The 72,089-nt window shown below is 43.5% G+C and overlaps 2 protein-coding genes across 5 annotated transcripts in view; one reads left to right on the top strand and one right to left on the bottom strand.

The window, feature by feature from the left end:
* LOC138749902 (caspase-1-like) overlaps positions 1–7,286 on the top strand; it is a 23,852-nt gene extending 16,566 nt beyond the window's left edge. Inside the window, exons 6-8 of the mRNA XM_069911933.1 lie at positions 1,012–1,140; positions 2,329–2,438; positions 6,856–7,286. Of these exons, the coding sequence (XP_069768034.1) occupies positions 1,012–1,140; positions 2,329–2,438; positions 6,856–6,948 (332 nt within the window). The 3' untranslated portion in view covers positions 6,949–7,286. The remainder of the gene's footprint in view (positions 1–1,011; positions 1,141–2,328; positions 2,439–6,855) is intronic.
* Positions 7,287–19,192: 11,906 nt separating this feature from the next.
* LOC138749981 (BICD family-like cargo adapter 1) lies at positions 19,193–57,323 on the bottom strand. Of its 4 annotated transcripts, XR_011348988.1 has the most exons (10): positions 56,635–57,320; positions 47,551–47,766; positions 38,950–39,066; positions 35,730–35,876; positions 32,725–32,904; positions 32,434–32,592; positions 25,174–25,301; positions 23,009–23,129; positions 22,676–22,795; positions 21,344–21,430 (listed from the first exon to the last, which is right to left on the bottom strand). XR_011348988.1 is itself a non-coding variant. In XM_069912107.1 (9 exons), exons 1-9 carry the CDS (start codon positions 56,851–56,853, stop codon positions 21,251–21,253), a joined length of 1,467 nt encoding a protein of 488 aa, XP_069768208.1. In that variant the 5' UTR covers positions 56,854–57,320; the 3' UTR covers positions 19,193–21,250. The 4 variants fall into 4 exon arrangements, 3 of the variants coding, with proteins under 3 accessions (XP_069768208.1, XP_069768209.1, XP_069768210.1); XM_069912107.1 differs by lacking the exon at positions 22,676–22,795 and having other exon boundaries at positions 19,193–21,430; XM_069912108.1 differs by lacking the exons at positions 22,676–22,795; positions 35,730–35,876 and having other exon boundaries at positions 19,193–21,430; positions 56,635–57,323.
* Positions 57,324–72,089: the final 14,766 nt, after the last annotated feature.

Raw genomic sequence — 72,089 nt, forward strand, 5'->3', positions numbered from 1 at the left:
GGGAAGATATTTGAATAGGTTTGGCTCTCAATCACAGAGGTAAAGCTCTTAGATGTGTTCATAGATTAGATACTGATAAGCTTTAACCGCAGCAGAATTGGTAAATTGAAATATAGTCTCAGGGGGCAGCACCAGCCATTTTGGATCGGGATGAGATCGCAAAGTTTTACTCAGGACTTAAATCTGTGGAATTCCTTACTCCATAGGGATAATGCAAGATGAGTTTTTGAATATAGATTCTTGGCCATCAAATGAATCTGGGATATGGGGATCAGGGGAGAAAATGACTGTGAACCACAAGATAGCCTTGGTTTTGTTGAATCCTGGAGCAACCTCAAGTGAATACATGGCCAGAAATGGATCTGAATTTGTGAAAATGAATATACTAAGCATGTGACAATAATGTTATATTGAGCATCTATGTCTCAACTAGAGCTAAGAGATCTCATGAATACTTCAAGTAGGGTGAAAATTCTCCCCAACGTTACGATCAGTCAGCATGATGTTGGCGCTAATAAGGTAGTCCAATCAGAAACTGCTGAAGATTCTCTCATCTTGCTTCCTGAACACCAGTAAGGCACTTAATTAATTGTTTATTTAATGGCATTTCAGTTTCCTTCATTAGAGATTAGTTATTCTCACAGATTCTCATATCTTAAATTTTATAAAATAGTGTATGCCAGGTTTTCCTGAAATAAAGAAATGCTGAAATCTTACTGCTTCATCATTTTCTGTACCAGATAACAACCAATCCCCAAAGCTCAAACATTATGTGAGCACTTCTTTTACCCTTTAGACTTTCCTTGGTTAAACATAGATAAAAGCTATCTTATTTTATCGCAAATAGTCCACCCTTTTTTTTTGTACTGACTAACATAAAAGCTGTTGCTGGTAATCTGGTGTCTTCTTGTAAGCAATGTGACTGAATGGAAGAATACTGTGGCAATCAGTTATTAAGTGTCAGATGTGTGATTGCTCCAGGTTAATATCCATTATTAAATTTCTTTTCAGCTAGCAACGGTCATGTGTATGTCAGTGATTCAGCTACTCTCGATCCTCATGCTAATTATAACGAAGAAGGCCCTTTTTACCAAGTACACAAGGAAAGTGATTTCATCTGTTTCTGTTCCACTACTCCAGGTAACCTTGTACTTCAGATCACCATAAATGTTTCATCTCAATATCATGCCTTCTGGGAATATTCCAACTTGGTGAGGCAATTAAGAAAGAACTGGAGGGAGATCTGGGGCAATTAAGAAATTGGATCTGCATGGATTGTGCTCCTGACCTTTGTAGTTTACATTAATTTACAACAATTATACCTGGGAGGGGCTGATTAGAGAAAGAGTAAAGTCTCATGCCTATCATTCAAACTCTGGCAATTATACCAACTGAGCCTCCAATTCAAGTGGACAAGAAATATTCCTTGCCACAATTTAAGAAAGACCAACCACATTTTTTTTTCCCTGTGTCTCCCATTCTCCCCCGCTCTTATAAATGATCTGAACCTGAGCAGCTGATGTTGGAAATTCACCTCTGCCATTTTTTCAGGGTTCAAAAAGGCATTTATTATGTCCCTAAATGCTGTTTTAAAATGCTCTAAAAAGTCAAAATATTACACTATGTGATTTAAAATAAAACTCATCTCTGGTTGCTTGTTCAGTGCACAGTTTTGGAAATAAGTGGTCAGACGAGGCAAATTATCAGTGGGAAATGTCCAGGCTCACAGTTGCTCTGTGGGTACTATGGGGAGAGTTCTTTAAGCTCTGGCTTACTTCCAAGCACACTGTGCAACATTGATACATGCAGCTGATTTCTGAACACACAGTTCCATTTATCAAAATTCACAGAGCTGCTTTTAATATGTCCTCACCTAATCTCACAAATTTTTGTAGGGGATTGGAATGTGTGTTTGCGTCATGCACATCCACATTTGAGACAAATAAATTCCATGTCGATGAACATTTTACTTTATATGTGATTGAGTTTAATGACTTACAGTGCTAAACATATCATCTGGACATTTAACTCGATTCTTTTTAATGATCAGACCCAAGTTAAAATAGTTGGAAAGCTTGGACAAATTTTATTAGGTGTATCAAAAGAGGATTTTGTCTTTTTGACACTTTCAGTGTCCGTGCATTGAAAGTTGCTAACACACCAGTCTGGCAACAAAGTGATTCTCTATTAGCAGAATCCGTATCTTCACCAGTCATCTGATCAACTGGTTGAAAATGGCATGATTCATGAGCTTGTGAATTGACATGACATGATGATTGACAGGAATCTTCCTTTTACCCATTAACATTGATGATCTCTGCTCTGCAGATTGCAAGTCCTTCAGAGATGTTCAGAAGGGAACCTTTTTCATCCAGAAATTGATCAGCATAATGAGACAAAATGCATGGCAAGATCATATTGAAGAGATTTTCCTTAAGGTTGGTGAGACCACACTTAGAGTATTGTGTACAATTCAGCTGTTGGAAGGCTGTCGAGAAACAGGAAAGTGTGCCGGAAAAAAATTTTTTACAAGGATATTACAAGAAGAGGGCTACATTCATAAAAAGATAGAGGATAGTCTGGACATTTCTTCCATGAAGTTTTGGTGGCTGAGGCCTTACTTTTAGAGCAGTGGTTCTCAACCGTTTTCTGTCCATTCACATCCTACTTTAAATAATTCCTATGCCATAAGTGCTTTGTGATTGGTAAAGGATCGCTTAAGGTGGTATGTGCTCTGGACCCAATTGTTACTGAAATATTTTACTTGAAAAAAAAATGTAATTGGCCTATTTCCTTTGGAGTTCTGAAACCTATGGCATAGGGATTACTTAGTGGTTATGTGGGTGGAAAGAAAAAGGTTGAGAAGCACGGCTGGTACAATTGCAATATTTAAAAGACATTTGGACATGTGCACGGATAGGGAAGGTTCAGAGGGATGTAGGCCAAACTGAGATAGATGGGTCAAGCTTGAATAGGCAACTAAGTTGGCATGCTCAAATTGGGCTGAAAGGCCTGTTACTGAGCTGCATAAGTCTACGACTCTCATAACTATTGCATATACTATTGAGAGATCATTATGGAATGGGAAGGAACATACCTCATTCCCTGAGCAACAGGTAGGCCAGGTAACAGCTCCGCAGGCTCTGAACAATTCAAAGCCATTCAGCTTTAAATATATTCTCACTCCTCAACCAATGACATTTGAGAAAGTCTCAGACTCTAAATGAAGATTGACACTGGGCCTCAGCAAGATCAATGACCAGCACATCTGATTCAATACTGAGAGGGTGAGAAGGAGGTTGAAGGGAAGAGTTAAGGAAGTAGGGTGGAGGGGTGAGAGACATGGTGGGGCTTAATGGGGAGACAAGTGGCAAGAGCTTGGGGCACATGGAGAGAGAGAGAGAAGTAGGGAGCTTGACAGAGTAAGGAGAGATATCAAACATTGGTGAAATAAATGGAGAGAAGATAGTTGGGGACAGACAGAGAGATGGGCAAGTAATGGTGATAGCTGCAGTGTGGGTAGTTGAGCTGGGGAGGGGGTGATCTAGGCTTCTCTTGGTTAAGGTTATGTCCATTATGAACCCCATTTATGTTGTAATTTGTGACTACCTTATTTCAGATGTTTCTGTGGATGTATTTATATTTGGTAAGCAAAATTCATGAGCTCTTCAAGAGTCTTGACATTGAAATTAATGGGAAAAAAACTTGCTTATTTAAAAATGTTAGCCAAGATAAGATTCCTATGGAATATAACCCCTCAATAAATCAAGGAGTACCTGCAGATGGCCTCTGCAGCATTGCTTCTATTTACGACATGATAAAAGTTAGCTGGACTTGTTGGGCTGTTCTTGTTTCCATAGATGAAATTTGTCTTTCATATCACACAGAAAACCTTATCCTGGACACTTAGACCGGAAGTCCAAACAACCTCCTCAGAAATTTATCTTTCGTATCACACAGAAAGCCTTATCCTGGACATTTAGACCAGGAGTCCAAACAACCTCCTCAGAAATGTGTCTTTCATATCACACAGAAAGCCTTATCCTGGACGTTTAGACCGGAAGTCCAAACAACCTCCTCAGAAATTTGTCTTTCATATCACACAGAAAGCCTTATCCTGGACATTTAGACCGGAAGTCCAAACAACCTCCTCAGAAATTTGTCTTTCATATCACACAGAAAGCCTTATCCTGGACATTTAGACCGGAAGTCCAAACAACCTCCTCAGAAATTTGTCTTTCGTATCACACAGAAAGCCTTATCCTGGACATTTAGACCGGAAGTCCAAACAACCTCCTCAGAAATTTATCTTTCGTATCACACAGAAAGCCTTATCCTGGACATTTAGACTGGAAGTCCAAACAACCTCCTCAGAAATGTGTCTTTCATATCACACAGAAAGCCTTATCCTGGACATTTAGACCGGAAGTCCAAACAACCTCCTCAGAAATGTGTCTTTCATATCACACAGAAAGCCTTATCCTGGACATTTAGACCGGAAGTCCAAACAACCTCCTCAGAAATTTGTCTTTCATATCACACAGAAAGCCTTATCCTGGACATTTAGATCGGAAGTCCAAACAACCTCCTCAGATAATGATGACGGTGATGTACTAGGGAATTGGCAAATGTTCTGAGAACTCTCAGAAATAGTTCCATTGTGTTTTGGAGTCTGACAGCAGAGAAACCGCCTTTTGGTTTACCATGTCTAGTTATCCCCTACAGATATTTTTTTCCAGATTCCAATCACCCTATTCCTCACACCTCTCTGAACCTCTTGCTCCTCGCCTTAAACTTTTTGCCATCAGGTCTTAGACACATCTCATTATCCCATTCACTCATAAAATTTGGCATTTCACTGCCAGGTTTCCCCTCAGCCCTACTGCCTCAAAGGAAACACACCCAGGCTACCCAGTCTGTCCTCATAGTATATTATTGGTGCATAGCTTAGACAGTGATGCAACCAGTCAAAAACATGCAGAAATTTACTACAACATTGTTGGAGGTAAATGAACACAAATGGATTAATTACTGCTGCACAGTTCCAGAATTGTACATACCTTCATAATATGATATTAGAAAATAGACTAATGCCTTATTAATTGAAACTCTATAAAAATTATTGGAATTTGCACTTCAAACCATAGAACAGTCACAGAAACAGGCCACTTTGGCCCCTCTAAACTGTGAAACCACTTTTTCTTGCCTAGTCTCACTGACCTGCACTCAGCCCTCCATACCTTTCCCATCTATGTACCTGTCCAAATTTCTCTTAAATATTAAAATCGAGCCCACATCTACCTCTTTAGCTGGAAGCTCGTTCCACACTCCCACCATTCTGAGTGAAAAAGTTCCCCCTCATGTTCCCCCTAAACTTCCGCTCCACCCTTAATCCATGTCCTCTTGTTTGAACCTCACCCACCCTCAATGGGAAAAAAAGCCTATCTACATTTACTCTGTCAATCCCCCCTCATAATTTTAATCTCAAATTTAATATCAAATCACCCCCTTATTCTTCTACGCTTCAGGGAATAAAGTCCTAACCTGTTTAACCTTTCCCTGTAACTCAGTCCCTGAAGTCTGGGCAACATCCTAGGAAATCTTCTCTGCACTCTCTCTATCTTGTTGATATCCTTCCTGTAGTTAGGTGACCAAAACTGCACACAATTCTCCAAAATTGGCCTCACCAATGTATTATACAATGTCTTATACTCTTTTATAACATCCCAACTCTTGTACTCAATACTTTGAATTATGAAGGCCAATATGCCAAAAGCTTTCATTATACCCCTATCCACATGTGACACCACTTTCAGGGAATTATGTATCAATTCCCAGATCCCTCTGTTCTACTACACTCCTCAGTCCCCTACCATTTCCTGTGTATGCCCTTTCTTGGTTTGTCCTTCCAAAATGCAACACCTTTTCGGCATTAAATTCCAACTGCCATTTTCAGCCCATTTTACCAGCTTGTCCAGATCCCTTTGCAAGCTTTGAAAACCTTCATCACTGTCCAATTATAGAGTAATCTGCCAACTTACAAATCCAATTTACCGCATTATCATCCAGATCATTGATATGGATGACAAACAACAATGGTCCCAGTACCGATCCCTGAGGCACACCACTAGTCGTTGGCCTCCAATCTGATAAGCAATCATCCACCACTACTCTCTGGCTTCTCCCATCCAGCCCTTGTCAAATCCAGTTTAGTACTTCACCATGAATACCTAGCGTTTGAACCTTCCTGACTCACCTCCCATGTGGGACCTTGTCAAAGGCCTTGCTAAAGTCCATGTAGAGATCATCCACAACCTTTCCTTTCTCAACTTTCTTGGTAACCTCCTCAAAAAACTATTAGATTGGTTAAACACTATCTAAAGCCATGTTGACTATCCCCTAATCAGTCCCTGGCTATCCAAATAATTGTATATCTGGTCTCTTACAACACCTTTCTTAGATCACATGTGCTGATCAAGATGGAGCAGCTTAATGCAAATTCCACCACTTGTTTTCTAGTGTTCCAGTGAGAGCTAAATGTGTTTTACTTTTCTCATTGCACATTTATCTGAAAAGAGAGCACATTACTGGGACAATGCCAGTAAGCAAGAGGAGAAGTGCAAAGCAATGGGAAAATGTCCTGTGCAAGAGTAGGGAAATGCTAGCAGTCGGAGAAGATAATAAAAGGTGTGGGTAGTGTGTGCCTGAGTGGGATCTATGGTGTGATACCACACTAAGCTTGTGCTTTATAACCATGAACACGACTGGTAGCTTGGTTGGCTACATTCGGACCAGGTTACTCTAAATCTCAGTTGGTATCTGAAATTATGTGGTATTCCCCTGGTTTTTTTTCAGGTGCAACAGTCATTCCAGGATTTTTTCAGACAGCTGCCTGTGAAGGAAAGAGGCACACTGATGAAGAAATTTTACCTGTTTCCTGGCTTTTGACACCTTGATTTCTCAAAGTGAACTTCTGTGGCTGACCCACAGGTCCAGCAGAAGCATCTTCTCAAAATCAAAGTTCAACTCTAGCATTTCTGCAGCATTGGAAATTATTTTAAAGCATCCCCTGGGAATGTGCGAAGGGAGTTGAGACAGGAAGGCTACCCAGCAAAGTGAGCGTCCTACAGATAACACTGGACGATAAAGATTTTGCTTCCTTTTGGGTGAATTTTGGGATGCCAATCACTAAAAGTACCTTTAAAATTTACTATCAGGGACCTTATTTTTGTGATTTTCGGTTATATTTTAAGTCTATGTCAAGCATATAAAAGCATAAAGTGCAACATGTCATTGCAAATTATCATTTTCTGCATTTACACTTGGACGTCTTCCCTGCTGATCTCGGTGCAGTCATTGACGAACATGGTGAAAGCTTTCTCCTGGACGTTGCGACCATGGGAAAGCGGTATCAGGGCAACTGGAATCCATCAATGCCGGCCAACTAATGTTGGACACTAACACAAGAGGCATCAGATGCCGAATAGAAATAAAAATCCACAGCAGAACATACTTAGGTCAGCTGACCTCGCTCACTGAGTCAGCATCATTATGCAATTAAACATGCTCAATTCAATAAACATTAATTTAATATTTCTTCAACTTCCTCCGTGAATCAGCAAATCTGAAATTATCTCGTTTTCAGCTTGAAGTTATCTATCATAATTTGCAATTTTTTTTTAAGGAAGCAAACCTTTTGAAAAACTTTTGTTGTCCAGTTTAATTAGTAGGGCCTTTCATGCGGGTAAAAAGCCCGAGTGTAAAGGCAGAGATTCTCCACCCTTGCGTCTGGAGACTTACCTCCATGAAAGAGCTGTGGCCAGCTCCAAGGCGCTGACTGCAATGCCTCTCGGGGGAAGTGTCAGCAATGGGGTGCAAGTGGCTGGCTCGGGGCGGGCTGACGACGGCACTCCAACGTCATCAGCCTGAGATGCAGAAGTGGGTCTCGGTGAGCAGCACCACGGCACCAGTCGCCCTTCCTCCATAACCTCTAGAGGGAGCTACAAGGTGCCGCTCAACATGAATGTGACGCAAGAGCAGGCTTTTAGAGCTGCTCCATGAAAGGCAAGTTCATATCTTTCCTTCCACTCTTGTAGCGGCCTCCAGGTGGAGAGGTTTGGTATGAAAGGGCCAGTCTGCTTCCTTCTGTTCATGATCGATTTATATAATTGGCTTGGCTAGATTACAAATTGCAGATTACTTTAAAAAAGGAAACCAAGACTAACCAATCAACCCACTGCCATTTTGTATCATGTACTCTCGCATATGTCATTCATGTGCATTCATGTGCAATGAGGGCAGACTGACATTCAGGTCGGTGGCTGTCAGCCTTGTCTAGCATGGTTCTGATGTTCCAGAATGCTAGCTTGAGTTTGTGAGCATCTTTTGAGGGGGAGGACGTGGAGGGGGAGGACGTGGAGGGGGAGGACGTGGAGGGGGAGGACGTGGACCTGTCCTCGGGCCTGCGCAAAGGAGCGTTTAGGTGGAGTGCAGTGCACGCATTACTGGCCCCACCCTTTACACCCATGGTTCGTGTGCCGTAGCCAAGCAAGCTGGGACGTGGCAGCGAGGTCCTTGGGTCGTAGGTTTTATATAGGAGTGGCCTTCTCCTATGCAGGTTTCTTACCCGGGCTGGAGGGATCTGCCTCCCCTCTTAGGTCGGTCCATACTGCCCGGACCGGGGCTGAGGCCGCCGCTGCTCTCCCTGTGCCCTGACTGGGGCCGCCGCCTCCAACTCTCTGCCCAGACCGGGGCCTCTGCCTGCCTCACTCGACCGAGGCCGGGGCCGCCGCCTCCCCCTTGCTCCTGCCCGGATTGGGGCCGCCGCCACCTACCCTCAGCCCGGACCGGGGCCGGGGCCGCCGCTGCTCTCCCTGTGCCCGGACTGGGGCCGCCGCTGCTCTCCCTGTGCCCGGACTGGGGCCGCCGCCTCCCACTCTCTGCCCGGATCGGGGCCTCCGCCTGCCTCACTCGACCGAGGCCGGGGCCGCCGCCTCCTAAGATACTTCTCAGTTTTCAAAGGGCTATCCAACCAGGACAAAAGGCTACCATTGCTGTCATTTCAGGCAGTTATTTGGCAACGCAGCAGTAGCGATGTGGATAGTATTAACCTGCCTTGCTTTTGCTAAGCATTATGGAATGAACATAATAAGATAAGGTTCCCTTATTGTTGCATAATACTACATTTAGAATGTAACATACATGAAATTCTTTAACCTTTGTCTACCATAAGGAAGGCAGAAATGCCACTTCGTCCAACGCCCCTCACAGAAGCCCGCAGCACTTGGTGTTCAAGTCGGTCTCCCCTCCAATTACTGAGCCTGCTTAGCTTCTGAGATCAGACAATCAGAGGTGTATTCAGCTGATCTTGGAACCTTTATTCTAAACCAGTTTCCTCATTCTTGATTTCCTAAGCAGAGGAAATGGACTCCCCCTGATGAAATTCTTTCAGCATTTTAAACCTTTCATTTACTTCATCCCTCAACAACCTGTGTTCAAGGGATACAAGTCAGTTCAAGCAAAAACACACAGAAATGCTGGAGGAACAGCCAGCTCGCAGCATCCATAGGAGGTAAAGATATATTACCGACGTTTCAGGCCTGAACCCTTCCTCAAAGAAAAAGCAAAAATCAGGAAGGCATCAGAATAAAGACAAGACTGGCTGGGGGAGGGGTCCAGGGCAACAAATGTGTTAATTGGATATAAGGTGAGAATTGATATTTGAAAGTGAAAGGAGACAGGGAAAATGGAAGAGAAGAGAAAAAGCTGGGGAAAGACAAAGGTGGGGGGGGCGGGGGGGAGTTTAAATGGAAGCCTGAAAAGTCGATGTTAGTGCCATCTGGATGTACAATCACAGCATCTGCAGACTTTTGTGTTTCACTCAGTTCAAGCGGCCGAGCTTCAAAATATAACCCTCCAGAATAGTCTGGTGATGTGCATCACACTATCTCCAGATCAGTAAATCCTTTCTGAAATTCATGAGGGGTAGGTAGTCAATGCCTGTCATTGCCAGAAGAGGGCAGTCACCACTCAGATTCCAAACTTAAATGTTTAGGTGTACCTATATACCCATGTGGGTTTCTGCATTGCTGATCGGAGAGTGTGCGCCTTGTGTGGTCCAGCCCTGAAGAAGCCATTTCTTTTTCATTAAGATTCATTAGGAATATTTAATTGTAAATCCCAAAAATCTGTTGAAGCAGTATTTAGCACAATTTTGTTGAAAAGTCTTGTCAAAATTTTGAGATTTTTGAAATGATTCATAATGGTTCTGCATCTTAATAAATTCAGAAATTGAGTTAAGAAAGATGTGCTTTATTTAGATTTTAATATTAATTAGAAGTTTCAAAAATCTGTCAACATGGGTTAATTTTGGACAATAAAAAATAAATTTCTTCTTTCCCAAATATGTGTTTCATTATTTTTGCAGAAATAAATCTCTTAGCTCATGTTTAGTGCAAAGTGTAATTTATAGTTATCTAAATAGGCCAAAGAGCCCTATTGTTGTGTTTTACAGCAATTGATGTCAAGATGAAGGTTTCCCCAGTTCTGAGAGTTAAAGTTAGATATACCCAAGCAAATGTCCTCTCAAGAAATTTCAACAAATATCAGAAGGAGGGAGCTTCCAATAATTGCATGGCTTTGGGGGCCTTATTTCTAAGAACCATCAAATAATCAAAGCCATCAATAATCAAATAGCAGTGGCAAGAAAATGTGCAGTAGAGACGCAGAAATCAGATATATACTTGGGTACGGGTGTTGAAATGCAGAGATACACAGTTGCGTTCCTTTGGAAAAGATCACTTATGAGAAAATAGGTCTGATGTAGTTTTGAAAATTTGGCACCCATATTTAAGAACTGAAGGAATAAATCTATAGCTTTTTCCTTCATCCCCAAACTACATTAACCTCCTTGAAAAGGGAAGGACAGCTTACTTTGCTGTTCATTTGATGAGGAGCCTTCAGCCGGGTGAGTCTGGTGACTGCTGGTAATTGATTATTGTGGGAGGAATTAATTGGGCAATTAAGAAAATTAGCAGGAGCCAATAAAAAAGGAGAGCTTGCTACTGGAGTGGCCCAGGAAGTGAGTGGCCTAGTGAAGGAGTGCTTCAGTGAGCAGAGGAAGAGCTCCCTGTGAGGTAAGGTTTGGTAAGTTTATCTTAATTACTCTCACTTAAATTGAAGAGCAGGTGATGGAGGCAGTTAGGGCAGTTTGAGTGCTCTGATTGCAGGATGGGGAAGGTCAGTGACTGCACAGATGTTCATGATGACTACACCTGCAAAAGGTGCATCCAGTTGCAACTCATGGAAGATTGGTTAGGGATCTGGAGTTGCAGCTGGATGAACTGTGGATCATAAGAGAGGCAGAGGCAGTGATAGATAGTTATGGGGAGGGAGTCACCCTCAACAAGTCAGGAATCAGGGAAATGGGTGACTGAGGAAAGGGAAAGGGGTGGGGGAGACAGCCACATGAGTACTCTACACTGCCTGTTCCCTTCAACAATGAGTATACTGCTTTGGATGCTGTTTGGGGGGATCTACATGGGATGTCATGAGGTTGGGTCTCTGGTACAAGGGCTGGACCCTTGGCTAAGAAGGGAAGGGGGGGGAAAGAGTAGGGCTCTTGTAGTTGAGACTCCCTGGTTAGGGGAGCAGATAGGAGGTTTGCTGGATGAGATCAGGGATCCTGATTGTTATGTTGCCTCCCAGGTGCCAGGGTCAGGGATGTCTCTGACTGAGTCCACAGCATTCTGGATGGGGAGGGTGAGCAGCCAGAAGTTGTGGTCCAACATGGGTACTAATGACATAGTTAGAAGTAGGGATGAGGTCCTGAAAAGGGATTACATAGAGTTAGGGAAGAAGTTGAAAAATAGGACCTCAAGGGTGACAATCTTGGGATTGTTGCTTGTGCCATGTGGTAGTGAGGAAGTCGTGGAGGATGAATGTGTGGCTCAAGAGCTAGGGCAGGGGTTCAGGTTTCTGGATCTTTGAGATCTCTTCTGGAGCAAATCTGATCTGTACAAAAGAGAGGGGGAACCAATATCCTGGTGGGCAGGTTTGCTTGAGCTGTTGGGGAGGGTTTAAACTAGTTTGGTGGGGGGGGGGGGGTGTGGTTGAAATCAGAATAAGATTGTGGAAAGTATGGAAGAAGAACACCTAGATTGGAGGGAGTAGAAAGTAAAAATAAATGAAGGAAAAGGTAGACGGTAACAAAAGGAGTACATATGGAGGACATTCTCTCAAGTACATATATTTTAATGCAAGGAGCATTGTAAATAAGGAGGATGAGCTTAAGGCATGGATGGCCATGTGGAAATATGATATTGTGGTCATCAGGGAAACTTGGTTGCAGGAAGGGAATGTTTGGCAGTTAAATATTCCAGGATTCGATTGTTTTAGGCATGATAGAACTTGGGGTGGGGGGGGGGGGGTGGTGGAATGAATAAAAGGTGGAGAGTTGCATTGCTTATTAGAGAGAACATTACAGCAGTGCTGTGGCAGGATTGTTTGGTGGGATCATCCAGTGAGGCTATTTGGGTAGAATTGAGGAATGGCAGAAGCATGAAAACATTAATGGGAGAGTATTATAGACCACCAAATGGGCTGAGGGAATTGAAGGAGCAAATCTGTGAGGAGATTGCACATATGTGTAATAAAGATAAGGTGGTAGTTATGGGAGATTTCAACTTTCCAAACATTAACTGGAACACCCATTCAGTAAGAGAGCTGGATGGGTAGAGTTTAAGTGTGTGTTCAGGAAAGTTTTCTTAATCAATACGTAGAAGAACAGACTTGCAAGGGGGCAGTAATGGATCTCCTATTAGGGAATGAGATGGGTCAGGTGTCAGAGGTTTGTGTTGGGGAACTCATTGGGTCCAGTGATCACAATATTATTAGTTTTAGGCTAGTGGAGATAGGCCAAAGGTTGAGATTCTTGATGGGCAGAAAGCAAGTTTCAAGGGGATGAGAAAAGATTTGGAGGGTGTGGATTAGGTTAAGATATTTTCAGAGAAGACTATAGCAGATAAATGGAGGATATTCTGAGAGGGCAGAGTCGATCTGTCCCCATGAGGCTTAAAGGAAAGGTTAGAAACCGTAGGGAGCCTTGGTTTTCAAAAGGTATTGGGAATGTGGCTCAGAGGAAGAGGGACATGTACAACAGGTATAAACAGCAGGGAAGGGACGAACTGCTTGAGGAATACAAGGAGTGTATATAAAAAAACTTTAAAAAAATTGGAAAGGTTAAAAGGAAATATGAAGCTGCTTTGTAAAAATAACCCAAAGGGTTTCTCTAGGTACATTAAAAGTAAAAGAATAGTGAGGGATAAAATTTGTCCCCTTGAAGATGAGGGGAGTAGGGTCCATGAGAAGCCAGATGAGATGGGTGAAATTTCAAACAATTTTTTTCTTCAGTATTCACTAAGGAAAAGAATATTGAGCCAGATGAAGTGAAGAAATATGGTGGGGAGGTCATGGATAACATAAGAATTAATGAGGAGGTAGTGTTGGCTACATTGAAAAAGACCAAGATGGATAAATTTCCAGGTCCTGACAAAATATTCCTTAGGTCCCTGAGGGAGGTTAGTGAACAAATAGTGGAGGCATTGACAGAAATATATAAAATGTCAACAATAGAAGTGCCGGAGGACTGGAGGGTGGCTCCTGTTGTTCCGCTGTTTAAAAAAGGATCCAAAAGTAAACCTGGTAATTTTGGGCCTGTTAATCTGATGTCAGTGGTAGGTAAATTAATGGAAAGTGTTCAAGATGGTATATACAATTATTTAGAAAAAAGGGAATTGTTTGGAGTAGTCATCATGGTTTTGTATGTGGTAGATTATGTCTAACAAATCTTAGTTTTTCAAGGAGGTTACTAAAAAGGTTGAGGGGAAGGCAGTGGATGTTGTCTATTTGGACTTTAGTAAGGCTTTTGATAAGGTTCCCCATAAGAGGTTAGTAAGGAAGGTGGAAGCATTCAGTATTAATGATGAAGTAGTGAAATGGATTCAGCAATGGTTGGATGGAAGATGCCAAAGAGTAATGGTGGACAATTGTTTGTTGAATTGGAGGCTGGTGATGAGTGGAGTGCCTCTTGGGTCCACTGCTGTTTGTCATATATACTAATAATTAGATGACAGGGTGGCAAATTGGATTAATAAATTTGCAGATGATACAAGGTTGGCGGTGTTGTAGACAGTGAGGAAGATTATCAAAGCTTACAGGGTGATATAGAACAGTTAGAAGAATGGGCTGAAAGATGGCAGATGGAGTTTAATACTGATAAATGTGAGGTAGGGCTAACCAAAATAGGACATGCACATTAAATGGTAGACAATTTAGGAGTGCAGTGGAAGAAAAGGATTTAGGAGTTATGGTACATCATTTTCTGAAAATTGAATCATGTGTAGAGTGGTGAAGAAAGCATTTAGTATATTGGCTTTCATAAATCGGAGTATAGAATACAGGAGTTGGGATGTTTAAATTGTACAAGAGATTGGTGAGGCTAAATTTAAAATGTTGTTTGTAGTTTTGGTCACCGAATTACAGGAAGGATATGAACAGAACAGAGAGGGTGCAGAGGAGGTTTATGAGAATGTTGCTGGGGTTTGAGTTGCAGGGAAAGTTTGAGCAGGCTGGGATTTTATTCCCTGGAGCATAGAAGGTTGAGGGGTGCTTTGATGGAGATATTCAAAATTATAAGGGGGACAGATAGTCAATGTGGACAGGCTTTTTCCACTGAGAGTGGGGGAGATTCAAACAAGAGGGCATGGATTGAGAGTAAAAGGGGAAAAATTTCAGGGAAACAGAAGGGGAAATTTCTTCACGCAGTGAGTGGTGGGGGTATGGAATGAACTTCTGGCAGTGGTGGTAGAAGCAAGATTGATATTCAAGGATAGGTGGGAGAGGTGTGGAGGGTTATGGGCCAAATATGGGTCAGTGGGGCTAAACTAGCGTATCTGCTGTAAATGGTTATATGAAATAATGTTAAAAGTTATTAATGATTAATTCTGCGTGGTAAGTGGGGACCGCAGGCATTCTAGCTTTTCTTTATTCTTTTCACTTCATTTCTATTTCTTTTTCGTGTCTTTTATACTTTCTATTGGGGTTGGTTTAGTTGGGGGAGGGGGTTGGGATTTGCATCATAATGTAATAAATTTGACATTTGCTTTTGATATAATTTGTATCTGGATAATATTACATGTATGAAAAAAAGTACATTTTTTTAAAAATAAGGCAATTTTGAACATCAGTTTTATTATCTATAAAACTGTACAAATATTAAATGACTTTGCGAATAACCCATTCTCTGCTCACATTGAAAGAAGCCAGAAAATGCTCCAAGTTTCCAATTTCAACTTTCAACTAATATTCACCCGAGAATCTGATCTAGATGACGAACAAAGTGGCTGTCCAATGGATCTACAGTTGGGTCTGGCAAGAACTTTGGGGACAGTCTGGTAAACAGTGAGTAAAATTCCAACCACATATGCCAGACAATGATAATTTCAATCAGGAAATTGGTTATCTAGTCTTGATATTTCAACAGGTGGTTTTTATTGATAGGAAATTCCCAATGGACTTTGATTCTAAAGATCTGGGAGCTTCATGGTATCTGATCATGTAAGGTTAAGGAAACTTCCTCTTGACTTTAATGTGCTGCCCTCCCTGAATCTGTTCATCTCCACATTGAACATGAAGAAAGCAGATTGAATGTAGCAAAAGCTCAGAATTCTGTGCCTCTTAGTAAGAGTAGTTTGGTTGGACTACCACTGACCAAGGTGAAATGATGGTCTGCAGCAGATCACTGGTGAATTCACCCAGGAAAACCCCTCCTCAGTCTAGTGAGAGAGTCATCAGTCCGCAATAAAAATGATCACGTGGAGGAAAAATCCTGCTGTTGTACTAAAGACACCACATCCTGTTATGAGCCACCACAAGTGCGCAAAGTGGAACAGTAGTGACTGCTAAGAATAGAACATCCTTGAAGAGTTGTGAACCAGGCACAGAAATGTACACAACCACAATTTAAACCTCTACTGTCTGCAGCCTCATGACCCAATATATCCATCTCCTCACCATAACAGTTAAGCCAAGATACTGACACTGGCTTAGAGGAGGGCAGAAAGTTATGGTGGGACCAGCATGACTTTCAAAGGTGAGGGACCAACCTGGTGAAACTTTAACCCAGGACTACATGCAAGAATAAGAACAAAAACATCAAGTAATAGAGACCTAAGTAATTCAACATCACAGCCAAAGGACTAAATCTGAATTCCTTGGGCCGATAACAACCAGTTGTGAATGGTGATTGACAATTAAAGAGTGGACCCAGTACAGATCCATGAGGCTCTCCACTTGACACTGGCCTCCAATTTGACAAACAATTTTCCACCACTATTCTCTGGCATCTCCCATCCAACCGTTGTTAAATTATTTTCAGAACTTCATTAATACTTGATGCTTCCACCTTCCTTGCTAACCTCTTGAGGAAATGGAAGCTGGATGATTCTGAAAACTGTCCGTAACTAGAAATGTCATTGTCAGAAATGCTTCTGGCAATCAGCTGAAATAGCAAAAAGAGTAGGTGAATGAGCTACATATTAATATAGATCTGACTGATTTTTAGTTCTTTGTTGGAATTAGTGAATTATAAGAGATTTGTATCATACATTCAAAACATGCCACACTGTAGAAATGTAGAAGTGTAGACCTGCACCGCCATTCATTATGATCATGGCAAGATCCTGCCTTCTCCCTATACCCCCTAATCCCCTTGGCCACAAGGGCTGAATCTAACCTACACTTAAATATTGACAGGGAACTGGCTTCAACTACTTCCTGTGGCAAAGAATTCCACACATTTACCACTCTGAGAGAAGAAATTTTTACTCATCTCAGTCCTAAAAAAAATTCCCCCTTATCCTTAAACTATGGCCCCTGATTGTTTTTTCCCAACATTGGAAACAACCTTCCTGCGTCTAGTCTGTCTAAACCCTTAAGAATTTTATATTTCTATAAGATCCCTCTCAATCCTCTAAATTCCAGAGAATACAAGCCTAGTCTTTCCAAATTTTCTTCAAATGAGTCCCTCCATCCCCGGTATCAGCCTAGTGAACCTTCTCTGCAGCCCCTCCAAGGCAAGGATATCCTTCCTCAGAAGTTGCTGGACAATGGAACGATAGACCAAAAGATTTTAACCAAGTATTCTCCTAGTTTGTTACTGTCACTAGGCCCGATCCTTGGAATTGACTAATCAATAGCATTTTGCAATGCCTCATTGGCCCTCAGCACTTTGGAAAGTAATTTGAACTGAACAATAAATGCTGGCTTTACGTGTGGTACACGCATTCCATAAATGAATAGAGCAAGCATTCGTTTTGGTATAAAAACAAAGGATTGCAATTTGATCCATCTATGATGCAGGTTCAGATGTCACCATGCCTTGCGTCATTCATTATGGTGTGAAAGATCAGAATGAATGTTACGTTCTACTAATGTTTTCTGAAAAATGTGCTGTTGACAGAAACTGATGCCAGCAGATGACAGAGCTTACATTAAATATTTTTTTCCTAATGAGAAATAGTGTCTTATCAGAAGCAAAATAAATATTCTGTCTGGGCACCCACCAACCAGATTGGCATTAACATTGACCTCAGGTTTCTGTTCCCCGCCCTTCCCCCACACCCCCACCCCCACATCTCCCCTTTCCCTCTCCTCTCCTCTCCTCCAGCTCTGCATTCACAGAGCCACCCCCTCCCCTGATCAATTCTCACCTTTCCTCTCCTGTCCTATTCATGACCGATTATTGCCTTTTGTCGGCCTGTGGACCAACCCCCTCCACCCTCCCTCATCCCTGATTTTTATTCAGGTGCCTGACTGCTTTTTGCTTACCTTGAAGAAGGGCTCAAGCCCAAAATGTCGGTTAGATATCTTTACCTCCTATGGATGCTACGAGACCTGCTGAGTTCCTCCAGCCATTCTGTGTTTTTAACCATTTTTTCCCATTAGCTAGACTTCTTCCTCAAAAGAATCTATTCCCTTCCCATTCCTCTTTAACAAGTTGACTCTTAATGTGCAATGTTTTAAAGTTGCCAGAAGATTTTTCCTTCTTGACCAGTTGGGAATCTGGTTGCTACTATCCAGTTACAACTGGAATAAAGTGTGTGTTATGCACTAACCTTTTTGTAGTGAGTCCAGTTTTAGGAAAGCATTTGTTTTTAAAAAAAAAAGTCAGAAATTTTGGGCTAACAGAAATTTCTTCATAGAGGGAGTTGGATTTTGTTCCTTGTGGCTCAGACATTGACTGTATTCAAAAGTGCGAATCATAGATTTCTGAATATTAAAATATTCAAAGGCTACTGGGATGCGACTGCTGTAGATAGAGATGATTTTGTCAGAGTAAAGCAGGCTCCTGCTTCTATTTTGTATGTTAGTTGTTGTGGGAAGTTGGTTGGTGTTAGCAATGTTTGGGGGGAAAGGCTAAGCAAATTGCTGGTTAAACTGTAGAAATTCATCCATGGTGTTAACAGAAATGCCTTGCCATTCCACATGAGCCATTTTAGCTTAATCACAGGGGTCCCTCAAAGGTTTTAAACCATTGACCACCCACCCCCACAGTGGAATTCTTGATTCCTCATAGTCTCCCAGGCATGTACAATGAATAAATATGGATAAATAAATAACTAGAAGTACATAGATGTGCAGTTTCCACAAGCATTAGTGAGGAGAACTGCATGGCTTCTGGGCCTCCCAGCCACAACCCAAACTTTGATACAACACCTCAGTTGGCAAGTAACAAATCTGTAAATTAACCAAGCAAGTGATTACAATAACAGTTTATTTAAAAAAAACTTTGCTTCTGGCTGGGAAGATGCCAAACGAAGCTGGGTCAAAGTCTTCAGCATCGGCAGCAGGGACTCCAATCTCAACATCAGGTGCGGTACCATCTGCATCGGGCTCCCGGGCAGGAGCAGAGACCTCAGGCTCTACAATTCTTTTGACCTCAAAAGTTCAATTGACTCCCCCTCCATATTATCCACTCCCTTTTGACCTCCTGGCATTTTTCAACCCCTTGAATGGTCCCATCAACCCCCAGGAGTCAATATCGACCAGTTTGGAAACCCCTAATGCCTACACCAGAGAGTCAGGGCCAAATTTTACCCTGGGCAAAACATGTTGGAGACTTAGCTACACGTCAGGTTTTTCAGTTTCTTGTTTATTTCCTCAAAATAGTAATTGACTTAATATTTCTAAAGAGCAGCATTCATGTCTATTTTTTGTGAACTGTGGATGTGGCCTTCCACAGGTAGTGAGAGTTGCAGACTGTCTGTAACAGTGAATGTAAGGAGATTATTGATTTGCAGGCATTGGAAGTAATAACAGATATTGCAGTCTGAGAGACAGTCTTGATACAAGTGTGTTTTTTACTAGATACAAGAGTAGGCTCTGTTGACACCTATTTGTGGTTCATACAAATTTCTATTCCAGAAATGATACGTTAGTCTCCACATTATGTACAGTGTATATGACTATACACCTGTTACAGAATGTATTAGAATAAATGTTTTTTTATTATAATAAAATGAATCTCTAAAGTAATAAATAACATTTAATGAACATCCGATTGCAGCACACAGCCACTGGAGAAATTGTGGAATGTGCTTGTATATTATAATTGAAGAAAAATGCCAATATTGGAAATCAAATAAACTGGTAGCATCAGTATAAATGAATGCACATTAATGATTTGAGGGTTGGTCTTCCTGTGTATTCTTGAACATCTGACAGACTCCACAATCCAATCCAAATGTTCTTTTCTCCAAACAAATGAAACTGGGCCCCAGTGCCAGCTGCTCACATTTTTAATTACATTATTAATTTTAATGTGCTTCTAATATTTTGATTAAAAGCTCCCAATAATCCCTGATTACCAAACCGCTTCAACATTAGCCCAGTTGGTCTTGTTTAGTAGATCCAATGTACTTAGTAGATAATAATCTTTTATTACAATTGCTTTGAAGTTGACAACGTGCTTGCTGGCCTGTTTTTATCAGGATCCCATCCCACTCCTCACAAAGTTTTTTTTTGGGTTTAATCATTTCAACTTTGTTTTTAACAAATGTTTTTATTGTAATTAATAGCTTACAAAGCCATATTCATTTGTTTATTATCATTTATCTTCACTAAGAGAGCAAATATTCAATATAACAGGTTTAGAGCTGGACAATCAACATGTTGTAATAAATCTCCTTAGTCACTATCAGTTAACTAGATTGATGTGTACAAAAAATTGATTTTAGTCAGAATATCAATTATTTCCAGGTGAGAGAATGATTGATGCAAAAATGGACTGGGCATTTCTGGTTGGGAGCCAAAAACACAGCATTTGATGAAAGGACATCTATTTTAAAACCAGCTTTTTTTTTTCTCTCCCCACCTGGTTTTTTTCCCCCACTGTTTTTGTCACATTACTGGTATCTGAAGGCTTTTGCTTACATCTGGTAAGGATCAAAGCTTGTGTGTTGTTAAAAGTGCATCACAAATTCTGCATCTGATATCTCATACCCCAATAACTGAATTGGATCTCCCACATTTGGAGAACGACTGTCCGATGACAATCATTTATATTAAAAAAAAAAATGACTATAACCCTCTGAGATTATCAGGACAATAGAAATTAAATAGTCTCCATTGGTCACTGGGATCTTCCAAAGAGCATCTTCCAGCCTCATCTTTCAATGGTCAAGACACCTGCAAACTCACTAGTGTTTGCTCCAATTGCCCTTGAGTGTTCTGGTGCAAGCCTGCCACACTGTCTGACTCACTGGTCACTCCCAACTCAGTGGTATGACAAATAACTGAGGCACGTAACTTCATCAGGGTAGATCATTTCAAGAGTCCGAAGCAAGCCTTGGGGATCACCCTTACCTGGGGGTTCCCTTACCTTTTATGCAGCTGGTCCATGGGGAGGGGTTCATTAAGATCTGTTAAGCTTCTCGAGTGATCACTGTGACAGTCTAGAGGTTTTCACACAGCTCCCATTAGGGAACATGCAGCTCAAAGCTTTCTCTGTCATTTGAGGAAATGGATACGAAACCACACTTCCAAAGAACTTTTCAAATAATTTAACGAAGTCTTAAGGGACCAACCTAAAATGGCACCAAGGTGCAGGCAGCAATACTTTGCAGTAAAATTACCCAAAATTCAATATTTCAGCATGAATGTCTCAAGAAATCCAAGACATCAGAGGTTGTTGTCACCTCCTAAACAAGGAGAAGAAACCTTTTCCTTCTGGAATCTGACTCCTGGTCCTTTGGAGAAAGGAAAGATGTTTAGAATCTGTATTCTCGCTGGAATTTTCAGTTGAAGCAATCCCGTTTTGTTCAGCTTGCTGCTGGTTTCTCAGTTGTTGGTTTATTATAACTTGCATGTCATCCTGCAGTTTAACAACATAAACAACAGCAATTTTGTCAATCAGGCAACCCAACCAAAAGCCCATATGGCCTTTGAATTATTTTTCTGTCAACCAATTGATTTTTCTAAGAATCCATCTACACTTCAGCCACAACAGAGTAAACTAAATTGGGATAAGGATCCAATGCTGGTAGAATATCCCTTGGGCATCAGTATCAAAACTGATCCATGTAATTTCTTGCTGTCTGTGGGCCTTGCTGTGTTTAATTTCCTGCTGTGTCCCTACAAAGCAATAGTGGTGATGTTATCCTGCAGTCTATGTGCAGTAACTCTGTGGGGTTCCCTGCCTTCCACCCACATCCCAAATACATGCTGGTGGTTAGGTTAAATTACCTCCAGTTCAGGTGGGTGGTCGAACAATCGGGGGAGGTGAAAGCTGATGGGGAGTGGGATTGATGGGAATGGTCCAAGAGAGCATAGACTCTGTGGGCCAAATGGCATCCTTCTGCGTCATTGTAAAATATGAAAGATTACACTTTAGAAGTGCACTGAGATGCTTGGGGATCATGCAAGGTGCCATATAAATATATCTGTCATCTATTCCAAACCACTTGTTCAAACTTGGGCCATGTTTGCATATCGCATGTATTCATTATTTCCCTGTAACATTTTCATTCTGTCATTTCTTTCCAGGTTTAACATAGCAGAATCTAATTTTCACCTCACACCTGTCTTACAATCACAGTCTGTTTTCCTCATGAGTATTGCATTGCTTTCCTTTATTTTGCCTTGATCTCCTCACTCCATATCTCACTTTCCTAGTTTATGTTCTTTCCATTCTCGACTCTTAACCGTTCTCCTTCATTCTTCAACTAGTGAAATGTCTTTCACAGCATCATCAAAAAATACTTCAGTGCCTAGTGACTCTGGGCTTGTTAGGTATATTAGGATCTCTGGACACATATGCATGCACAGATGCTCCTCAACTTACAATGGGGTTACATTCCCACAAACCCATCCTAAGTCAAAAAGTATACAAGTATACCCTGTATAACACCGACAGTGCTGTATCAGTCCCCACCCTGATTCCACTTCCCTGCTCTCTCCCCACAGGCCTTTATCATTCCCAAAGAATTCACCTTGGAGGAAAAAATCAACGATGCTTGCGATTTTCCCCTTTAACGTATTAAATGAAAGTAAACAACAGTCACGTGACTGTATTATCATAATTTTCAAAAATCACAAGTCCAAGTAAGTAGTAGAGCACCTTTAATTAGGAGAAACAGTCCCTTGGCCTAGTAATCTAGTTGAGCATTTCTCGATGAGACATCCAATTTGTTCACTTCCCATAACGTGTCAATTTTCCAAGGAACATTCCTCTTTTTCCCTAATTTTTAAAAAAAAAAAAAATTATTTTATGGACTTTTGATGATGGCTGTGGTAGAGAATTTCACACCTGAAACTAAGCTTTCTAGTTTTTAAATAATGAATTCTATCTACATTGCTTCATCAGTTACTGAAAACAAACACTGCAAGTCACAATCTGTCATGATCCTGAAAACTTCGATGAAGCCTTCCTCTGAAAAGGCATCAGACATACCTGCCAAGCTTCCAGCTCCTGGGACAGGTCCACTTTCTGCTGAATAGTCTCCAGAAGCTGGGAGTTCAACGATTTCATGTCTTTTTGGCATTTGGCCAGCTCCACCTCCACTGCATTTTTCCTGGAAAAAACAATCCATTGTTAATTTTTCAGATGACAAGTTCCAGAAGTGTTAGCTGTTAATTCCAGTGTAAAACAAGACAAGCTATCCTCCCCTTGGAACAGAAAACAGTCCACAAGGTCTGCCCCAAAAGTAATGCCAAATTAAACTAAATATCTTCTACTTACCCCAGATCCATACCCCACCATTCCTTGCATATTCATGTCTCCACCTAGACCCTCTTAAACTCTACAATTGTATCTGCTTCCACACTACTTCTGCCAGTTTATTCCAGGCACCTACCACTCTGTGTGTATATATATATATATATATATATATATATATATATATAAATAAAAAAAAAGCTTGCCTTTAAAGTTTCCAACAGTACCCTTCCCCCAAACATTTCTCCTATCTCAAATTCATGTCCTCTAATATTTGACATTTTTAAACTGGGAAAGTGATTCTGTCTCCCCTATCTATGCCTCATGTTTATAACCTCCCAGGTCTACCTTCAGCCTCCAATGCTCCAGAGAGAAAAACAAAGTTTGTTCAATCCAAATTTAGTCTTTTAGAAAGAGCTGGATTCCATTTTCCAGTGGTCATCTTAACCATTTGGTCCCCATGTCCTAGTTTTCAAGGACTACAAACAAGTTCATATACTCCATGTCCTGGTTTTCAGGGACTACCAACCAACAACTGCATCTACTCCATGTCCTAGTTTTCAAGGACTACAAACAAGTTCATATACTCCATGTTCTGGTTTTCAGGGACTATCAACAACGACATATACTCCGTGTCACCTTTTTACAGGACCCACCAGCTGGTTCATCCTGGTATTCTCGCTGCAGTTTACCCATGGACCCAGTCGGGAGTATATATTTAGAAAGGTTAAAAATAGCTGGAGTCCAAAGGGTTAATATATACATAACATAAAATTAGCACAACTAAAAGTAAATAAACGATAGTTCCAAGCTGGTGGCAGCAGAATGGTATCATCCGTAGTGCTGCTGGCCTCAGGGCTCCAATAACATGGGAACTTGGGTTCAATGCTGACCTCCTCTGCTGTCCATGTGGTATTTGCCCACTCTCCTTGTCCATATGGGCATCCCCCGGGACTCCGATTTCCTCCCACATCGAGAGGATATGCATCAGCCACAATAAATTGCCTCTAACGTGTGGGGGAAGTTAGAGAATTTGGGGTGGGAAATGGGATTAATGGAAATCAATAATTGATGGTCAAGGTGGACTTGGTGGGTGAAAGAGACAGTTTCCATGTTATGGCTGTGCAGAACAAGGATTGAATTTACATTGGATCTTTAACAATGGAAAGAACCACATATGGGAGAACTAGTCATAGAAATATGGAACATAGAAAATAGGTGCAGGGGTAGGCCATTTAGCCCTACAAGCCTACATCCCCATTCAATATGATCATGGCTGATCAGTACCTGGTTCCTGCCTTCTCCCCATAACCCATGATCCCCTTAGCTATAAGTTAGTTGATTGGTCTAAAAGGTAGGATATAAGGAGTGTTTTAAATGATAGCAGAAAGGGATTTCCAGAGCTGCCAGAAGCGATGTTAAAATTGTGGGAAGTGCAAGATGCTGGGATTAGGGAAACTCTGGGATGGAGAGGATGAGGCCAAAGAGGAACTAAATCAAAAGTCAGCATTTTAAAGACATTGTTTAATTGGGAATTTGTACATGAGTGAATGAACACCAAGTGGAACTGAATGAATTAGGGCACATATAACCATTCACAGATGCAACAGAGTTTTAGGGACAGCAGGTTCCGGAGTACAGATGATGGGATCCTGGCCTGGATTGCATGCAAGGAGACAAGTTCACAGGTAAAGTCATTGATGAGAGTTTTGACAGCAGGAGGTGAGGCAGTGGTGGGTTCAGGGAACATGAGGGATGTTGAATTCAATGCTCTCATATACCATGATGTCTGTTGGAAGATTTACTGGAGGTCAGATATGACACCAAAACCGATAAAGTGCATTTCTGCCATGGCAATGAAAAGGAGTTGGAAACTCGTACCAATAAGCTCCATCACTCACTTCATAATGGCAGTGTCCCGTTCATGGATGGCCTGCTGCAGATGTTGGTCATCAGAATTCTCCAGTCTGCCTCTCAATGTATCATTCTCCATCCTGAGGTTCATCAAATCTGTGTGTTGCAACTTGACCTGAAAAAGTAATATTGATCTGAACGGTCAGATTTCAGATTTATTGTCAGAGTACATACATGACTTCACATACAACCCTGAGATTCTTTCTCCTGCAGGTGAGACAGAATTACCACTTATTGGTGGTCTAAAAAAATAATCTGTGTATAGATGTCAACAAATAAAAAACTGTAAACAGATAACAAATGTAAACAAACTGTGCAATACAGTGAGAATTTTTGAAAAATCAATAAAGTGCACACGTAAGTCCTTAAAAGAGTCCCTGATTGAGTTTTTCCATTGAGGAGTCTGATGGTGGAGGGGCAGCAGCTATTCCTGAACCTGGTGGTGTGAGTCTTGTGGCACCTAGACCTCTTTCTTGATGGTAGAAGTGAGAACAAAGAGTGTGCTGGGTGGTGTGGATCCTTGATGATTGCTGCTGCTCTCCAATGGCAGCGTTGCCTGTAAATGTTCTTGATAGTGGGGCGGGTTTTGCCTGTAATGTCCTGGGCTGTGTCCACTACCTTTTGCAGGGCTTTATGCTCAGGAATATTGGTGATCCCACACCAGACTGTGATGTAGTCGGTTGGCACATTTTCCACCACACATCTGTAGAAATTTGACCGGGTTTCTGGTGTCATACCAAACCTACGCAAACTCCTGAGGAAGTAGAGGCGCTGATGTTGCCTTCTTCACGATGCCATTAGTGTGGGGTTCAAGAAATATCCTCTGAGATAGTGACTCCCAAGAACATTAATTTGCACACCCTCTTCACCTCTGATCCCCAATGATCACTGGATTGTACACCTCTGGCTTTCCTTTCCTGAAGTCAACAAACAGCTCCTTATTTTTGGTGACATTGAGTCCAGGTTGTTGTTGGTGCACCATTCAGGCAAGTTTTCAATCTCCCCCCTGTATGCTCACTCATCCCCTTCCTTTATGCAACCCACTACCGTGGTACCATCGGCAAATTTGTAGATGGTGTTATTTTTGTACTAAGCCACACAGTTGTAGGTGTAAAGTGAGTAGAGCAGGGGGCTAAGAACACAGCCCTATGGTACTCCAATACTGATGGAGATTGTGGAGAAGTTCTTTCCAATCTTCACTGATTGTGGTCTGGAGGTGAGGAAATCCAGGATCTAATTACACAGTGGGGTGTTGAGTCCCAGGTCTTGGCGTTTGCTGATCAGTTTTGTGGGGGATGATGGTGTTGAATACCAAACTGCCCACATGTCAAACATCCCCACACCAGATCCATATAAAGCAAATCATTCAAGTAGTGTCCTGAACTGCACTCCATCCCAAACACATCCTGTAGCCCCAAAACATGCTTGCCAGCAGAAATGGAAATAGCAATTACATTTTCAATGATAAAAATAACTTCACTGGAGGAACATTTCAGGTGAGGTCCTTTCTTCATTCAAGATTGACGTGATGTTCGCCACAAGTGAAATGGCTTTCAACAGCTCAAATTAATGTTTACTCAGTCGCAAATTAAAACCCAACCCAAGCCCTGGAATTTATGTATTTTTTTTCCCCACACCTGATCATTGCAGTAAATATAATAATCTCAAATATGCTATTGTTTTGTCTGAGGGTGGAACAACAAGATCTTAGAATGTTTACGGCACAGAAGGAAGCTATTCGCCAGCTCAAGATTCACCTTCTCAAGTCTGCACTGCGGCTTTTCAAGAGCAAACCAGCCAGTCCTGTTCCCTTGCCCCTCCCCAAACCCCTATGAATTATTTCCTTATCCAGCTCCCTTTTTATTTTTGCAATTGAATCTGCTTCCAGAAGTCCAGCCATAAAATGAGTGGGGTGGGGTGGGGGGGGGGGGGGGGTGAGGGGAGGAACAGTTCATCATTCTTCTCCCAGGTTTTAGTTTCTCTCTGTACACTTCATGGTTTTCAATGCCTCCATCTAACATCCTTCAAACACAAGCTACCTGCATACCATATATTTTGGTGTACAAGTCGACCTTTAGATAAATCCCCATTTTCAGCCTCATTTTCATGGTTTTATCATATATCGGATATATAAGTCGACCCCCCCCCCACCAAAAAATCGCGTGGACTGAGCTGTTGGGCATTGCTGGAAGATGGTTGTTATTATGGAGCCTTCAGCAAAACGAAAGTATGAAGCGAGTTTTAAGTTAAAAGTAATAGATGTGGCCACGAAGTCCAGCAAATGTTCAGCTGTAAGGGCATTTGAGATGTGTGAGAAGATGATTGTGATATTGTAGGATTTTAAATGTATTTCATTTTCCAATAAAAATTGCTAGATTGAAAATTTGTGTGTTGGGGGTTTTTTTGGTGTTTCAGAGTCGTCTTTTATGCCAAATCTAACTCGAGCGATTTTTAAAAAAAGTTGAATTTGTATCTGGCGTATAAGCCCCTGATTTTTTAGTGCTTTTTGAGGGTTCCAAGACTCAACTTATACACCAAAATACACAGAAATTAGAGTCCCACATCCCTGGAATCTCTTCAAAGCCATTATTTATTTCCGAAAATGCGCACCAGAACCAAATACAAATTCCAGTGGTGACAAAATAAAGGATCAAAATGACTTCCTCACTCTTGTATTTCTTTGCCTTCCTTTAGAAAGCTCAGTCTGTTTGTCATGTTCATTATCATTTCACTCTACTCTGCTATTTTTCTATGAGTGGTATTTGTACACCTTTTCCAACTGGCCATTTCTCATTATTTGGATCAACCCAATATTGACCAAGAGTGGAGGATGCACACAATATGATGAAATCCATCCTGACCCGAATAAAAATACTGAGTGCAGCTGCCTCGACATGGCCCAACCACAGTCAGCCCAAAAAACTATTTTATCATAAATCAGAACATACATTCAACATGAACCAAACATATCATGAACTGGACCCACTGCATTGCCACGGTCTTGTTTTAAATCAGTGTTTGATGGCATTATGCAAATTTCACTCATAACATGGAGAGAGAGTTGCACACTGGAGCAACCAGAGATGATGTTTCCCAGTGTCGTATAGCAAATTCCAACCTTCTAGCAATAGGGGGCTTAAGGCCTCTGGGGGAAAAGGCAGGTATGTCAGCCCTGATCCATTGAATTGCAGAGCAGGCCGCCCAGATGTGTAATCCTATTCCTATTCCTTATGTTCTAACACACAGGCATAGAAACTCTTTCTGATTTACCCTCCCCCTTTCCATTGTGCGAAGGATGATCCCAAAGTCTGGGCAAATCCCTCTCCAGATGCTTCATCCATTGATGAATTAAATTACTGAGCCCCTAAATTCACCAAGGTAATGATAAAAGCTGCCGTTGATTTTTTTTTGTTACTCAGCAGATCTTTCCGCTTTGGCTGCCAGTGCTACATCCCATGGCCTTGCATGTTATAATACTTTTTCTCTCAAAGTGCAGCTGATGAGCTTAACCCACACCTTTGGACCATTATTACCAGCTGGTGAAAGGTGCGTTTGTCGTCTGCCTGTTTTATTTTTGTGAACTGTTTACTCAAAATGCTTGTTTTGACTTTCCCAGTTTATTCACAAGCCCAAACAGAGTGGTCGCCCAGGCCTACATTCCCATTGCGCCCAAACAGATTGGTCGCCCAGGTCTACATTCCCATTGCGCCCAAACAGAGTGGTCGCCCAGGTCTACATTCCCATTGCGCCCAAACAGAGTGGTCGCCCAGGCCTACATTCCCATTGCGCCCAAACAGAGTGGTCGCCCAGGTCTACATTCCCATTGCGCCCAAACAGAGTGGTCGCCCAGGTCTACATTCCCATTGCGCCCAAACAGAGTGGTCGCCCAGGTCTACATTCCCATTGCGCCCAAACAGAGTGGTCGCCCAGGTCTACATTCCCATTGCGCCCAAACAGAGTGGTCGCCCAGGTCTACATTCCCATTGCGCCCAAACAGAGTGGTCGCCCAGGTCTACATTCCCATTGCGCCCAAACAGAGTGGTCGCCCAGGTCTACATTCCCATTGCGCCCAAACAGAGTGGTCGCCCAGGTCTACATTCCCATTGCGCCCAAACAGAGTGGTCGCCCAGGTCTACATTCCCATTGCGCCCAAACAGAGTGGTCGCCCAGGTCTACATTCCCATTGCACCCAAACAGAGTGGTCGCCCAGGTCTACATTCCCATTGCGCCCAAACAGAGTGGTCGCCCAGGTCTACATTCCCATTGCGCCCAAACAGAGTGGTCGCCCAGGTCTACATTCCCATTGCGCCCAAACAGAGTGGTCGCCCAGGTCTACATTCCCATTGCGCCCAAACAGAGTGGTCGCCCAGGTCTACATTCCCATTGTGCCCAAACAGAGTGGTCGCCCAGGTCTACATTCCCATTGCGCCCAAACATAGTGGTCGCCCAGGTCTACATTCCCATTGCGCCCAAACAGAGTGGTCGCCCAGGTCTACATTCCCATTGCGCCCAAACAGAGTGGTCGCCCTGGTCTACATTCCCATTGCGCCCAAACAGAGTGGTCGCCCAGGTCTACATTCCCTTTGCGCCCAAACAGAGTGGTCGCCCAGGTCTACATTCCCATTGCGCCCAAACAGAGTGGTCGCCCAGGTCTACATTCCCATTGCGCCCAAACAGAGTGGTCGCCCAGGTCTACATTCCCATTGCGCCCAAACAGAGTGGTCGCCCAGGTCTACATTCCCATTGCGCCCAAACAGAGTGGTCGCCCAGGTCTACATTCCCATTGGAAAGTTCAGCTCTGTAGTTTGCCCTCTTAGGCAAGACAAGCAGAGTTGGGCTTTGTGTGATATTTCATTCTGAAACACAGACAACGAGATGGGGGTAGTTTGAAACGTTTCCCCGTGGCTCACGAATTTGTTGGAATGCTCTCATCCAATATAAACACAAGCTGCTCCCATGTCATGTTTACAGAATAAGATGTGGAATTAAAGTTTCCATCTCTAAACTATGTGCTTCTGCAGTGGAAATCTCGAAGATTAACACTTAATTTGTGTTCTGGCTTGTGAGCCCATCTCCACTGGGATATAATCCCTCAAACAATTTTTTTTAATGTAAATTTTAAATGTAGACGTACAGCATGGTAACTGGCCATTTTGGCCCATGAGCCCATGCTGTCCAATTACACCCAATTAACCTACAACCCCCGGTAGATTTTTAAATGGTGGGAGGAAACTGAAGCCCCCAGAGGAAACCCACACAAAGACGGGGAGAATGTACAAACTCCTTACAGAGAGCGCAGGATTCAAAACCTGGTCCTGATTGCTGGCGCTGTGACAGCATTGACCTAACTGCTACGCTATCCACACCACCCCAATATAGGTCGCCCCTTCCAGGACTCAACAATCAGCTCCTTATTTTTGGTGACATTGAGTGCAAGGTTGTTGTTGGTGCATGATTCAGCCAAGTTTTCCATCTCCCTCCTGAATGCTGCCTCATCCCCTTCCGTTATACAACCCACTACCATATCGTCGGCAAATTTGTAGATGTTATTATTGTCGTACTGAGCCACATAGTTGTAGGTGTAAAGTGAGTCAAGCAGGGGGCTAAGAACACATCCCCATGATACTCTGGTACTGATGGAGACTGTGGAGGAGAATTTCTTACCAGTCTTCACTGATTGTGGTCTGGGGGTGAGGAGATCCCTGATCTAATTGCACAGCAGGGGTGTTGAGTCCCTGGTCTTAGAGTATGCTGATCAGTTTTGAGGGGGATGATGGTGTTATATGCTCAACTGTTATCGATAAACAGCATCCTGATGAAAGCATCTTTACTGTCCAAGTGTCCCAGGGCTTAGTGTAGAGCCAGTTTGATGGCAACTGCTGTCAACCTGTTGCTATGATAGGCGAACTGGATAGTATCCATGTCGCCTCTCAAACAAAAGCTGATCTGGTTCATCAGTAGCCTTTCAAAATACTTCATCACTGGTGATGTGAGTGCTTCTGGCTGATGGTCGTCAACGCAGGTCACTACACTCTTCTTGGGCACCGGTATGATTGATGCTTGTTTGAAACAAGTGGGTTCCACACCCTGCTGGAGTGAGATACATCGGTAAGCTGGTCAGCACAGACTTTAATACTTGACCAGATACTCCATCCGGGCTGGATGCTTTCCTTGGATTCACTCTCCTCAAGATCGCATGCACGTAATCCTCAGATTTGGATAGGATGAGATCATCAGTAGATGTAGGGGTGTGGAGGGAAGGTTCTTCACTGTTCCTATTGTCAAATCAGGCATTGAGTTCCTCTGGGAGCGAAGCTTTGCCGTCTGCTACTTCACCAGATTTGGTTTTGTAGCAGGTTATGGCACTTAGGCCCTGCCACAACTGTTGGGTGTCCCTCATGGTTTCCCTTTTTATTTGGAATCTCACTTCTCCTGGGAGATAGCTTTTTCGTAGATCATACCTGCTCCTTCTATATTGATCTGGATCTCTGGACTTTAATGCCCGTGATCTGGCTCTAAGCAGTTTTTGGATGTCATTGTTCATCCAGGGCTTCTGGTTGGGGATAACACTGAACGATTTGGTGGGGAAACACTCGTCCACAAGTTTTGATAAAGTCTGTGACAGCACTGGTGTAATCATTTAGATTCTCAGCTGAGTCTTTGAACACCACCCAATCCGCTGACTCGAGGAAGTCCTGTAACTGTTCTTCACAATCCTGTGACCACCTCCTCGCTGTCCTGACCTCTGGAACCTCTTCTTTTTAGGTTCTGTCTGTGTGAAGGCAGAAGGAGCACAGCCAGGTGATCTGACTTGCCAAAATACAGTGTTGGGAAAGTAGGCCTTCCTTATCTTGGTGTAGCAGTGATCGAGTGTGCTGGGACCTCTGGTACAGTAGATCACATGCTGGTGGTAGTTGGCCAGAGTTTTCTTGATGCAGGCCTGATTAAAGTCGCCGACACTCCCATCAGAGAGCAGCAGCAATCGTCAAGGAGCCACTCCAGGCAGGACATGCTCTGTTCTCACTGCCGCCATCAGCAAAGAGGTGCAGGTGCCACAAGACTCATACCATCAGGTTCAGGAACAGTTGCTACCCCTCCATCATCAGACTCGTAAACAGCAAACTCAATCAGACTCATTGAAGAATGCTTACTTTGCCCAGTGCCTCACTCAATATGTCCTTTAACTATTTTCAATTCTGTTGGCTCAAATGAAATCAACTGAATGAGATGATTGAGAATTTCCTTACCAATGTTGCTGGGTCATGTACTAGAGTATGAACTAAATCTTTCAGGTGTGAGAGGGCTGCCTGGAGACTCGGTGTCTGGCATCCAGTCAAGCTGTCAGAGCAGTTCACTCCCAACAAGGTTAGTAACTCCTGATGTATTTTCTCAATTTCAGTCTTTATCTGGATTGAGATAAAATACATCTGATAAATAGAGTCAACAAGTTCAGAAAATCCCCCACAAATGTCAGTTGTACCACAAAATTGCAGGCACAATAACCTATTTGTGTAAAAGGATAAAGTGAGCATCCATACCTGATCTTTCTCGGCCTCCCAGGTCTCAGTTTCCAGACTCTGCTCAATTTCCGAGAGCAGAGAAGCATTGCAGCTTGTGGATTCCTGCATCACCTGATGCTCACTCAGCTCCTGCAGTCGTCTCTGCAACTGTCGGTTCAGTGCCTGCAGCTCACTGAAATCTTCCTGCGACTGGGTAAGCTACAGGGGGAAGGGGAGGCAAACATATTAACGACAGTCAGAGAGAGGCCAGCTTTTCAGCAATTATGAGTTTTAGGCCGCAATGCTGGGAAAGTTGCAGGGGAAAAAAATAACATTACTGCCCGTGTGGTTGTTTACACTGGGCGCCTTTTTAGACTGCATATCCCTGAATGCAACAGTCCAGGTGGTTGGACGTGCAGTGGAATGGATGCCTGTCAATGAACTCTACAATTTCCACTCCAGGCTTCCTCCAAAAAGTTGCAGGATAAATCGCGGCACAGGAATTGAATCAAAATTCCAGCACGTTCTTTTTTTTTGGACTCCCCATGTAGCAGCAAAATTCCTTGATTGTGCCGTTACATGCCTGCAGTCTAAAAACCATAAATGATTATGATTGACACACCCACAGGCCCTAGGAAGGGAGCACCCGACTCACACCTTCACACCTTGACTTCCCTCCTTCAAGGGGCCTCCTGTAGAAGGTGGCTATTCCTAATATTCAAATCCAGAAAGGATCAGCTATTCAATTTCAGACAACTTCACATGAAAGTTAAATCTTTCCTTGATCAATGGTCGCATTCCAGATCACTCTAGGATGGCTGGAATTCCTTTCAGGTTAGAGACACCTTGCAAAGCTGCAACAACCCGCAGCAATCCTGTGACTTTAGTTTCTTGGAACCACGAAATTCACTTGACTTGGCACATTTGTCAGATCATGGTATCTTCGTTTAGTGCCCCAAAGTAAAAGTTCCTTGGACGTGTTCCTTGATTTCCCCAAATGAATCAAAGCATTTTCTCCCTTAACTGCAGTACAAGATCCGCACTGAGGGTAGAGCATTTTAACATCACAGCGCTCGACCCTGAAGCACTTCTCGTCATTAACGAGATTTATTCAGCTTTTTTTTTGATTAGGTTAATCAGCAGCACCCAAAGGAAAGCTGAACAAGCAAGAACTGTGCAACCGCACAGCCAAGTGACCGTTGGCACGGTGAATAAAGTGCAAGTGAGAAGCCTCTTGTCCTCACCTTTGGGCTTTACATGAAATTCCTCTTGCTCACACAAGTGGAATGAAGAGCGGCCTGGAACGTGAATAAAAGCACATAATATTTCAGCCACCCTAAATGTGGGAAATGCTGAAAGTCCCACTTCCTCTCCAGAGAATTAGTTGGCTCCAACTATTAGCAACACCATTTTGAGTGCACGGATGCAGGCGTATGTTTGCATGAAGATGCATTCCATGCTTAGTTATTTTCAGACCTTTCTATATATTTATTCCTGGAAGTCATTCAGCCCATCGAGTCTCTGGCAAAGCTCAAAGTAATCCTATCGATTCCAATCTCATTCTTATTTCACTGTAACCTATTTTCTTTCATATGCACATTTATCACCTCCCTGATTCTCCCACCTGCCAGCTACTCCAGGGGTAATTTTATGGAGTCAATTAATCCACTAGCCAGAACATCATTGGGAATGTGGGAGGAAGCCCGTGTGCTCACAGGAAAGGGCTGAAAATCCAAACAGACAGCATCACAAATTAGGATTGAACCTTGGGTCACGGGAACTGCACTAGCTCCAATGTGCTTCCCATGTAAATGTAGGCATGTGTGTGTATGTATGTGTGGCTCTGTACTCAAAATAGGCTCACTTGCCTCTGTGGAATATTTATGCCTGGTTTTGAAGGCAATAATTTGGGTGAATAACACAATAGGTATTGTGAATATTAATTTATCCACCAGAAATCTACAGTATAATACTCACATTATTGTACCATGTAATTTCTTAAAATATATTTGAAATTTCTACTGTGAGTTTGTTACCAGTTTGGCATTTGCCTCTTCCATCCCCTTCATCCATGGGCTGTTTCCCATGTAAGTGTAGTGTGTACTTTCACCTCTTCTCTGCCCACCATCATGTGCCCTGAACAGTTTCTCCAAGCGAAGCAGCAAATCACTTGCTCTTCTAATGTCCTGCATTTGGTGTTCACATTTTGGTCCCTCCACTGGAAAAACACTGATTGGTTGACCACTTTGTCGAGCATCTGTGTCCTGTCCACAAGAATGAGCCTGACATCTGTCCACCCCATTCCCACGCTGGGCTGAGAATCTGGGGAGTTCTGCACTGTTATAATGAGGGCCAACTCATGCTCCAGGAACACCACCTCATCCTTCATCTGTGCACGACGTAGGCTTCCAGGCTTAACGATGAATGCTCCAACTTTCAGTAACTCGCTCTTCTTTCTGTCGCTTTCAGGGATGGACATTCCTATCAGTCATCCAGCTACAACTCTCTCTTCATTGGTACAGCCTGACCTACAGCCCTGCCATTAGCCATGCATAACAGGCAAAGAAGCATCATTTGTAACTAACTGCTACGTGACCCATTTGGTATCACCCTAGAGATGTTCAGAACTAATCCATCCCTCTCTTCTATCACCTCTCTAGAACAGAAAACTAACTTTTCTCTTTTCCAGCTCTGATGAAAGGACTCAGAACTACAACAGTAAATCTACTTCTCTTACAGAGTATTTCCAGAATGTTCTGTTTTTATATCAGATTTCCAACATCTGCTTTTTTTTCCACGTTTACTATTTTCTCCATTTTGCTGTGAGCCTTGTAATTCTGTTTATTGACTTCTGTAAGGTTCAGTCTACACCAGTAGTTCTCAACCTTCTTTTCCCCACTCACATACCACCTTAAGTAATCCCTTACTAACCATAGAGTACCAATGGTATCTTCTGACCATTAGTAAGGGATTACTTAAAGTGGTACGTGAGTGGGAAAAAAGGTCGAGAACCACTGGTCTAGACTCCTTCCTGTGGATCTTACCTGCGATGATTGATCCTGGTTCTTCTCCTGCAGCTGTGAGCATTGTTCTTGTATCAAGTCATGACTGCTCTTCAGTGAGAGGTTCTCCATTTCCATTGCAACTATCCGTTGCTCCAGGTTATGTTTCTGTTCTGACAATAGAGTGACCTGTCAGAAAGGCAAGTAATAACTTGATGACGACTCCATTAAAAGAACCTTCTTAAGAATCAATTCAATTAGTTCAGGGAAGATTAACAACTCAAGCACCTGTTCATAGCAAGATTGCAAAAATATTTTGAAAATTCCAATCCCGCAAATTCTGGATAAAAGTTGTTGATTGAAAAATATTGACAAAGAAGTTGTTAACTGCTGCGTTTGATCCCACCTATCAGTTGCTCATCTACAGGTTCCTTCATGAGATCCTAACATATCTCAGAATCAGGCCACAAGCCACAGGCCACACGTAGAATGACTACCTGCCCCTTTTGATCAGGGCAGTCGAACCCTACAAAAAGCCAGCCCAGTTTCACAATTCATGACTCAGGATAGTTTACTTCTTGGAGCCTAATGTGGCCTGTTAGACGGCTCCACAGATTATGTGGCAGCAGGAGTAAGATATCAGAGTTAGTAGCAACAGGAACCAGAACCAGTTCACTGAAGAAGAAATCCTGGTTTCTTCTCCCCTTTTCTAACTCAGAGGATAACCATAGCACACCTACTCTTCAAGTAAGAGCATTACAGAAAATGGTGACTGAGGCTGGAATCCTGCTCTGTGGACCCATTGAAATCTGTGCCACAGCTCAGAATTCCAGACTCGGTCAGATATTCAAATTTAAGAAAATTATACAGGTCTAATTGAAGAGTTCTTTCTTGTAGTTTTTCCAGTAAATTCCAGCTTTCTGCAAGAGCACGCTTCAGTAATCAACTTTCTCTGTACTTAGTCCAGACTGCAGAGGGATTAAAACGTCAACTGAAAGTTAATCACATTTTGAATCACATTGTTAAACCACTATGTTTTTGAATGATCAATGAAACTTACTTTCCTTAAATAACCTGCAAATGATACAATATCAACTTCTTGTTGTGTTAAAATCTCTTTGTGGCTCATTTGGTAACCTCCTATCCTCCCCGAATGATCTAATCTCAGTGCAGCCGTAGTTTTCCTCGCCCCAGCATTTGTTACCATGTGCGCCCTATCAAAAAGTTTGGCTACACTCACTGCCAACGTACACAGCAAGATTCTTTTTTGGTGAAGGCAGGGAATTAAAGCCTCCCTCTACAGTTGTACTAAGTGTTGGAGACACTGCTATACAGAGATGATGTGAGGGAAAGAGGAATGAGAAGGAAGTGCCCCTTATTACCCATTTAGTTACTTACAACCTGGAGAAGGCATTGCAAAATATTGGCCAATAGTTTATTTTTCCTTCCCTTAATTTCTAGTTATAATAAATTTCTCATCAGTGTGCACATCCTAGATTTTAAAAACTCAGTGGCTCTATTAAGTGTGATTAATTGATAGCCCTACTTTTAATTCCCAAATAAAATACAAAGTACTGGAAAAATAGGTGCAGGATTAAAAATATTTATCTCCCTACTGACCTGTTGAATATTTCTGATATTTGTTCTGTTATTTCATATTTCCAGCCCCTATTATTTTGCTTTTGGAAAACAATTCATTTCCTTCGCAGTAAACCAGTCTTTGGCTCTTGTTCTAGCATTTGTATTGTACTGTCCGGCTGATCCACTGCTGGCCAAGCACCAAGCAAAGACAGATGGTGGCCTTGCCTACAAGATCCAGACAGCCTTGACTCGGGCCAACACTGAAGGACAACAAAGATAGGACAGCCTATCTTCTGTCATCTCTGAAGTGCCAATAAGCAGTCCTCCCCAGGAGGTGGGAGTGAAGAGTCGCTTATTGTCATCTGATTGTACAAGTACAACCCGACGAAACAGCATTCTCTAGTCCTTGGTGCAAAAGATGCAGAACATTTTCATATACACAAATAAATATTGTTTCAGAGATATAAGAATCTTGGACGGTGAGTGTGAGCAGTTCCTCTGGTTGCTCAGCATTCTTGCTGCCCGTGGGAAGAAGCTGCTCCTCAGCCTGGTGGTGCTGGCTCTGATACTACTGTGTCTCTTCCCTAATGATAGCAGCTGAAAGATGCTGTGGGCAGAGAGAAAGGGGTCCTCAAGGATCTTGTGTGTCCTCTTCAGTCAATGATCCAGTAGATCACGCCAATGTGGAGGGGCGGGGGGGAGGGAAGACTCCAGTGATCCTCTCTGTCACTCTTATGGTCCTGTGGGATTGATCACCAATCCATTTCTCTGCAGCAACTGCATCACACTGTGATGTAGCCGGCCAGGACATTCTCGATAGAGCTCCTCTAGAAGGTTGACAAAATGGTGGCCGGTAGCCCTGCTCGCTTCAGTCTTCTCAGGAAATGCAGCTGACAAGTGAGGAGATGTTGTGTGTCCACAATAGGTTAAGTGAACTCCAAGGAACATCTCCTTGTCCTCCTGAAGTCCATGATCATCTTCGTCTTGTCCACATTGAGATTCAGGTTGTCACTCTCGCACCATACCATGAGATTTTTCACCTCTTCCCTGAAGTGCGACTCATCGTTGTTGCTGCCGAGGCCAAAGACTGCTGTGTCATAATGACACTGTGGGAGCTGGGATCAAGTGATGCAACAAAAAAAAAAAAAAAAAACAGGAGAGGGCAGGCGCATTTGTCACCCATCCATTCTCAGCCCAAGCTCATTTCCTCCTGAGCACATGCCCATTTGTTTTGATTTATGAGCTGTTGTGCCAGGCCAGCCTGACACTACAGCCTCTCCTTCTGACAAGGAATTGGAGTTCGTTCAGGCTCGAGTGAAGATGGAACAAATATTCTCCCGCGTTTACTCAATGTCCCTGTTGGCCATTGAGTGCAACGGGTGCTTCCTCGGCACCAGGGACCCATACATGCAATGACATTACTCTTGCCAGTAAAATTTGCAGTAAGACTAAATATGCTCAAATACATAATGAGACCTTGTGTGCGAACAGGGTCTGGGTGAACCCCAGCAGCGTGTTAACAGGACCTCCCGGATAACTAAATCACCACATGGGTGGGATCAAAGAAAATTACAAGGTCAACAATTCCCATTTTGTTTTAAATTGCGTGATTCGCAGTTGATCATTTGGAAAAGGCAATGGCATCAGAGCTCCCTACCTCAGGCCCAGTGCTGGTACTCACCTCAGCCTGGAGACTCTGTGCTCTTGTTGTATTGTCATGCAGCAGAAATTCTTTTCGCGTAAACATGGTCCTCAGTGCGTGGATCTCATGAGCAAGAGTCTGCTCCACTTTAGTTGCCTGGAGAAGGACGCAATTTATTTACTACAGGGCACATGTTTATCAAGTTTATTTGCACACAGTTCTCCAAAGAACTGTGCGTGGAAAACATGGTTCAAATAACAGACAAATGGAATTTAAAAAAACACATGCTAAAAACCAAAAATAAACATACAAAATGCTAGAAATACTCAGCAGGTCAGGCAGCATCGAGGAAGAGGGAAGTTGCTAATTTTTCAGGTCAATGAGCATTTAGCAGAACTGGAAAGGAGAGAAAATAAGTTAGAATTAAGTTGCAGGGAGGGCAGAGTAGGATGGACAGGACAAAGGGAATATTTCTGATGGGTGAGGCCTGGGTTGTTGTGGGGAAAAGCTGTAAATGAAACCATCTGCTTGATGGGCTAATTTGAGCAGCTTGGGAGAGAGCACATAGTCCATCGTTTGTAGGAATTATGAAATTAAGGTATGAAATGCTAAAATATAAATGCTGTTTAATAAATCTCGCAACACATTCCCACAATGCAATAAGTTCTATGTGAAGCCACAATAAATGAATATTACAACAGATTGTGGATAAAATGCTGGAACCATCCTGGAATCCAACATTACTGACCATGGTCCCCACACAGATGATTTTCTCTGGATAATGAAGTCTGACTTTACCAGCCTGGTGTACTGTCGAATGGCGCATCAGGTCCCAATGTCCACGTGCTGTGAATGGCTCACCACACAGACCCTGCCTCTCGCATGACAGATACGAGGAAAAATGAGTTGCTTTCATGTCTCTCTCTGATTAGTAGTTTTATTAAAAGGTTTTGCCATTCTTAAACTATTGTAATTGAAGTAAATGATTGAAAAACTAAACATTTTGACAGGTGATTAATCAAAACATAATTGGAAAAATTAAAAACTTTGAAGTAGTGCAAAATGATTAGTGATCCTGCTTGCCACACCACACTTTGCCTCCTAATCTACAAGTTTAGAATCTCCACTGAGGAGAGGTGGGGGTGGGGTCACTGATCCTCTGAGTGTACTGAGCTGATTTCAGATTGGAGAGGTAATTCTCCAGTGTCATGCCATGGAGCCTTGTCATAGGACACTACATGGATTCCAGAGCTGGTACAGAGTGGCACATCTGCCACTCGATAATCGTGCAGCTTTAATGGCTGTACCTTGATGGTTTCCTTTATATTAGATTATCTAATTTTAGCACATTGGATTTACGTGATTGCTAGTGTGCAAATGCACTGCAGTATTGAGGTCAGCCGTGTGTTCGGAAGTTACTAAATTGACATAGTGCTCGTACACAATGTGATTACTAGCTGGGTGATTTGTTTTTATAAAGCAACTGTACTTGTGCCAATACAATTACTCCCAACTCTGTTGTCTGACAGACAACTCGGGCCTGCTTTAGTATCTCTTTAGGCCAATACCTCCCATTTGACAACTCGCTACAAATATTTCTGCCGTGTTTGTGCTATGGTTATCGTCTGGTAAATATTCTGTATAGAAAACAAGAGCACTCACTCACTCAGCCTTTCTATCAATTCTATGTTATCGTCAGGACACCATGTCCTTTATTTGTTAGACTTGAGTGGGAGGTGCTAGGTGAAAGGGGAAGGAAGTGATTCAGGAAGGAAGGAATAACTAGTTTGATTTATAAAGATGAACAATATCTAATGGAAAATGAGAGAGGATGTATTTAAAGCTGGAAATTTAAAGCTTGCAAGTTCAATACTATGGGGGGCGGGGCACGATTAGTGTAGCAGTTAGCACAAGGCTGTTATAGCGCCAGCGATCAGGACTGGGGTTCGAATCCTGCACTGTCCGTAAGGAGTTGGTATGTTCTCCCTGTATCTGCGCGGGTTTACTCTGGGGATTCCGGTTTTTTCCCACCGTTCAAAACGTACCAGAGGGTGTAGGTTATTTGGGTGTAATTGGGCAGCACGGCCTCGTGGGCCAAAATGGCCTGTTACCGTGCTGTAGATCTAAATTTAAAATATATAAATTCAAATTTTAAAATATTTAAATAAAGGAAATACCTTGAATGTTTTCTCCCCAATGATGGGATTTGTTTTCTCAGTTAATGCTTCACCTACTCTTCAAGCCTGAACCTCCTAATATTAAAAGGCTACCCAGACGTGACCTACTTCTGTACCATGTGGAACCCGTCGAGTTCTAGCAGGACAGTAGCAGTTTCAACCTTTCACTGAGTAGCCACAAAACAGAGGCGGGATGTGGAATAAGCTCATATAAAGTAATTTAACTTCAGAAGCAGATTAAAAATACTTAAACTTTTTTGGTTCAAGATCACAATAGAATATCTTATCACAGCACAGGATGAGATCATTCTTAATTTGGTTTTATTGCAGTGTGTTTGTTTTTCAGGACGACTATCTGAGAATGATATTCATTCCTACACGGTTACGTAAAGATCCTTCATCATGTGACTTCCCTATCATAGAGGCAAAGCCTGTGTTTCTACAATTGAAACCAGTACTCCCACTGTTTGTACTTAACATGGCATGTTCCTATGCCATGGATGTTTGCCTATTTGCCACAGCACCACAGGTGCCTGCCCCCTTGCCATAAAGCAGCAGGTGACTGACCTCGCACAACTCCACAGATCTTGGTGCCTATGCCACATATGTTTGACTGCTTTACCTTTAGTGTCTCTAAGGCCATCCTCAACTCCATGTCCTCTAACCTTGCTGCCCAAGCGCATCACCACATGCTTCTCATTTTCTATTCTACAAATCGCATCCTTAAAGAACTCCAGCTGACTAGTCAAGCTTAATTTCCTTTTCATAAACCTCCACTGACTCAGCTCAATCAAATTACGCTTTCCTGGGTATTCTGTTATTACATCATTATAAATTCCAGTCATTTCCCAACTCCTACACCAGGCTAACAGGTCAGTAGTTCCTTCTTTACTTACAACCCCCCCCCCCCCAACTTTTTTAAATATTGGGATCACATTTGCTAAACCAACCACAGGTCACTATGAATTAGGTTGATAACATGTGGATGCAGCATTATTCTTTATTATAAAGTGGCCCCTTCAATACCAGTAAAGCACTTTTCTGTAGGAAAGAACAGGTACTTAATACTTCTTACACAAGGAAATTTTACGCTGCGTGATGGTCTGTTAGGTGTTAAGTTGAGACTGACAATCATGTCCAGAACCTTCTTTAGGCACTAATTTGATACTATAGGTAGAATGTTAATACCTAGTTTAGCAGCTTCAATCACTAGAAAAATTCTTGACCAAATCCGACATCCCAATTCAACATCCACCAAGGCGCTTCAATGTGGTTTTGAGAGAATGAAGCACTGTTGGATGTGAAATATTTTCTACAGGATCACATCGAGTCACATGCGAGGAAAATTATTCCATGCCATCCCAATACTCTGACATCAATGGCCAACTATTATTGAAATAATGAATTCCAGCTGGAACTCATCTCATTTCTTATACTAATAGCTCCTGATACACTAATGGTGGTACTTACGTACAAAATAGTAAACATTGTAAAGTACTTTGAGGCATTCCTCAAAAATACACTGAGGTGCAATGCCACAATCCTATTTCCTAAAAGGATTTGTGTAGTAAAAATGAAACTGTTAGATTTACTGAAAGATGGTTGAAATTCATTCAAACAAATCCAAAAAACTTTGTGAACGAAGAGACATTTTATTATGAAACGGGGTAAACAGGGTCAAGAGGCATTAACAATATTGAACCCTTTCCATTGGACTAGAGAGAATATTTTTACTTGAAGCAATCAACTGTGAAAACTTTCTAATCTTGGAGTCAATTCTCAGAAATACAAAGCCCTCACGAGTTGCCTGACGCGGCAGCATTTACTCAATCGATGTAATTAACAGGATTTGGCAGCACTCAGAGCCCCACTGTTGCACTCTCCTCTGTCACATGAGGCTCCACAACACAGGGATAACTAAAGTACTGTTCCTGAAGTTGAACTGAAAGAAATGGAGCAGCACAGAACCAGAGAGACAGAAAGGTGGGATGAGAGGAAACAAAAAACTGGTCAGACACAAACACTCCCACCCTGGAGCTTCTGCTCATTTTTCTCCAATACTGGGTGAATAATTAACCACAAACAAGTGTTCCTTCCTTTCAATAAGCAGCATTCAAAATGTAGCTTCCTGGCCACCTGAAGTGGCCTGTTCCTCTCAATGTTTTATCAAGGCTTTTCACCTAATTCAAGTAAGGAATCTCAATCTTTTCACAGGAAAAATGGTTAAAGATAAAGATCAAGCTGAGGTGTGTGTGTGTGTGTGTGTGTGTGTGTGTGTGTGTGTGTGTGTGTGTGTGTGTGTGTGTGTGTGTGTGTGTGTGTGTGAGAGAGAGAGAGCGAGATACATTCACACATACAGAAAATAATTTTCGATAACTTAAACCATTACACTTTCTCTTTCAGATAATCCACCCTAGACTGTTTTTTTTATTCAAGCAAACACTGAGTATAGTGCATCTGGTAAAATACATTCTTGGTACAGCAAAGAGCATGTACTGAATGGAGCAAGACAGGTGAACACTAGAGTAAAACAATAAATCATCCACTGCACACAAGATCAAAGGTATGGTTGTACACCAGGTAAAACACAGAATCCAAAGTAACCTTGTGGGATTCCCAGTGCGAATGAACTGTAGATTTACCAGTAGACCAGGCTGCATTCTACTAAGTTCATTAATTGATGTATTCTCCCGTATTGCTGGGTGCCGTGGAGCAGAAAACTTTGCACTCTGTGTGACATTAAAATGGAGTACAGCATATGCTGACAAAGCAAACACTCATCAGACACAGCAGAGAAAGCTCAACTTTCAGTGGGTAGAATAAATGATAAACATAATCGGTAGAGAATGAGTAAAACCCATACTGTGTGAAACAAATGCTTGGGACAATGCATCAATTAATGGAATTAGTAGAATGCAGCCTGGTCTACCGGTAAATCTACAGTTCGTTCGCACTGGGAATCCCACAAGGTTACAGTTATTACCTGGATCAAAAGGAAATGAGAGAAGAAAGCAATAGTGTGCAGTTGTGCTAAAGTTCTTATTTTTCATGCAAATAGGAGCAGCTGTAGCATCTAAGTGCAATGGTATTGAAAACTAGGCTATACAGAGTGGAGATGCAGCCCAAAACTGAACAGGACCCACCCAAACACAAGAGCAAGGCTAAAGGACTGTAGAAAAGAGCAAACCTATGATGATTTTTGCACCCTTTTAACTTCTTTGTGGTCTGTCCATTGGTAATTTTTCAATGTCTCTGCATTTTCTGCATTGCACTTTTCAATCAGTAGAATCCAAACTAAATCCTCCTGTCCAACTGGAGTTGGCCTGTACCTCTCAAATCATACTAAAATTCCAGATTCTTAACCACAGTTTATCTGAAGTGCACAAGTGAGGGCAAAACTTGCTGGGATTTTTAATTTCAAGAAAAATACCCAATCGGGTTTGACATTTCCAACTCCTTTTGCTCACTTCTCTGCAGTTACACCTGGATTGAAGATCAGGTGTATAATACAGGTAATAACATTGAGACAATGTTGGGTTGTAATATGTCATCAATAAATGGCTTTGCTCTCTTTTTTGGATCCAAACATTTGGGTTGTCCAGAAGAAGTATCCTCAACAATGACTAAGTAAACGAGGGAGATGATATTTGTTCAATTGTTATAAAGCATCTCAGAACGCAGGTGTTGCAGAATATTGAAGTTCCATTCAGAAAGAATTTCAGAACTCTTTGAGATCTAGGGCCCATGTTTAAATGTGCTTCACCTTTGTTTGAATCAAGTGTTTATGATCTTGTGTTTTGAATCATTTAACAGTCAGTGCCTTTTGCTATTGGACTTTCCACTTGCTCATTAAGGGTATCAACCAGAACTATTTAAATTCAGGCAAAAATAAAATATATTGGAGAAAAAAGTTAAAGGAATAAATGGTTCGATTTCCCCTTAATTAGAATTGATTTTTAAAGAGAGTCCAGTGTGAAGCAGCTAAGGTGAAAATGGAGCAATCTGCCACCACTAATTTCACCATGGGGTGTTTGAATATTTTTTCCAGTTCAGAGGAAGACTTCCTGATCCTGAAACACCTATAAAGCATGCTGCGGCCCCACCTGCACGATTTATAAATAAGCATGGTTAAAAAAAAACTGAGTCAGATTGTTGCCTGGAGGCAGTTTACATGACAGCAATGGGTGGGGAGTCAACCTTTGCTGCTTTGCATGGCATGACGTTTGCAGAATTAATCTCAAAAGAATCATGACGTTATGGAAGACTTTCCTGGTCAATAACATGTTTCGCAACCCACACACTGTGGACTTTACATCTATACAAGAAACACGAGTGGAGACACAACAAATTGGCATGAGAGTCCAGCTGGCTTGTCCGAGCTGCCAGGATGATGCCAGCATGAGAGCAAAATGATTCACTTCAAAGTATCCATTCCCATGGGAATTAATGATTGAATCTGCACTGGAATGTTCTTAATTAAAGCTCATTTTGTGTTCCTGTTATTCAATCATGCATGACTTCACCCATTAGGATTGTTAAGGACCAAGCTGAATATTAAAGGAACAGAGACCATTTAACCTTTTCTAAATGTGCAATCTAAATGTCCATTTCTTTCACTTATTAAACTCCTGTCTGAGTGCAGAATGTTCTGAAACTAATGTAGAACAATTAACACAGTCTTTCCGCAGAACAAAGCCACCACCTGGTGAGGTTAATTGGAATTCAAAGACAATGAAAAGTACTTTATTCCCCAACTTGTATGTGCAACATTTTATACAAGGGGAAGGGGTTGAATTGAAAAGGTGCATGTAGGGAAAGGAAAATAGCAGTGGCCTGTTAATAAATATCTAACTGGGCCAATAAACGGTTATATTAGCAAGAGTATTAGAAGGATCTGAGGACGGCATATACTTGGAGAAAGCACAAAAATATGTAAATGCTTGAAATTTGAAATTAAAAGCCGAAAATCTTGTAAACAGCCAGCAGATCAGGCAGCATTTTGCAAAGAGGAGCCAAAGTTACTGCTTCAGGTAGAAGGATTTTCAACCAAACAATTCTCATTACAATTCTAATTCCAGAGATGCTGCCAGACTGGTTGAGCATTTCCAGCATTCTCTTCTTTTATTATAAGTATTCAGTGTCAAAAACATCTCAAGTTTTTTCGCAAAATAGATGGATGCCCTATTAAAGGAAATAATGGCAGTGATAAAAAAGCTTATTCTGGAGAGTCTTAAAGAATGTACAAGGAACATGTGGGAATTAGTAATATGGCCCTTTCAGCCTTTGCCACTGTTCAATAAGATTCTCATGTGGATAGAGTGGTAAAGAAGGCTTATGGTATGCTGGCCTTTATAAATCAAAGCATAGAAATATAAGAGCTGGGAGGTAATATTGAGATTGTTCAAGGCATTGGTGAGGCCAAATTTGAAATACTGTGTGCAGTTCAGGTCCCCAAATTATCGGAAGGATATCCATAAGGTAGAGAGGGTGTAGAGATTTACTAAAATGTTGTCTGGATTGCAGTATCTAGAATACAAAGAAAGATTGAGTAGACTGGGTCTTTATTCATTGGAGCGTAAAAGGTTGGGGGGGGGGGAATTTGATAGAGGTTTTTAAAATCACGAGAGGGGAAGAGACAGAGAAGATGTGAATAGGCTCTTCCCCTTGAGAGTAGGTGAGATTGGAACGAGGGGTCATGAGTTAAGGGTAAAGGGGCAAAAGTTTAGAAGTAACATGAGAGGAAGTTTCTTCACTCAGAGAGTGGTGGCTGAGTGGAATGACCTTCCTGAAGAGGTGGTTGCAGCAGGGTCAATTTTGTCATTTAAGAGAAGGTTGATAAGTGCATGGATGTGAGGGGGTTGGAGGTTTATGGGCAGGGTGCAGGTAGGTGGGACTAGAGGAGTTCACATAAATCAGTGCGGACTAGAGGGGCCGAGATGGCCTGTTTCCGTACTGTAATTGGTATATGGTTATGTGATGTAAACCAAGACCAATTTCTGCTGGATTTACACATACTTCAATTCTCTTGAAGGAGCTGTTGGTCTCAGCCCTGTCCAAATGCTTGTTACTTTCTGAAAGAAGGGAGAATTTTGAAGTTCTAGAATCCTTTGAGTTAAAATCATCACCGTGAATCTATGTTACTGATTCTAGATTTACCACTCAGAAGAGCCTCTTTGCATGTAATATCTCAATTCCTGGCGAAGGATGTTTAAAGAGTGTGCTCCTGGATAATAGAGCCCTGAAGAGGTGGAGGAGAAGGTTCTTTATTCGCCTACCTCATTCACATTGAAAACCACAATAACTTGGCTTATGAAGGAACTGGGGTGGGGAAGAAACCGGCAAAGATCAAGCATATTTGTCCTCAAGACCTCAGAAAAGTAACAGGACTGACGAATCAGTTTGGTCAGTTATAATCACCATCTGGGAAATAAAAATAATTCTGTTAAATGCACCCAGGCCTTACTTTTCTCAATTGCTCCATCAGTTTCTGGTTTTGTTCACTTAGATCACATTCCATGTCTGCTTTGACTTTCTCGACCTTGTGCACGTATTGTTGTTGATTCTGGAGCTCTTGCTGCAACCGTTCCAGGTCCCCTTCCAGTTCTGCTACTCGAGCCTCCCACTCACTCTCCTTCCCTTCATACTTTAGACGCAATGCATACTTCTCCTGCTCGAGCTCCTAAGGGTAACAGGAACACAAGAGGTTTAAGCAGATCCTATCACCGGGACCACATGCACAATTGGTGCTTAAGCAATCATAACTGATTTCTTTCTGGAAAATACTTTCATTGGACAAATTCTAATTGTCGGTTATTAATTCCAAAGTAATTACGAACGAGGATTACAACTTGGCTGATTATTATTCATTCATCCAAAAGGACTACATCATTCTCCCATTTAAGCAATAAGTTCTCCATCCAATTCATGAGGATGTTTACTATAGATCTTGATTGCTCTTTGTGTGAAGAACCTCCTGTCATAATTTATTAAAATATATTTTACCAATGCGGGTCCTGGTCTCCTCCACCAATTCTCCAAATTTGATTCTTGATTTATGGCTTCCTTTCACTTGAGCAACTTTCAGTAAATTCATTGCTCAGGCCATTCCTTTATCTTAACGAGTTGTCCAAGTTTAGCTGCATTAAGGTAGACACTTATCATTAGGACACTTATCATTAGGGATTAGTCTTGCGGTTCGGTTCTTCACAGCCTCCCATGCTTCAATATCCACTTGAAAACATCGAGTCGTACAGCACAGGAACAGACCCTTTAGCCCAGGTGTCTGCACTAAAAATGGCGCCTGAGTTAGACTAAAACTCTGCAGCTTCCACAGCATTCTGATTCCTCTATTTTCTGCATACTCCCGTGTCTATTTAGAAGCCTCTTAAATTCCTCGGTTGTATCTGTTCCCAACTACTTCTCCTGCCAAAACCTTCCTGGCACCTACCACTCTGTGTAAAATCATCCCCTGCTCATCTCTTTCAAACTTTCCTCCCCTCACTGTAAACACATCCTCAAGAATGTGACATTTTTACCCTGGGAGAAAGATTGACTGTCCTAACAATGCCGATCACAATTTGATAATTTTTCATCAGGTCACCCTTCAGCCTCTGACCATCCAGAATGTGATAGTACAGATTCTATCACCAATGTGCATATGTACAGATGGTCATGTAGGAAGACTGTGATTGGCTGAGAGTGTAGCCACGCCTACTGGCAGGTCTTAAAAGGATTGCTCCTAGCCAGACCAGGTCATTCTGGACTGGTCGACCTACTTGTCTTTTAGTTAATAAAAGCCTTGGTTTGGATCAACGTCTTTGGTTCTTTCGACGCGCATTAGACAGAGAAAACATCCCGTTCATCTAACCTCTCTTACAACTTCCTGGTAAATCTCTCCTGTAACTTTTCTGAAGCATCCACAATCTTCCTTATAATGATGCAATCAAAATTACACAAAATATCCTGAATGTTCCAAATAACTGCAAGATGATCTCCTATAATGGCCAATGCCCCACCCAATGTTGGCAAGCATAACTATATGCCTTCTTTACCATCCTATCTTCTTGTGTGGCCACTGTAAAAGATCTCTGGAACTGAACCACCAGATATCTCTAAGAGTTCTGCCATTACCTATACATATTCCCCTTATATTTGGCCTTCCAAAGTGTCACAACCGGCACTTATATGGATTAAACTCAATTTGTTGTTTATTTGATAGCTCTCCACTTTCTACAGCTCCACCAATCTTAGCACCAAACATGAACCACCCCACCTACCTTTTCACCCAAGTCATTTACACTCATCACACACCATAGGGGTCACAACACTGATCTCTGAGGAATACCACTGATCATGGGCCTACAGCCAGAATAACACCACTATCCTCTACTATCTATGGGCCAGCCAATTCCAAAATCCAAACTATCAATTCACCATGGATCACGGTCGGCATCAGTGGGGGGGGGGGGCATTTGTGGGCATGGCCCTTTTTGCGAGGTGCTGTGCCCCCATACGCTCACATCCATCGCTCGCCGTTAGAGCCACCCCCTGCCCGCATCACTGGTGTGTGTCAAGCTAGTGACTTTACACACAAAAAAAGGAACGCTTTCGGCTGCTACAACAGAGGGACGTAGAAGGTTTACGTCTGCTTGGGAGGTAGGCCATCACCAGTAACCCCTACCGCTGACTGAGTTGACAACGGTCAGACTGTGCCCCATCTAGTTACCCTAATGCCCTCTTCTAACATTCATTCATTCATGGATTCAATGCATTGGATCAGTCTATTACAAGGGACCTTGTCAAATGCCTCAGGAAAGTCCATGTTGACAACATCCACTACCCTACTCTTGTCAAACACCTTTGCTACCTCTTCAAAATAAACTATCAGAGCCTTGCCCTGCTCAGAACCGTGCTGACTGTCCCTAACGTGACCATACCTTTTCAAATGTGCGCAAATGCTATCCCTCCAATAGCTTCCCTAACATTGATGTGAGTTTCAACAGCCTTTTTCTTTCCTGGATTATCCCATTTTCCCTTCTTGAAAAAAAATGTACGATTTGTCTCTGCTCCACTCCTCTGGGCCTACTACTGGTGCTAATGTGGATACAAAAATCTTCATCAAAGCCCCAACAATCTCCTCACTCACCTCGTCCAATAACATAGGATATAGTATATCCCATCAGGCTCTGGAAACTTGAGCTCCTCGATGCTCTTCAAAAGATCCAAACTATCTCTTTATTGATCTTAAAATGCCCTAACACGTCGCATTCTCTACATAAAGCTATCACTATACTCCATGTCCTTCTCCTTGGTGAATACCAATGCAAAATACTAATTTGGTACCTCACTCACTTCTGACTCGAGCATATATTTCCTCCTTTGTGTTGCCTTTAATGTTCCTCTGCATTCACTCAAGCAGAAAGAATTTGACCTATGATTAACAGAAATTATACACTGCCTCCAGCCGAGAACTAAATGAAATTTCTTTTCTTCTGTTCTTTTTGAAATTCAAGATTTTCATGGTCACTTGAATTAAGCAACTACGAAATTGGAGTGACGCGGTTAGCAAAGCAGTTTGCGCAACACTGTCACAGCGCCTGCGTTCAGGGTTCAAATCTCAGCTGTCCGCGAGGATTTTGTTCTCCCTGTGCCTGCATGGGTTTTCCTCAGGGGCCCCGGTTTCCTCCCACCGATCAAAATGTACTGGGGTTGTAGGTTAATTGGGTGGCACAGACTCGTGGGCAAAAAAGGGGCTGTTACTGTGCTGTATGTCTAAATTTAAATTAAAAAAAAATGTTATTACTTCAGTTCTCCTCCATTATCAGGAGAAAATCAGTGTTTGATATGAAAGGTAAAAAAAAGTAGCCTCGTTGAATTAAAATACAATGCTTTGACCCTGCACTTTGGTCTGTAACTCTCCTGGAGGCTATCTGCTTTGTGCTCTGTCATTAATATATTGAAACAACATGAAAACTAACAAACAATGATTTTCATTTAAGATCACAAGAAAAAGGAACAGAAGCAGGTCATTTGGCCCATCGAGTCTGCTCTGTAAAACTTCCTTGAGCTAAACTGTTCTTGCATCTACTTCCAAGTTCCAGCCTTGTCCCCATATCCCATGATACCCTGACTAATTAGATACCTATCAATTTCCTCTTTAAATTTCTCCAAAGATCCGGCCTCCACAGCTGCGTGTGGCAATGAATTCCACAAATCTACTACTCTCTGGCTAAAGAAATTTCTCCTCATCTCTGTTGTAAATTGGTACTTTTTAATTCTAAGACTGTGCCCTCTTGTCCTGGGAATCACCCAACAGGGGAAACATCTTATTTATATCCACTCTGTCCAATCCATTCATTATTCAAAATGTTTTTACGAGATCCCCTCTCAGTCTTCTATATTCTAATGAATAGAGTCCAAGAGCCGCTAAGTGTTCCTCATATGTCATCATTCTCGTTCTTGGAATCATTCTGGTAATCCTCCTCTGTACTTGGATCTTGGGAGAGGAACAAATTACCTCCATGGGAAGAGGTTGAAGTTATTCTGGTGGTAGAGTCTGTTTTGCCAATTAGAGGGTGCAATCAGCAATCTTCTTCCACGGCTTGGACGACTTTATCTAGTGCATCTACATTGAGAAGTGATGTTAGTGGTGGGTTTTGGTCGAAGTGAAAAAGATGCCTAAATTTCCATTGCTCAGAGTGTGTGACAGAAAATCATGTTTAAAATGTCTACTTTGATACAGATGTGGGCCATTTTATTTTATCTTCCTCTAAACAGGGAAGGGAATAGTGTGCAGTCAGGGTGCAAGGCACACATTTTCCATTATTAATTGTCACTGATAAGATGAGAATATTGGAAATCTTGATGTTAATCCTATAATCCTAAAAAACTGAATACTGTATTGTTTTCTATTTTTCAAACACTATTTTAACACTTATTGATCTTAAAATGCCCTATTTTAACATTTTCTGAGATTCCCCAATCCATTTGTTCGTGTTCTTCTTTAACATCTTGAATCCACATCATGTTTACCAATTGTGACATCAGGAGGAAATGTGCAATAGACAACAGCAGGGGTAGGCCATTTGGCCCCTTGAGCCAGGACTTCCATTCACAATCTGAACCTCGTTCCTGCCTGCTCCCCATATCTCTAAGAGTCTATCTAACTCATGCACATTTCTTTCATTAGAGATCTGATTATAGGAAAATCCATTTTTTTTCTTTCACTTCAAGGATTTCTCTACCTTCCAAAGATTAAATTCTGCTTCCATAAACTCTCTCAAAATCCAAAACACAAAATATAAATATATGCATAAAATATAATGCTGTTTAATTGCTGATGTTCTGCTCATCTCAACCTCCTTTTAAAATTTTTGAACCTGATTGTTTTTTATTGTTGTCCAATTCCTTCTCTTATTTGTTCCAAGGCCCAATACAATTACCCACATGTCCTCAAGCTTCCTCACATTTTGACTGTGACATAATCATAATGATAAAAAAATTAAAAAATAAGAGATTTACCCATTAACATGTCTAACTTGTTTTTATGTTAGGAGATCAAGATCAAGATACTGGAGTAAAGAAATGCTAATTGAAAGAGTGGGTCTTGCTGAAGAGAGATCACAGAGCTCCTCACTCTCCCAGATGTATTGTCTCCTTGCACAATATTGACCACCTGATAGGTTCGCAACAAAGTGCCAGATCGAGATCTATTCTGATCAAACTTGAATAACTACTATATTTTTGGTGAAAACTGCTGGTCAGCCATCTCCAATGAGTATTAAGTGGTTAAGTAATGAGGACAGAGTTACAATTATGCATTGGACCTACATATAATATTTTAATCGCTATTCCAATTCTGCAGCTTACTATTGGTAACAGGTATAACAGATCATTGCAACGACGCAGTTAAGCCGACACTATTCCAGTGCCACTGATCCAGATTCCCATCCAGTGCCTGGGTTTTTTCTCCCACCCTCCAAAAACAAGCTGTAATTTCATGGCCCAAAAGGACCTTCTTTGATGCTGTAGCGTTAAAAATAAAACAAATACTCTGGACAATACAAATGCGCAAACAATTATCTTCCATGGATCAATCGACCGGGATGGGGTCAGCTGGTGTCCTTGTATCAAATGAAAAGATTTCATCATGTAGCTTGTGGCACAACTTGTCAAAGAGGCAATCTCACCGCGGGGTCAGTTTTCGAGACTGGCGGAGCAACATAATGAAATCTAATGAAATGTGTTAGGAAAGTGATGACCAGCAAAAAAATTAAGCTGCATTTTGAAGCTAAGGTCAGATATACACTAAATTGATAAATATACACTGTGGTCACAATCTGAGACGGTCACCCACCTCTAGCTTACGTACCCTGGGAACCCTCTAGGGATGGTCACCCACCTCTGGTTTACGTACACTGGGAACCCACACCGGGATGATAACTCACCTCTAGTTTACATATACAAAACACTTTCTGGGGACAGTTACCCACCTCTAGCTTACGTACACTGGGAACCCTCTAGGGATGGTCACCCACCTCTGGTTTACGTACACTGGGAACTCTCTCCGGGACGGTCACCGACCTCTAGTTTACATACACTGGGAACCCTCTCCAGGACGGTCACCCACCTCTAGTTTACGTACACTGGGAACACCCTCTAGGGACGATAACTCACCTCTAGTTTACATATACGGAACACTTTCTGGGGACAGTCACCCACCTCTAGTTTACATACACTGGGAACCCTCTCCAGGACAGTCACCCACCTCTAGTTTACATTCACTGGGAACCCTCTCCAGGACAGTCACCCACCTCTAGTTTACGTACACTGGGAATCCTCTCCGGGACGGTCACCCATCTCTAGTTTACGTACACTGGGAATCCTCTCCGGGACGGTCACCCACCTCTAGTTTACATACATTGTGATTACATTCTGGACAGTCACCCACCTATAGTTTACATACACTTGGAACACACTCCATGGACGGTTACCCACCTCTAGTTTACATACATTGGGAACACACTCTGGGGATGGTCACCCACCTCTAGTTTACAAACACTGGAAACACAATCTGGGGACAGGCACCCATCTCTAGTTTACATACATTGGGAATGGTTGAATCGTGTAATAACAACCTTGTGCAAAATCAACAAAACCAAGGAGATGATTTTGGACTTTAGAAGGAAGTCAGGGGAACATCTCTTGGGTGTCAACATCTCAGAGGATCTGTCCTAGAGCCTCCATGTTGACGTAGTCACAAAGAAAGTTCGCCAGTGGCTGTACTTTGTGAGGTGTCTGAGGAAATTCGGTACGTTACCCAAGACTCTCATAAATGCCTTCAGATGAACCGTGGAGAGCATTCTGTCTGATATGGAGGTCCCAACTCTCCAGACAAGAATAAACTCCACAGGGTTTATAACTTGGCCTGCAACATCACAGGAAGCACCAGACTTCATTCCATCGAGGACATCTACGTGAGGCAGTGTCGTAAAAAAAGCAGCCTCGATCCTCAAAAAGTCCCACCACCCAGGCCATGCCCTCTTCACTCTGCTACCATTGGGGAAAAGGTGCAGGAGCCTAAAGACGAGCACTCAGCGCCACAAGGACAGCTTTTCCCTGCTGCCATCAGATTCCTGAATAATCAATGAACCAAAGACACTGCCTTACATTTGGTGCACTGTTATTTTGATTTATTTTTATAGTAATGTCATAAGATGGTTATAATATGAATGTTTGCACTGTGACGCTGCCGCAAAACACCGAACTTCATGACTTCATGACAATAAATTCTGATTCTTTTAATGGTACCAGTATATGTAATTGTTTTGTGGAAGGCAAACAATATTTTTGAAGTGTGTCAGTGATCATTATTAGTTCTATGTTCTTGGATGACCTGACAAAACAAGATGGCTGCTGTAAAGGATTGCAAATGTATATTTTGAAATTTCACTTCATGTTGACGATTAATTGTAGAAATCGTTAGATACTGATATGTCATATGGATAGCATTAAAATAATTATGGGGGATTTTAACATGAAAGTAGATTGGTAAAGTCAGGTTGGTATGAAACCTCAGGAGAGAAAGTTTGTGGAATACCCGTGGGATGGCTTTTTGGAGCAGCTCGTTGATGACTCGTTCATAATAATAAATTCTGATTTGGATTCTGAACACACTCCGGGGATGGTCACCCACTGGGAAACCTCTCCGGGACAGTTACCCACCTCTAGTTTACATACACTGAGAACACTCAATGGGACAGTCATCCACCTCTAGTTTACATAAACTGGGAACACTCTCCTGGACGGTCACCCATCTCTAGATTACATAAATTGTGAACCCTCTCTGGGACGATCACTCACCTCTAGTTTATGTACACTGGGAACTTTCTCTGGGACGGTCACCTACCTCTAATTTACGTACACTGGGAACTCACCCTGGGATGGTCACCCACCTCTAGTTTACGTACACTGGGAACCTTCTCTGGGATGGTCATCTACCTCTAGTTTACGTACACTGGGAACCTTCTCCGGGTCTGTCACCCACCTCTAGTTTACGAACACTGGGAACCCTCTCCGGGACGGTCATCTACCTCTAGTTTACGTACACTGGGAACCTTCTCCGGGTCTGTCACCCACCTTTAGTTTACGTACACTGGGAACCAACTCTAGGACGGTCACCCACCTCTAATTTACATACACTGGGAATCCTCTAAGGGACTGTCACCTACCTCTAGTTTAAGTACACTGGGAACCCTCTCCGGGACAGTCATTCACTATAGTTTACGTACTCTGGGAACCCTCTCTGGGACTGTCACCCACCTCTGGTTTACGTACACTGGGAACCCTCTCTGGGATGGTCACCCACCTCTAGTTTACGTACACTGGGAACCCACTCTGGGATGGTCACCTACCTCTAATTTACATACACTGGGAATCCTCTAAGTGACGGTCACCCACCTCTAGTTTAAGTACACTGGGAACCCACTCTGGGATGGTCACCTACCTCTAATTTACATACACTGGGAATCCTCTGAGGGACTGTTACCTACCTCTAGTTTACGTACACTGGGAACCCTCTCCGGGACAGTCATTCACTATAGTTTACGTACTCTGGGAACCCTCTCTGGGACTGTCACCCACCTCTGGTTTACGTACACTGGGAACCCTCTCTGGGACGGTCACCCACCTCTAGTTTACGTACACTGGGAACCCACTCTGGGATGGTCACCTACCTCTAATTTACATACACTGGGAATCCTCTGAGGGACTGTCACCTACCTCTAGTTTATGTACACTGGGAACCCTCTCTGGCACTGGGAATCCTCTCTGGGACTGTCACCCACCTCTAGTTTACGTACACTGGGAACCCACTCTGGGATGGTCACCTACCTCTAATTTACATACACTGGGAATCCTCTGAGGGACTGTCACCTACCTCTAGTTTATGTACACTGGGAACCCTCTCTGGCACTGGGAATCCTCTCTGGGACTGTCACCCACCTCTAGTTTACGTACACTGGGAACCCACACCGGGACGGTCACCCACCTCTAGTTTTCGGCAGTATTCCACTTCTAATCTGTTGTTTTCCTTCTTCAGGTCCTGGTTTTCGGTGAGCAGTGCTTTGCCCAGCTCGGCAGCGAGGTGAACCTCTCTCTCCCTCTGCCCGAGGAGGGAGAGCAGATCGGCGTGGTCCACGAAAGCCGACACTTCACCCACACGGTCCGGAGCGAGGTGGAAGAAGTCCTCCTCCAGCGGCGATTTCATTCTCCGGACCCCCTCCGGCCGTCAGGTCGGAGAAGCGGCCAGGAGTCCCGTGGCTCACAGCCCCAGTGGCGAGAACGTGGATGCCGCTGGAAGTTGTGGGTGGGAGCGACCCCTCGGTGCTGGGACGCTGTGGGTTTTATAGCCCAGCGCCGGCTGAAATGAGCGTGGCTGTGTCAGCGTCTTCCCCCAGGGAAGACAGATGGTGTGGAATGAGGGAGGGAGGAGAAAGAAAGGACGAGACCAGCCCAGGAGAAGTCGGCAGCGTTCCAACTCCGCACCTTTCAATGGGAGCTCGGCGTTGGTGGGACTGGCTGAAAGAAACGGATCGCGTGGGGGACTCGGAGACGCAGAGAAGCCGCCGGGCACCTGCAATCGCAATTTGGGATGAATCTGACGCCTGGATCAAGGGACGGAGTCCACGAACTGCAATGGGTCATTAGCACATCACCCCGCGGGGAAACAAATCACAGATCGGGGGCAGATCGAAGCCCAAGCCTCCTGCTGGCTTCTGGCCCCTGCACAAGATTTCCCCCACCCTCATCTATCCATTGGACACACCCAACCTCAATATTCTTCTGCTGGCGAGTCCATGGATCGAGGGTTTGGACATCAACATCAATCACTGCTCAGTCAACCCACATTTCAGGCATGGGGCACTTGAGTTCCACTGGACAACAATTTCCCCTCCCCACCCCAAAAGGGGATTACGATTTCAAGCTGAACAGATTTGCTGTATCACGCAGCAAGTTGGAGAAGCATTAAATTAACTTTTATTGAATTTGGCATGTTTGATGATCCTGACACACTGCTTTAGTTCTAAAGATGTTTGGCCACTGATGGAAGTAAAACGGGAAAGGCTGCAGACACCTGGAAAAACAGAGTTAAAGATACATGACCAACGGTTCAGACTTCTCAAGGTACTGACTTCCCAACTGATTTTTGTTTGTACTTGGCATCAGTTGCCTCTCATGTCAGTGTCCATTAATAGTCACCCACCATTGATGGATTCCAGTTGCCATAACACCACGCTTCCATGGTTGCAATATCCTGGTGAAGCCTTTCACCATGTTCATCATGAGGCCTTTTTATGGTGAAACGCCATCTCAGTTATTTTTTTAAATGGCGATTTTACCTTTTGTGGTGACGACCTATAATGCAGATCCTGTGGTGGCTTTTGTAGAGTCAGGAGCCGGTTTCCAGAGCTGAAAGAGGTGGGGTGAGTGGTGCAATAATGCCACCCGCCACCGTGAAGACAGACTTGCCCACCGAGAAGGGAAAATAATTTGTACTCCAAAATGGTGACCAAAGAGCAGGTAAGACCACTAGTGGAGATCTGTGCAAGCAGCCTTAGACCTCCTGCGCAATGTAATAGCCTCTATTAATCATATGAGTTTTTTAAAAATTCACGCTCCTGGGTCAGGGGCTGGCAGCATCTGTAACATTCTCCCATTTTTCAGTTCATTTTATTGTGGGGACTGGCCCTTTAAGAGAACAGATTTAACTAACTGCCTGCAGGATTTGAAGTGACTGTGAAACTGGCAGAAAGCTTTGAACATCATGTTCCTTTTACTGGATACATTTGCAGAAGCCCTGGAGAAGCCAGGCGCAGAGACCATGTGACCAGCTTTTTGAAAGGAGAATGCACATTTTGCTGGAGAGGCCATTTTGAGGAAGCAGCACAAGAGTAAACAGCTCTTCAACTTCTGTTGTGCGATTGAGAAACCCACTCGGCCCTGTTGTGTGGTTATAGACAAATTACCCGAGGGATGAGAGACCACTTCAACTGACCCATGCCAAAGGTTTTAAAGTTGCAGAAGAAATACTGCACTCTACCTCAAATGACTCATGAAAAGGGTTCTAATTGCAGAAGGCACTCGTCTATGAAGGGCATTTCTCTGAAGCACCTCAACAAGGTTGTTGCGAGTCATTAACATTCTGTAACCCCCCGGTCTCTGCCACCCAGTTCAGGAACTGCTAACTTTATTATCATCCATCTTGAAGCCTGTATGTCTCACTGTTTTAAGGCCTCTGTGTCTCAACCATCTTAAAGCCTGCGTGTCGCAACAATTTTAAACCCACGTTTCATCACTGAATTTCTGAAACTGAACTTTGGATTGCCTTCCAAGAATTGAGCCTTCAGCTGAAATGGCTTGAGGTATTCCCCATATACCAATACATTCACACATAGTTAGAGTTTAAGTTAGAGAATTATTTATAAATATAGTTAAATTTAGAGAAGTTAGTTAATTTAGAGATGTTATACAAGAGTTGATTGATAATCAAAAATATTATTTTAAATATAACACCGAGTGGACTAACTTTTAATCGCTGTTGTCTGGTATGTAACAGTGTCATCACGACATCATCAGCCCTCCCTTTTGGAGCCACTTTCAGAAGGTATTCAGTGGATGGAAGCAGAAGCAAGTTCAAGCAGTCCATTTGCCTTTGGACCTTCTAAATGCAACGATGGAGAATCTCTGTCAGTTATAAATGACAGATGAAAAGTTTCTTCATTCAGAAGGTGGTGATTTCGAGAATGCTGTGGAAGTTTAGTCAGAATCAGGATTCATTGTCATGAACAAGTCATGAAATTCGGTGTTTTGCGGCAGCGTCGTAGTACAGACATTCATATTATAACCATCTTATGACATCACTAGAAAATAAAAATAATAGCGTCTTTGGTTCATTGACTATTCAGGAATCTGATGGCAGCGGGGAAGAAGCTGTTCTTGTGCCTCTGAGTGCTCATGTTCAGGATTCTGTACCCTTTTCCTGATGGTAGCAGAGTGAAGATGGCAAGGCCTGGGTGGTCAGAGTCTTTGAGGATAGAGACTGATTTTTTAAGACACCTCACGTAGATGTCCTCAATGAAGTTTGGTGCCTGTGATGTCGCAGGCCGAGTTATCAACCCTCAAATTTATTCTTGTCCTGAGAGTTGGCACCTCCATACCAGGCAGTGATGCAATCAGCCAGAATGCCCTCCACGGGACACCTGAAGAAGCTTTTGAGAGTCTTCAGTAGTAACATACCAAATCTCACGAAGTATAGCCGCTGGCGAGCCGCCTTTGTGATTGCATGGCGGTTGCAGTCCAGATCCTCTGAGGTGTTGACACCTAGGAGTTTCAAGTTCTTGACCCTCTCCATGACTGACCCCTCAATGAGGACTGGGTCCTGAAGTTCACAATCATTTCCTTGGTTTACTGACGTTGAGCACAAGCTTGTTGTCGTTACACCATTCAACGAGCTGATGGTGGTGATTTCGAGGAAGGCTTTCCCCAAGAATGCTGTGGAGGTTTAGTCATTCAGTATATTTCAACCAGATCAATAGATTCACATATATTAATGACATGGATTAGGTAGGTGAGTCTAAAACCAGAAGGCCTACATTTACAGTGAAAGGAAACATTTTCCACACAGAGGAAGATAGGGATATAGAACGATCTGCTTGAAGAAGCTGTGAAGGTGGATACAAGTATTATTTTAAGAGATATTTTGGCAAATACGTGGATAGGAAAGATTTGGAGGAATACGGGTCAAACAGACAAATGTGACTAGCTCAGTTAGATGGCTGTCACTGTGGACAAGTTGGGCCAAAGGATCTGTTTCTATGCCATGTAACTCATTGGCTCTATCACCTATGACTCAGTTGGTCAACCAATTCATCAAGATTCAAACTGACTGGCAAACCCTATAGAATTTTTACTATCATTTTCCATTATTTTTATTTAACTTACTTTATCAAGGTTAATTTAAAGTTGTTCAGATCTATTCAAAGAAAGAACCTCAGTTGATCACTCAATGATTTTCCAATCATTAATCTTAACCAATGGGGTTCATCTTAAGTCCAATAGACAGGTGATATCAATCCACTATGAACAAATTGTAAATCAAAAAGTAAATCTGCAATTCAAGGAAAAGTATCCAATTTGGGCCATACAAAATTCCTAATTTTCAAATATCTAAAATAAATGATTGTAAATGTGATCTTAGTATAACTCTTTCAGATAAGGATTGGTATTCCACTAAGCTTGATCAATTAATCCTTATTTTGTACAAGGCACTGTTTATTATTACAATTTAAAGTGATACATAAAATACACAAGTCTAAACTTAAATTATCCCATTTCTATACGGATGTTGTGAAAAGTGTAAAATTTTTGAAGCCTCACTGATTCACATGTTTCGGGAAAGTTCTAAATGACAAAGTCATTGGGCGGATGATTTTTAAGATTAAATTAGACCCTTTCCCTTTAACTGCACTGTTTGGTTTTTCATGTGAACTGGATAAACTTTTTAAATCAGCATCTCAAGAGAAAAACTTAGCTTTTAGCACGTTGATAGCCAGTTGAGCAGTTTTAATGAAATGGAAAGATGAACTCTCACTGACTCAGGCACAGTGGTTACATGATGTAATGTCATATCGAAGCTTAGAGAAAATTAGGTATAGTATTAAAAAGTTTCAGTTTGACAAGGTATGGGGTCCATTTATTGAATATTATCTTAATTGACAGTTTAGAAGATTTGGGTGCTCTCGGGCTGATCTGTCCATCTTCTAGAGGTTACAACTTGATCCATCTTTCTTTTTTTTGTTACCTTGATTAGAAGGAGGGGTTAGATTAGTGTTAGTTTTAGTTTCTTTTTAGATAAATGGATTTGTTGATTATAATTATCCTGTATAATATATTTGTTTTAGTTCTTATTAATGCGATGTTGTGTATATATATATATAATATATATATATATATGCCGGTAGAGGACCCATGATTCGGAGCCGAACAGGAGTGTGGGTATGACAACGGCTCTGTATACGCTTATCTTTGTGATATCTAGGAAGCTCCTAGAACGCTTCCACCAGCGTTGTCTCCGCTCCATCCTCAACATCCATTGGAGCGCTCACACCCCTAACGTCGAGGTACTCGAGATGGCAGAGGTCGACAGCATCGAGTCCACGCTGCTGAAGATCCAGCTGCGCTGGATGGGTCACGTCTCCAGAATGGAGGACCATCGCCTTCCCAAGATCGTATTATATGGCGAGCTCTCCACTGGCCACCGTGACAGAGGTGCACCAAAGAAAAGGTACAAGGACTGCCTAAAGAAATCTCTTGGTGCCTGCCACATTGACCACCGCCAGTGGGCTGATAACGCCTCAAACCGTGCATCTTGGCGCCTCACAGTTTGGCGGGCAGCAGCCTCCTTTGAAGAAGACCGCAGAGCCCACCTCACTGACAAAAGGCAAAGGAGGAAAAACCCAACACCCAACCCCAACCAACCAATTTTCCCTTGCAACCGCTGCAATCGTGTCTGCCTGTCCCGCATCGGACTGGTCAGCCACAAACGAGCCTGCAGCTGACGTGGACTTTTTACCCCCTCCATAAATCTTCGTCCGCGAAGCCAAGCAAAAGAAGAAAGAAAAATATATATATATATATATATATATATATATATATGCGGCCCCGATACGGGCAGGAGCAAGGGGGAGACGGCGGCCCCGGCCTCGGTCGAGTGAGGCAGGCGGAGGCCCCGGTCCGGACAGGGAGTGGGAGGCGGCGACCCCAGTCCAGGCACAGGGAGAGCAGCAGCGGCCCCGGCCCCGGTCCGGGCGAAGGGTAGACGGCGGCGGCCCCGATCCGGGCAGGAGCAAGGGGGAGACGGCGGCCCCAGTCCGGGCACAGGGAGAGCAGCAGCGGCCCCGGCCCCGGTCCGGGCGAAGGGTAAACGGCGGCGGCCCCGATACGGGCAGGAGCAAGGGGGAGACGGCGGCCCCAGTCCGGGCACAGGGAGAGCAGCAGCGGCCCCGGCCCGGGCGAAGGGTAGACGGCGGCGGCCCCGATACGGGCAGGAGCAAGGGGGAGACGGCGGCCCCAGTCCGGGCACAGGGAGAGCAGCAGCGGCCCCGGCCCCGGTCCGGGCGAAGGGTAGACGGCGGCGGCCCCGATACGGGCAGGAGCAAGGGGGAGACGGCGGCCCCGGCCTCGGTCGAGTGAGGCAGGCGGAGGCCCCGGTCCGGGCAGGGAGTGGGAGGCGGTGGCCCCAGTCCAGGCACAGGGTGAACTGCGGCGGCCTCGGCCCCGGTCCGGGCAATATGGACCAACCTAGGAGGGGAGGCAGGCCCCTCCAGCCCGGGTAAGAAACCTGCATAGGAGAAGGCCACTCCGATATAAAACCTACGACCCAAGGACCTCGCTGCCACGTCCCAGCTTGCTTGGCCACGGCACACGAACCATGGGTGTAAAGGGTGGGGCCAGTACTGCGCGCACTGCACTCCACCTAAAAGCTCCTTTGCGCAGGCCCGAGGACAGGTCCACGTCCTCCCCCTCAACGTCCTCCCCCTCCACGTCCTCCCCCTCCACGTCCTCCCCCTCCACGTCCTCCCCCTCCACGTCCTCCCCCTCCACGTCCTCCCCCTCAAAAGATGCTCACAAACTCAAGCTAGCATGCTGGAACATCAGAACCATGCTAGACAAGACTGACAGCCACCGACCTGAACGTCGGTCTGCCCTCATTGCACATGAACTCCTCAGACTTGACATCGACATAGCCGCTCTCAGTGAAGTCCGCCTGGCAGATGTAGGCAGCCTCCAAGAACGCGGCGCGGGCTACACACTCTACTGGTCTGGCAAGCCTTCGGATGAACGACGCCTATCTGGTGTAGGCTTCATGGTCAAGAGCTTCATTGCCTCCAAACTCGAAAACCTTCCGACAGGCCTCTCGGACCGAATCATGTCCATGCGACTCCCACTTCAAAACAAGCGTCACATCACCCTCATCAGTGTCTATGCTCCAACCCTCCAGGCGGAACCAGCAGAAAAGAACAAGTTCTACACCGACCTGCGCAACCTCATCCAACGTACCCCTACAGCCGACAAGGTTGTCATCCTGGGCGACTTCAACGCTCGTGTCGGCAAAGACTCAGAAACCTGGCCAGGAATCCTGGGCAAGCATGGCGTCGGCAAGTGCAACGACAATGGGCGCCTCCTGTTGGAGCTCTGCGCAGAACAGCGGCTTGTCATTACAAACACCCTTTTTCAGCAGAGGGACAGCCTTAAGACCACCTGGATGCATCCCCGATCCAAACACTGGCACCTCCTGGACTACATCCTGGTGCGAGAAAGTGACAAACAAGATGTGCTCCACACCAGGGTCATGCCTAGCGCGGAATGCCACACTGACCACCGGCTGGTTCGCTGCAAGCTCAACCTTCACTTCAAGCCAAAGCCCAGGAACAATAAAGCCCCCAGAAAGAGGTTCAATGTTGGAAAACTGCAGTCAGACGAAGCGAGAGGAAACTTCCAGGCAAACCTCAAAGCAAAGCTCGACGTTGCAACCCGCCTCACGGACCCGTCCCCTGAAACCCTCTGGGATCAGTTGAAGGCTACCATACTGCAATCCACTGAAGAGGTACTGGGCTTCTCCTCCAGGAAAAACAAGGACTGGTTTGACGAAAACAGCCAGGAAATCCAGCAGCTGCTGGCAAAGAAGCGAGCTGCCCACCAGGCTCACCTTACAAAGCCGTCCTGTCCAGAGAAGAAACAAGCCTTCCGTCGCGCATGCAGCCATCTTCAGCGCAAACTCCGGGAGATCCAAAATGAGTGGTGGACTAGCCTCGCCAAACGAACACAGCTCAGCGCGGACATTGGCGACTTCAGGGGTTTCTACGAGGCTCTAAAGGCTGTGTACGGCCCCTCACCCCAAGTCCAAAGCCCGCTGCGCAGCTCAGACGGCAAAGTCCTCCTCAGCGACAAGATCTCCATCCTCAACCGATGGTCAGAACACTTCCAATCTCTTTTCAGTACCAACCGCTCAGTCCAAGATTCCGCCCTGCTCCAGCTCCCTCAACAGCCCCTAAGGCTAGAGCTGGATGAGGTTCCCACCCTGGATGAGACATATAAGGCAATCGAACAACTGAAAAGTGGCAAAGCAGCAGGTATGGATGGAATCCCCCCAGAAGTCTGGAAGGCTGGCGGCAAAACTCTGCATGCCAAACTGCATGAGTTTTTCAAGCTTTGTTGGGACCAAGGTAAACTGCCTCAGGATCTTCGTGATGCCACCATCATCACCCTGTACAAAAACAAAGGCGAGAAATCAGACTGCTCAAACTACAGGGGAATCACGTTGCTCTCCATTGCAGGCAAAATCTTCGCTAGGATTCTACTAAATAGAATAATACCTAGTGTCGCTGAGAATATTCTCCCAGAATCACAGTGCGGCTTTCGCGCAAACAGAGGAACCACTGACATGGTCTTTGCCCTCAGACAGCTCCAAGAAAAGTGCAGAGAACAAAACAAAGGACTCTACATCACCTTTGTTGACCTCACCAAAGCCTTCGACACCGTGAGCAGGAAAGGGCTTTGGCAAATACTAGAGCGCATCGGATGTCCCCCAAAGTTCCTCAACATGATTATCCAACTGCACGAAAACCAACAAGGTCGGGTCAGATACAGCAATGAGCTCTCTGAACCCTTCTCCATTAACAATGGCGTGAAGCAAGGCTGTGTTCTCGCACCAACCCTCTTTTCAATCTTCTTCAGCATGATGCTGAACCAAGCCATGAAAGACCCCAACAATGAAGACGCTGTTTACATCCGGTACCGCACGGATGGCAGTCTCTTCAATCTGAGGCGCCTGCAAGCTCACACCAAGACACAAGAGAAACTTGTCCGTGAACTACTCTTTGCAGATGATGCCGCTTTAGTTGCCCATTCAGAGCCAGCTCTTCAGCGCTTGACGTCCTGCTTTGCGGAAACTGCCAAAATGTTTGGCCTGGAAGTCAGCCTGAAGAAAACTGAGGTCCTCCATCAGCCAGCTCCCCACCATGACTACCAGCCCCCCCACATCTCCATCGGGCACACAAAACTCAAAACGGTCAACCAGTTTACCTATCTCGGCTGCACCATTTCATCAGATGCAAGGATCGACAATGAGATAGACAACAGACTCGCCAAGGCAAATAGCGCCTTTGGAAGACTACACAAAAGAGTCTGGAAAAACAACCAACTGAAAAACCTCACAAAGATAAGCGTATACAGAGCCGTTGTCATACCCACACTCCTGTTCGGCTCCGAATCATGGGTCCTCTACCGGCACCACCTACGGCTCCTAGAACGCTTCCAACAGCGTTGTCTCCGCTCCATCCTCAACATCCATTGGAGCGCTCACACCCCTAACGTCGAGGTACTCGAGATGGCAGAGGTCGACAGCATCGAGTCCACGCTGCTGAAGATCCAGCTGCGCTGGATGGGTCACGTCTCCAGAATGGAGGACCATCGCCTTCCCAAGATCGTATTATATGGCGAGCTCTCCACTGGCCACCGTGACAGAGGTGCACCAAAGAAAAGGTACAAGGACTGCCTAAAGAAATCTCTTGGTGCCTGCCACATTGACCACCGCCAGTGGGCTGATAACGCCTCAAACCGTGCATCTTGGCACCTCACAGTTTGGCAGGCAGCAGCCTCCTTTGAAGAAGACCGCAGAGCCCACCTCACTGACAAAAGGCAAAGGAGGAAAAACCCAACACCCAACCCCAACCAACCAATTTTCCCTTGCAACTGCTGCAATCGTGTCTGCCTGTCCCGCATCGGACTGGTCAGCCACAAACGAGCCTGCAGCTGACGTGGACTTTTTACCCCCTCCATAAATCTTCGTCCGCGAAGCCAAGCCAAAGAAAAAAATGTCTGTTATTATTTTGTCTTTCTTTATTAATATTTTGTATATGGATGTGTGACAGAGTATATAGATATGTTTTTGGGAGATAAATTGGGAAAGGTTGTTAGAGTAGGTCACATACAAACACTTTAAAACAGATCTTATTTAAAATACTGGAGCTCTGCCCCATGGTAGACATATGGGCTCCAGAGCTTTTGCAAGAGCTTTGAAGAGTGCTCGAGACTTCACTAATGGGTTGTTGTTTATAAAAAGCAACAGATGAAAGAGCACAGGACAAGCTGGCAAGCTTGTCCAAAGCTTTTTGGAAGAGAGCCTGGTAAAAGCCCTTGTGGTTCATGCAAGAGGAGAGGACTGGCTATCTAATGTTTCACATGGAATAAGAGAAACAAAGAGGAACTCTGTGGTGACCTGAAAGAAAGAGGTTATCATCTGGAGAACTCTGAAAGGGCAAGTTTCTTTGGCAAGACACTGAAGTGACTGATGGAAGTAAATGTACAACAAATCTCTCTCTCTCTCTGAAAACCGACAAGAACCTTCCTGAGTGGTAACCATTTACCTTTCAAGTACCAAAGCCTGGTGAACTTTATACATGTTAAATTCTGTGCACAGTATAAGAATTGCCTGCAACCAGTGAACATGGAGGAATGAGAAGTGAGATTGGACTGAGAACCAAAGAACTTTTCTGAACTTACACATACATTACATGCACGTGCACTTAGAATTAGAAGAGGGGTTAAGTTAGGTTAAGTTAATCAATAGAGATAAGTTAAAGTTTGATTGTATTTTCATGTTTAAAGATAATTAGAAGCATCTTTTGTTTAAGTAACCATTTGTTGTGGTGAATATCTATTGCTGCTGGGTTTTGAGGTCCTCTGGGCTCGTAACAATTGTTATGTTAGACTCATTAACAATATTTTGAAAAGATAACCATCAGCATGCAGCATTCCAAGCTTGAGAACCACATGAATAAAAGATGGAGAACAACATCTCTGACTCTATTTGGAATCCAGGTCAAGGCATTCCCATTTGATGCAAAACAAATGGCACATGAACCCTTTATGTAAAAAGGCCCAAGGAAAGTGCCTTCAGAACATCTACTAGTCAAGCTAAAAGTATATATTCTCATCATTAGGAGAATAGATCATATGGACTTTATTGACCAGTAAAATCTCGAGGAGGACTCTTGGCTAAATCTTTTGGCCGAACATGGAACTGGGTGGCCAAAATTTAAAAAAATAAACGATCATTGAAATGCTCTAGAAAAACAGAGGTAAAGGAAGATTAAATGGGATTTTGGAACCCGTTTTTAAAACTACTTGTAATATCAACATCCTGTTGCCATCACAATATCAATTTCAATATATTAACATTAATCTTAATTTAAATGAGATACAACACTGTCAGAGGACGTTCCAGCCCACAAACCCAACTACACCCCTGTGACCAATTAACCTACTAGCCCTGTACATGGGAGGAGTCCAGAGCCAACAGAAGAAACTCATGTGGGCACAGAGAGTGCGCACAAAGCCCTTACAGACAGTGCCAGATTCAAATCTTTGCAATAGTGCAGACCATTCATGATTAGTTTACCAAAGGGGAGATTCAAGAGACCGACAACAGTTGGAACAACATCTCCAGTCTTAGATTTGGTCCTCACCAATGTCCCCAGAGCATACAAGGCTGCTGTCTCACCTTGGATACTCAGATCATATATCCATTCTGCTAAAGACCACTGGTTTAATAAAAGGTTCACAGTGCTTTGAAAGCAAGGACTGAAGTGGATTCAGAGAGGCAGCCACGTACGATCACCAAATCAAAAGTGATGATTGGACGAGCTCAGTGACTAGCCACATAGACAAGTGCATTGAGGGTGGTACAGGGATCAAATGTAACACGGCCAGGGCAAATTGGAAACAATGGTTAGATGCGGAGGATCAGAGCTAGTGATGCTGCCTTCTGGTCAAGTGACAATGCACAGATAATCCACCGACACCTGTTGAACACATGAGGCACATTTAATACGATATTCAAATTATAACTGACAAGTCAACGCTGCGTTTTAGTAAACAATAGTATCATGCTTCCTGACAGGTTGAATACCTTCTATACACGGGTGGTTGAAAAAAAACCACACAACATCATTGAGAGCAAGATTATTGTTCCGACACCACCGCCCCAGGTTCTCAATCTCCATCTGACTCAACATTTCCAGTTAGAGTGCTGTCATCAGTGAATAAGTAGTTTGAGTTGGACTGAACCCACAAGCATGGTTGTACAAGGAACAGAGTAGGGGACACAGCCTTTGGGTGATCATGTTGACGGTCAGCGAGGAGAAAGCAATATTGTCTATCTACACTGAGTGGGGTCTGCCGATAAGGAAGTCAAGGATCCAGTTGCAGAGTCCCAAATCCTTTATTCTGATCATGAGTTTAGTTATTATGATGGTGTTGAATGGTGACCTGCAGTTTATGAACAAGTTGTGATCTAACACAGAGTGGAAGGCCGGCAAAATGGCATCTGCCGTTGACTTGTGACGAAAGGTGAACTGAAGTGGTCGAGGTCCCTCCTGAGACAAGAGTTAGTTTGCTCCATAACCGATCTCTCAAAACTTCTCATCAAGGTCAATGTTACTGCCACCAGACAATAGTCATTGAGTCAGTTTGACATGAATGTTTCAATAGGGGTATTCACAAGAACAGTTTCCAGTTAGCAAAAGATTGTTAATCTGATGACACTAATTTGGAAAGATACAACTGGAAGACTGTAAGCAATTATGATCTAGAGTGCTTTGTCTGAACAGGTGGTGGAAACAGATCCACATTCAAGAGGGAATTGAATGAACTTATCAAGAAAGAAATTGTGGAGTTGGTTGGAGTGAGATTAAGTGGCAATCCCTCTCAAAGATCCAACACAGGCTGAATGAGCCAACTGCTTTCTTTCGTACTGACAGGTTGGTCTGGTTATATATAAGTCGAGTACCCCTTTTCCAAAAATCCAAAATCTGAAACTTTTCGAGTGCCAACCTGACGCCACAAGTGGGGTCACACCTGACGCCACACCTGACCTCACTTGCCCATGTGGGGCTCTGACGCTACTGTCCACCCCTCTCCTCCAATCAGGAATGCAGAAGACACGCACTGCGGCAGTTAAACCATCCAGCGCGCTGAGGAACGACCTGTCAGTGTGTTCACCCGGCAGCTCCAGCTCAAAGGCAGGAGGTTGAGCCTCTCTGTTCGCGGGTGCCGTTCAGACAGCAGATTTTACGCTCAGATTCCCAGAGTGCGCGTCCGACCTGTGCTTCTCCAGTCCCCTTTCGAGAAGAGAACTTTGTGTGACAAAAGTCACTTGGTATAATCCAAAGCAGGGTTTGGGCAGAGAAGACTTCATGTGTTGGAGGGTCACCTGGTGCAACCCCAAAGAGGGGTTCGGAGGTGCAGACTTCGTGCTAGTAACTAGGAGGTCACTGTGAGAAACTCCCTTGTGAGAAAACTGAAGGTGGTGGTTACCACACGAGAAACAAAGGGAAGTGTCCTGTATTCACCTGCCAAGGTCGTAAGTCTGCTCAGTGAGAACAGTCATCTTTCTCTCCACGTTCAACTCAAAGACCTGTGCAAAACTGAATAAGACATTAAAACCTGGAGACCATATTCTGTGTCCTGTTCTTTTGACTGACTTACTCGGCGAGACTGACTTGGGGTTTTGTTTTGGGAGTTTATTTTTGGGCATTTGGGCTTAGACAGTAAGAGTCTGAATACTTGTTTCCAAACACACTATAAATATCCATTGTTAGCATAGAGTTGCCATAAAGGCTTATACTTGGATGTTAAGTTTATTGAGATAATTATATTATTGACAATTAGAATACATCATAGAACAATTACAGCACAGAAACTGGCCATTCAGCCCCTCTGCTGGTGAGGGATAACAGTTATAAGCTTTCTAAGGAACACCGTACCTTCAACATCAGCAACACCTCAGGTTACGTCAGGTTTTTTGCTGCAGTAGGATTCGCTTAATCAGCTACGTGCCTGGAACCAGCGTTAGATCCTGATGAGGTCCTGTCTGTAATTAGTTGTCATGGATAATCTGAAGGAACATTCAAATCTCAAGAATACAACAGTAAACTCAATTGTGTCATCGACTCATTTTGTTAGTAAATATTCCTAATCCTGATATTGCCCTGCAAACAGACACCCTGTCATAGACAATCCATTTGCCATTTAGCCAACTTCATCAACATTTTAATTGATATTGGCACTGAGAAACAACCTTTTGAGAAAAAGTTAATGCTAATAACAAAAACTATTAGTACACCAGAATGAGGAACATAGTCTTCCTGGTATCTTGTCCCTTTCCAGTCATATAAAGATGATAACAACAGAAAAATTTGATTATCAAACAGAGGCCAAACTGCCTTGCTAAAACTAAAAAAAAAAGCATAACTTTACCAAACTGATCAGTTCTACTGACAATCTATCTACTCATGAATCCAAGAGTGAATGTAAAACACTGAAAACTAAATCTACCCATATGTAATTGAGAGGCAACGTCCACCACCGGGTGGCGCTGCTGCGCTCCTGCTTAGAGGACAAACTACCTGCCAATCAAGGTCAAAGACTCACCCTTGCAAATGGCCCACCTAAATCACCAGGTGCTGCAGTCCAGGCAGCCTGCCCAGACTCAGCCCTGACCTTCGCCTAATTGGCCCAGGTGAATCACCTCAGCTGACCCCTGCTGAGCCCCTGCACTTGGCTTCGAGCCATTGACCACAGCAACCAATGGGGCACAGTCTGCTCCGAGTGATTCACCCCCACCCACCCCCCCTCCCAGTACTGCCTGCAGAACTATAAAGGTCTATGTGCCCCTTTGTTCTGCCTCTTTGGACTCCTCGTGGCACGTAAGTAGCACCTTTCACACTGCGTTGGGGTGAGTCTTGAGGCCAGGTACTGGTCAAGGGGTGGGGGCATGTAGTATCACCTTAATCCCAACTGTTGAATGTGTATGTTCATGTAATTTCCCTTTGTCCTCTGTCTATTCCTCCCTCGTTATACGGTGTACATTTACCCCTTGCCCCAGTCCGGGCACAGGGAGAGCAGCGGCGGCCCCGGCCCCGGTCCGGGCGAAGGGTAGGCGGCGGCGGCCCCGATCCGGGCAGGAGCAAGGGGGAGACGGCGGCCCCGGCCTCGGTCGAGTGAGGCAGGCGGAGGCCCCGATCCGGGCAGAGAGTGGGAGGCGGCGGCCCCAGTCCGGGCACAGGGAGAGCTGCGGCGGCCTCGGCCCCGGTCCGGGCAGTATGGACCGACCTAGGAGGGGAGGCAGACCCCTCCAGCCCGGGTAAGAAACCTGCATAGGAGAAGGCCACTCCGATATAAAACCTACGACCCAAGGACCTCGCTGCCACGTCCCAGCTTGCTTGGCCACGGCACACGAACCATGGGTGTAAAGGATAGGGCCAGTACTGCGCACACTGCACTCCACCTAAAAGCTCCTTTGCGCAGGCCCGAGGACATGTCCACGTCCTCCCCCTCCATGTCCTCCCCCTCCATGTCCTCCCCCTCCATGTCCTCCCCCTC

Source organism: Narcine bancroftii, chromosome 14 (genome assembly GCF_036971445.1).
Source record: "Narcine bancroftii isolate sNarBan1 chromosome 14, sNarBan1.hap1, whole genome shotgun sequence".
NCBI lineage: Eukaryota > Metazoa > Chordata > Chondrichthyes > Torpediniformes > Narcinidae > Narcine > Narcine bancroftii.

What these genes read in the sequence shown, in the direction of transcription:
- LOC138749981 (XM_069912107.1), bottom strand. Translation starts at nt 56,853, where the DNA reads ATGAAATCGCCGCTGGAGGAGGACTTCTTCCACCTCGCTCCGGACCGT. An exon ending in AATACTGCCGAAAACTAGAG is followed by an intron (nt 47,767 to 56,634) that starts GTGGGTGACCGT and finishes TGTTACCCTTAG; the next exon opens with GAGCTCGAGCAGGAGAAGTA. An exon ending in CACAGAGTCTCCAGGCTGAG is followed by an intron (nt 35,877 to 38,949) that starts GTGAGTACCAGC and finishes CCTTTCTGACAG; the next exon opens with GTCACTCTATTGTCAGAACA.